General features: G+C 36.4%; 4 protein-coding genes across 4 annotated transcripts; 3 read left to right on the top strand and 1 right to left on the bottom strand.

The window, feature by feature from the left end:
• The first annotated feature begins 20,169 nt into the window (after positions 1–20,169).
• Positions 20,170–20,994, top strand: LOC141673591 (uncharacterized). The gene is made up of 2 exons (XM_074480345.1): positions 20,170–20,328; positions 20,410–20,994. Exons 1-2 carry the CDS (start codon positions 20,170–20,172, stop codon positions 20,992–20,994), a joined length of 744 nt encoding a protein of 247 aa, XP_074336446.1.
• A 6,487-nt stretch (positions 20,995–27,481) lies between these two features.
• On the bottom strand, positions 27,482–28,213 carry LOC141673590 (uncharacterized). Its single transcript, XM_074480344.1, has one exon. The coding sequence runs from the start codon at positions 28,211–28,213 to the stop codon at positions 27,482–27,484; it is 732 nt and encodes a 243-aa protein (XP_074336445.1).
• A 2,623-nt stretch (positions 28,214–30,836) lies between these two features.
• On the top strand, positions 30,837–32,624 carry LOC141673589 (uncharacterized). Its single transcript, XM_074480343.1, has 2 exons — positions 30,837–30,989; positions 31,401–32,624. Exons 1-2 carry the CDS (start codon positions 30,837–30,839, stop codon positions 32,622–32,624), a joined length of 1,377 nt encoding a protein of 458 aa, XP_074336444.1.
• Positions 32,625–62,894: 30,270 nt separating this feature from the next.
• LOC141672569 (uncharacterized) lies at positions 62,895–67,375 on the top strand. Its single transcript, XM_074479187.1, has 2 exons — positions 62,895–65,208; positions 67,128–67,375. Exon 1 carries the CDS (start codon positions 63,108–63,110, stop codon positions 65,202–65,204), a length of 2,097 nt encoding a protein of 698 aa, XP_074335288.1. The 5' UTR covers positions 62,895–63,107; the 3' UTR covers positions 65,205–65,208; positions 67,128–67,375.
• The last annotated feature ends 4,714 nt before the right edge of the window (positions 67,376–72,089 follow it).

The following is a 72,089-nucleotide window of genomic DNA, read 5'->3' as shown; positions in this document are numbered from 1 at the left end:
ATCAGCTTGAGTCGGTATTTGATCGGTAAATGCTAATATTGACCTAATTGTCATTCTGAACGCACTGAGGTGTATCTTTTAATGATCTGACTTATGTGTTACATGAAATATGTGATTACGTGTTATACGAATGCCATGATTATGTGTTACGTGATATGCATGCTATCTGTTATAATTTTAAAATGGCATACTATTTATAAACGATCGGGTAGATGTTAAGACATATAGTTACGTCGATTGAGTTTGGTTCTGTCAATTAAGATAGTTCTTTTGTTTATAGAATCGAGTAGCAAAGAGTGTGGTCAGGTGCTAGACGAAGTTGATAGCCAGCAGTTATAAGCCAGGGTTTTAGTGAAAAGTTATTGAGCATACCAGGTAAGTATTCTCCCCTATTCTAGATTCAGAATAGCTTATTGTTTTACATACTCAAATATAAGAACTGTTTATAAATACTCTGATAGTATATTGAATATCAATACTCCCATATTTATTGACATTCTAATATTTCTAGCAATCATTCTGCTAGAACCAATCCTTTGATTCGACAGATAGTGAGTAACTATACTATCCAGTTATACTCTATATAGTGGAACATTAAATTGAGATTAGCGAATAACTAATTGTTCTAGTTATTTCGCCATCAGTTGTTGAGATAACTCCGAACCATGTGACATGGGGAGTTGAATAGATAAGGATGTCATTGATCCGACTCCTTTAATCAAAATTGTTTTGTGAATTGATTCTTGGTTAGCATAAGGGGCCGAGGCACCGGTCCAGCGTGAGTTATTATACGAAAGTGTAATATCTTGCTAGGCGGATATATGCCTTCTTCATGGATTTCCAATAGGTACGGTATGGTTGCGGGATATCGCTACCTATATTTACGGTATGGCTGCGGGATACCAGTGTTGTTTCATGACTGATCATCAGGAACAACATAGTGCATAATTGTGTTTTACTAAACAGTCGCTTAAACTTTAAAGTTTTTATAAGCTTCTAATTTTACTCAGATATTGTTATTGTTCACTTACAAATTTTATACCACTTGCTGAGCATCTTTTCGCTCATACTTGTTTATTAATCTAATCTTTTAGCTAAACCGGAGCAGGCTTGAGTTCCAGGTTTGATTAGAGGTCAAGCGCTTGTAAATAATTTGGTGTGTTTTCCAGGTAGATAGTTTGGGACGCTTGAATAGTATAAAGGTTTGTAATAAAATTTGAATAAGTTGTAAAACTAATTAGACTTATGGTTTGTAATAACATTTGATTTGTACTAGTGCCTGTTTCATACTATAACCTGTGATCGATCCAATGCAGGTAAAGAGGTCATATTTATTATATTATTCCGCTGTGATTATTTTATTATACTTTAGTGGCAAGTGACCCCCAAATCTAGACCCCGGGTTTGGAGGACGTCACAATAAGTACTGATTTCCAGTTAAGTCCTGATTTGTCCTGTTAGTCAAGATCTGAAAACTAAACACAAATCATTATTAGACATGACATCACAAATATATCTAACAATCTCCCCCAACTTGTAAATTAACATAATATACAAGTTCAATATATATTTGATGATGTCAAAAACATTAAGTACAAATGCATATGAGAATTTGACTAGATAACTACAACTCACAGTCCTTGTAGCTTTTACCATCCTTAAAGTCTGATATCAGCTTTAGCCTGTATATCCTTCAAAATTTAACAGTTGTAGTCCTTGACTTGGCTTCAGTTTGTGATCTCTTGAATGTCAGGAGTTGTTCTGAGATAGTTCTTCAAAAGAGTTCTCTCAGCATATTCAAGTTCATTTATCATCCTCCTTTTAGCATCTTCAAGTTCAAATGTATCTTCTCATGTCTGAAAGATAGCAGCCCTGAGATCATTAATCTTTGCTTTCCTTATTTCCTGATCCAGTCTGATCAGATAAGCTTTGTCAGACTCCAGATTAAATTCAACACCCTTAATACCCAGAAAAGTAGTTATCTTGGTAGTATTGGGTTTCATCTCAACTAATTCACCATTGTGAGCTCTGTACTTTGGATAGTATGGTATGTCAGACTTTATAGAGTAAATTTTCTTATGCCTTTGAATATCAGATTTTAAGTAACTGACAGCACCATCTGTTGACCTGTTCTTCACTTGAAGTAGAAATAAAACATGTTGCAGTTCTTCATAATACTTCAACCGAATTACATTCTTTCTTATCTGGAATACTCTCTCATCTATCATAAAATAAAGCATTATATCTTCTTTCAGCTTGGAGTTGTAAACCATTTGTATAGACTCTTATTGATTTAGTCTTTCTGGAGTTGTCCCTACTCCTGGTTCAGAAAGAGATGTAGGATCTAAGGTAGAGTTGTTTACTCTTTTCTCATCAGCATTACCCAGTCCTGTTTTATCTCTAGCTTCCTTTCCTTGGAGCAATCTACCCTTAAAACATTTGTTGAAGTCTTCATAGGTTGAGAAGATTGTTGAGCTTTAGTAAACCCAGGTAGTACAATTTTTGAAGGTTTAACATGAGCAATGTCAGAGGTTTCCTTTTCTTCTGATATCAAGACAACTTGAGCTCTGTCAGAGATTGCTTGAATATTGCTTTTCTTCTTCAAAATCAGAATTGCATCTTCATCATATTTTGCTTCCAGATCCATAGTTGGCATATATATCTTTACAGGTTCATCAACTTTTGCCTTACCCTTGAATCTAGGATCAACTTCCACCTGTGATTTGGACTTGGCCTTAGATTCCTCAGTATCTGTCCTCTCTTTGATCACAATGCCCTTAGGCTTACATAGTTTCTTTACAATGACTTGAGCTTTAGACTTTGACTTAGATTTGTCATTTTCAGCTTTAAGTCTAATCTCTTCTTCCTTCAGACTTTCAATACCCATGCCTGGATTGTCCTTTAGGAACAGCCTTTTGGAGATCTCTTCATCAAGTTTCAGAGTTTGTTCATCAGATTTTATCCTTTTACCAGTATCAGAACTTGTTCTTTGACCTGTAGTTCTGGCTTCCCTTGATAAAAGCCCCTGCCTTCACTTAGACCTCTACTCCTTTCAGAGTTTTCCTGGTCTTCATTATCATCATCCTTACCCTTCAGTGGTTGATCAGTTTTGCATTTGGACTTAATCACTTTCTCCCCCTTTTTGGCATCATCTGGTAGAAGCAGGGAGACAAGAAATTCCACAGAGTTTTGGATTTCATTGAGTTGGTCTTGTTGAGCAGCTTGATTCTTTAAAATATCAGATAGTTGAGCTTGTTGCTTTTCTTGAGTCTTTTCTATATACCCAATGCGGTCAAAGGCTGGCTTAAAAAACCTTTTTTTGTCCAATTTGACATTCATGTCTTGCTGAATCAGTATTTCTTGAATTTTGTTCATCTTGGCTTGAGTTATTGAGTGTTGACCTTGAAGGTTCTTGGTACTCAATGTAGTAACTCTGAGCTGTGCTTTGAAGTCATCATTCATCAGCATCTCATCAGCTTTAGCCAGGTGCTCAGCAAGAATATTTGCAGTAGGAACAAAATCAACTTTGTTCCATTCCTTGATCCATTCTCTTCCTCTGGAGGTTTCACTCCAAGGTACTGGTGCATCCTCTCTCACAAACTTTTTAATCAAATCAGATTTATTAATTGTTTGTAGAGGTGCATGTCCTGAAGGACCAGCTGCATCAGCATTTACATTTGTAGCAGCTTCACCAGTATTATCAGCATTTACTTCAACATAACTTGCAGAATCTTCAGTATCAGCATCTTGTGATAGAATAACTGTATGTGAAGCAATAGAAGATTCATCTACATGAACATCAACATCTAGCAGTGGAGTTGCTGGTGGAGTTTGCTGAGGAATGGTTGGAGCTTCCAAGTACAGGACCTCAGGCATATTCAAGTTGTGAATATCTATTTCAGCACTTGTACCTGGATTATTAGCATGTACTTGATCAATGATAGAAGACACAGGAGGTGTAGACATGTGTTCTTGAGTATTCTCTGGCTCTTGAATAGGAGATTTGTGAGCTTCAGTAAAGTCAGGTTCAGTAGTGGGAAGAGATTCAATCACAATTGGGTCTTTTGAGATCAGAGATTCCTGACCTCCTTCCTCAGTTGCTGCTTCCATTCCTTCTTCAGAGATTAATGATTCTACAGCCCTCCTTGCTATTTGCTTTTCAAGTCTCTTAGCTGCTGGAGAGACTCTGGGAGCTTGATCATCAGAGTTTAGCTTTCTAAGCCTTTTTAGGGGCCTAGAACTCCCAGTTTCTTGAGCTGTCTGATAAATGACCTTCTCAGTTACTTCAGCAACAGATTCTGATGGTTGAACCTATACCTCATCAGACTCATCTTTTAAAATTATCTTCCTTCTTTTCTGCTGTGACTGAGGTACTGTCTTAGTCCTCTTTGCTCTAGAAGGAGAATGCTTTACTTGATTATGTGCTGATGGATGTGGTTGCTGTGTTTGGTTAATGGTGGGTTCTGATGGGTATTGTGTGTTGGTGGGTTGGACATCAGGATATAGCAATGAATAGGTATCAGAATCAACATTTACTAGAGCTTACTTTACTGATAAAGGAATTCTAAGGGGTCTCAAAACTTCCTTTTTGTTGTCAGCATTTAAGAGATCAGTAAAAGCCCTCTTAGCTAATCTAAACGGTTCTATGAGTTCACTTGCTAGTTGTGGTTCATCTGATGTACAGTAATTTTAAATTAACTGACAGAACCTAGCAAAGTAAACTACATTCATGTCCTCTTTCATTATATCTCCTATAAAACATAACACAGTCTTTGCATAATCAAAATGAGACTGGTTTAAGAGTGCATACCCAATTTTTTTTGTTAGAATAGGAATGGCATCAAAATTTGAGCACTTGTTGGCAAACGTCTTCGTGATGCAATCGAAGAAGAAGCTCCATTCCCTTCGAATATATGGGCGTTTGAGTTGACCCATCTTAGCCAAACTCTTTTCATACCCTAGATTAGCCATTATTTGTTGTAGCAAGGGCTCCTCCACAGCAGAACAGAATTGACAGTTTTCAGGTAGGTGTAGAGTTTTTTGAACTATTGCCGGAGTAACAATATACTCAACCTCCTTTGCTTTAAACATGATGCTTGGAGTCCCATGCTTACCACCATCATCATAAAGTCCTGTACACCAGAACGTCAGAACTTGAGTTCCAGATAAACTGGATGGTTGTGTCAAAGCGAACCCAATTTCACTATGAGATAAGAAATCCTTAATAAAATGAAGTTCCGAAGGAGCTTCACTCTTAGTGAGAATGGCAGCGTAGTTGTTTGGGACGAACTTTGCTCCATTAAAGATTATATCCTTGGGTGCCATTGAAAATGAGTGAAAATTTAGAGTGCCTGAAAGGTGTTTGATAATATGTCTGGATAGAAAACCGTCAGAGAATATGAGAAAATAAGAAAAAGAGAGAGTATAGAAAGAAATGTAAGTAAAAGATTTTTAAAATATTTTATCTCTTTTACTTATACGCTCCACTTGACAGCAGTTATTGAGAAGTGGAGCAGACTATACACATGTCAGCCATGCAGTAATTAAGACAAAAGTTAATGGGCACGGGAAATAAGTAGTGATTACTATGCACATGTAACTTTTTAAAAAAAATTGTTCCCACTAAACAAATGATTATTACTGTCTTTATCTCACTTAAACCAATATTCTGATAAAATATAAACGTTCAAGTATTGACAAAAAAAATAAATCAAGGAAATAAATACTGCCACGTAAGCATCAGAACTTGACTATTATCATAATTTAAAGGTCATCAGAATATGGCTTCTGTACTCAAAAAGTGAATGTTTATTTCTGTAATTCTTCACACAAATACTGATATGGTTTCTGCAGAACTTAATCATCAGAACTTCCATCAGAACTTGTCCTCAGAATTTATGCAACTGACACTTAAACTGTTCATCTAAAATAACATTGATCACCACAGTAATTTTCATCATTTATATGGAGTGTAAGTGTGTGCTGTAAGATAAATATTAGACAAAGAGAAAAGTCTGATTCACTTCAGTACATCTTAGAAATAAGGCATAACTAAGAACTTTGCTCAAAATCTGTCATTAGTCTGAAGTGTACTATAGAATGAGTTCATGCATGAGTCCGCCTCAACTGTTTTATGCTCATTTTATGCATCTTTTGATAATCTTTTTCACAGGAGCTCCTCAGTGTAAGTGAGTCACAACTGCTTATCAGAATTTATGCTATTATCAGAGTATTTCTCCAGTAATCAGAGAATGTGAAAAGTCACCAAGAAAATTTTATTTTGCTTTTCTAATGCATATTACTTAATACCAGCAATGCACTTGGGTCTTCCCTTCCACATACATTTTTCTCTAGATCTCAAAGGAGTACCTGATATATATTTCTTTTCTTTACTTTTTCTTTTGATAAGTGAGGCTTATCAGCACTTAGTACGTCCATAAAATTTACCAACATCAGAACTTAACAGATAAGAAGCACTATTCTAGTTTTTGACTTAGTAATAAGATACACAAAGTAAACCTAACCAAACTCAATATCAGAATTTGCTTGTGTTAAAGGATTTCTATATAAACAATTACTTCAAACATGGGATCTTTAGTATATTAGAGACTACTAGGTCAGCATCTAGCATAGTTATCCTCATTGGATTGAATAGTCACAGAAAATATTCATATCACTATCAGAGTTTAGAAATTCATATCAGACAACAATCAGCACTTAGGTAAATTTCAATTTAAGCACATATTACATAAAGAGAGTAATATATGTAAATACTGATCATAAGGTCTGATGTAACAGAACATAAACTAAATAAACTTAGAGAAAGAACCTGAAACCATTCCAAGTTCATTTACCAATCTTGTAAAAGTAGCTTCACATAGTGGTTTTATGAAGATATCTACTAGTTGTTGATATGTTGGAACAAAATGCAATTCCACTGTACCTTCCATCACATGTTCCCTTATGAAGTGGTACCTAATGCTGATGTGCTTTGTCATTGAGTGCTGAACTGGATTACCTGTCATAGCAATAGCACTTTGATTATCACAATAAATAGGGATTTTAGAAAATTCTAACCCATAATCCAGTAACTGATTCTTCATCCAAAGAATTTGTGCACAACAGCTTTCTGCAGCAATGTACTCTGCCTCTGTAGTTGATGTGGAAATTGACTTTTGTTTCTTGCTAAACCAAGAAACTAATCTGCCTCCAAGAAACTGGCAGCTTCCACATGTGCTTTTCCTGTCTATTTTGCACCCTGCAAAATCTGCATCTGAGTAATCTATTATCTTCAAGTTTGATTCCCTAGGATACCACAATCCTAGATCAGCTGTACCCTTAAGGTACTTGAAAATTCTTTTCACAGCTGTTAAGTGAGGTTCTCTTGGATCTGCTTGAAATCTTGCACAAAGACAGGTAGCATACATAATATCAGGTCTACTTGCAGTAATATAGAGTAGAGAGCCAATCATACCTCTATAATCAGTAATATCTACTGATGTACCGGTATCCTTATCCAATTTTGTTGCAGTGGCCATAGGAGTGGATGCACTTAAACAGTCTTGCATTCCAAATTTCCTCAACAAATTTCTGGTGTACTTAGATCGACAAATAAAAGTTCCTTCTTCATTCTGCTTGACTTGAAGGCCCAGAAAATAGTTAAGTTCTACCATCATACTCATTTGATATCTTGACTGCATTAGCTTGGCAAGCCTTTTACAAAGTCTGTCATTTGTAGAACCAAAAATGATATCATTAACATATATCTGTACCAAAAGTAAGTCTTTTCCATGATTGAGATAAAATAAAGTTTTGTCCATTGCCCCTCTGTTAAATCCACTTTCCAGAAGAAACTGAGCTAATCTCTCGTGCCATGCTCTTGGAGCTTGCTTAAGGCCATAAAGTGCTTTATCAAGTCTGTAGACATGATTATGAAATTTTGAATCTACAAAACCTGGAGGTTGTTCAACATATACTTCTTCTTCCAATTCTCCATTTAGAAAAGCACTTTTTACATCCATTTGAAAGACTTTAAACTTTTTGTGAGCAACATAAGCCACAAATATCCTTATGGCTTCCAATCTAGCAACTGGTGCAAATGTTTCATCATAATCAATTTCCTCCTGTTGAGAATATCTTTTTACAACCAGCCTTGCTTTATTTCTTGTAATTATGCCATCATTGTCAGTTTTATTTCTGAACAACCACTTTGTACCAACAATAAATCTAGGGTCCAGACTTTATTTCTTTCAAATTCATTTAACTCTTCCTGCATTGCTTGCACCCAATCAGCATCTTTAAGAGCTTCTTCCACTTTCTTTGGTTCAGTTTGAGAAAGAAAAGAATGATAGAGACATTCATTTGATGTTGCTGTTCTAGTTCTAACACCTGCTTCAGGATTTCCAATAATCAAGTCAGGTGTATGTGATTTAGTCCACTTTCTTGAAGATGGAAGGTGATCTCTAGAACTGGATGCTCCCCCATGATCCATGCTGTCTCCATCAATATTTTCTGATACTCCCCCTGAAATTATGCTCTCTGAGTTGGATCCTTCAGAATTTGAGTTTCCAAAATTTTCAGAATTTGGCCCATCAGAATTTGAGTTTTCAGAATTATTAGAACTTGGCCCATCAGGACTTGATGAATCAGAACTTGAAGAGCCTGTTCTAGGTTCTGATGCTTCTTGAGATGTGGTTAAATCTTCAATATGCTCCCCCTGTACAGGTGCATTTTCCTTTGGCGTAGTCACCACCGTTTTAATAACATCAGAGTTTAACCTATCAGAGTTTGTAGTATCAGGATTTAGACTATAAGAATTTACAGTATCAGAATTTTAAACTTCATTCTCAAATCTCAACTGATCATGATCATTGAAATCTTCAAGTCCAATAATCTTCTTATCATCAAAAGAGATATTGATAGATTCCATGACAACCCTTGTTCTTAAATTTTAGACTCTGAAGGCTTTTGTAGAAAGTGGATATTCAACAAAAATTCCTTCATCATCTTTTAGATCAAATTTGGATAGCTGTTTAGGATGAGTCTTAAGAACAAAACACTTGCATCCAAATATATGAAAGTACTTCAGATTTGGCTTCTTTTTCTTCACCATCTCATATGGTGTCTTTCCATGCTTGTTGATAAGTGTTGCATTCTGAGTAAAACAAGCAGTCTGCACATCTTCAGCCCAAAAGTAGGTTGGCAACTTTGCTTCATCAAGCATAGTTCTTGCAGCTTCAATAAGATTTCTATTCTTTCTTTCAACAACTCCATTTTGCTGTGGAGTTCAGGAGCAGAGAATTCCTGCTTTATTCCATGGTCTTTGCAAAACTCTTCCATAATCATATTCTTGAACTCAGTGTCATTATCACTTCTTATGATTTTAACAGAGTCTTTGACCAATTTATCCAGTTGTTTGACATGATCAATCAAGATAGATGCAGTTTCACTTTTTGTGTGCAAGAAATACACCCATGTGTATCTGGTAAACTCATCTACTATGACCATAACATATTTCTTCTTTACAATAGACATGACATTCACTGGACCAAATAGATCAACATGTAGTAGGTGATAAGGCTCAAGAATTGAAGATTCAGTCTTGCTCTTGAATGAAGATTTTCTTTGTTTTTCCTTTTGACATGAATCACAAAGGCCATCAGGAGCAAATACTGATTTTGGCAATCCTCTCACAAGATCTTTTTTGACTAGTTCATTTATATTGTTAAAATTTAAATGAGAGAGTTTCTTTTGTCAATCCCAGCTTTCTTCAATTGATGCTCTGCTTAACAGACAGATTGCAGAACCATCAGAACTTGTTGAAAGCTTGGCTTCATAAATGTTACCATGCCTGTATCCCTTCAGAACAATTTTGCATGTAGATTTGCTTACAACTTCACAGTGTTCTTCAGAGAAATTCACATGATAACCTGTGTCACAGATTTGACTAATACTCAGCAGATTGTGTTTAAGTCCTGAGACTAGAGCTACTTTTTCAATGATGACATTCCCAAGATTGATATTGCCATATCCCAGAGTTTTTCCCATGTTGCCATCTCCATAAGAAACTCCTGGGCCAGCTTTCTCCACAAAGTCTGATAGCAGGGCTTTATTTCCAGTCATATGTCCTGAACATCCACTATCAAGAACTAGGATATTTTTCCTATTGCCCTACAATCACAAAAACCACTAATGATTAGTTTTAAGGATCCAAACTTGCTTGGATCCTTTGGCCTTATTAAGTTTGTTAGCATTTGCAGCGGATTTAACTTCAGAGTTTATGCTAATATTTTTCATATCAGATTCTACAGTATTAGACTTTGCATCAGAACTTATACTAGAAGGAATAATTCTAACTTTCTTTAAAGAAGGTTTTATTTGATAATAATCATAGTACAAACTATGATATTCCTTATAAGTATAAATGAAATGTCATAAAATACCACAATAAAAACAAGGATTTTATGGTTTAAACCTAACAGACTGACTCTTAACTCCTGATTTAGGAGGTAAAGAGTTTATATTCTTATTCTTCCTGCAAAAAGAAGCAAGATGGTTAGAGTTTCCACAGTTATAGCATTTCTTTCTAGGAGCATTAGGAACAAGCTTATAATTATTGCTTTTATTAACACCTTCCTTTCCATTCCTATTTTTCCTAGGTGGCTTAACCTTGTTTACATTCTTAATCTCTTTCAGCTTATACTTAAGCTGCTTCTTTGTCATTAAGCCTATGTTAACTTCAGCTGGTTTATCCTGTTTTAATTTTTCAGAAGTTGACTATGCCTTAACTTCTGTATCAATTTCTTTCATCTTTTCAGAATCAGACTTTACAGTTTTAGCTACAAACTTAACAGGATTTACCTTTGGCTTAGTAATCTGTTTAACAATAATTGGCTTAATTTGTTCAGTTCCTATTTCACTTTTATCATCTCCATAACCTAAGTCATCTTTCCAGTTTCCACTACTTAGCAAATTCTGAGTTGTTCTGCCAGAGTTAGTCCAAGTTCTGATAATCTCTCTTTCCTTTTCTAACTCAGTTTTTAGAGATTGATTTAATTTTAATACTTCATCTCTAACATAAAAAGCATCATCTCTTTCTTTCTGAGTTTGATGGAACATAACTAACTCCTTTTCTAAATAGTCATTCCTTTTCTTAAAAGTCAGATTTTCGGAAGTTAACCTATCACATATTAAAGTCTGATCTCTATAACTAATGAATATGGTTTTAAGATAAGATCTCAACTCAGTAATATCATCAGTATGAAAAGCATAAGTTGTTTGAGGTACCTTTAACTCAGCAGTTTCAGAACTGCTATCAGCATTTGCCATCAAGGCATAGTTAACCTCATTTTCAGAATCTGAAGTGTCTGTCCAGTTTTTCTTCTTTGTGACAAGTGCCTTGCCTTTGTCACCTTTTCCTTTCTTGCAATCAGGAGATATATGGCCTTTCTCACCACAATTATAGCATTTAACATTTGAGTAATCTCCTCTGTCAGACTTTCCTGCTTTGCCTTCAGATTTTCTGAATCCTTTCTTATCAGAACTTCCACTTTTCCTGGAAAACTTCTTTCCCCTTCTGAATTTCATGTAGGCTATCTTTGTGATACCCTTCACCATAAGAGCACACAACTTCATCATCTCTTCATCAGCATCCATCTCAGATAGACTTTTAGTTTCTGAATACTCATCATCATCATCAGAACTTGATGAATCCGAATCAGACTTTATGATGAGAGCCTTTCCTTTGCCTTTCTTTGAGGCAGCCACTTTGGGGGATTCCTCCTCAGCCTTAAGACTTAAGAGCAACTGTTCTTGACTTTCTCCCATGCCTCTTGCTTCTTTGTTCCATCTCAAGTTCATGAGTTTTAAGCATACCATAAATTTCATCAAGAGTAGTTTCATCAAGAGCATAGTTGTCTCTTATAGAAGTTGCCTTCAAATCCTAACTTTCAGGAAGAGTTAAAAGGAATGTAAGATTAGAATCTTCAAGATCATATTCCTTATCCACCAGTGACAGATCATTCAAGAGTTTGACAAATCTGTCATATAAACCAGTTAATGACTCATCAGGTTTTGAGTCAAAGTGTTCATACTCTTGAGTGAGTATAGTCCTCCTGTTCTTCTTAATTACATCAGTTCCCTGGCATCTTGTCTCCAAGGCATCCCATATCTCCTTTGCAGTCTTGCAGTTAATTACCCTGTTTGACATGACATTATCAATGGCACTATGCAGCAAATGCCTTACCTTTGCATCCTTGATAATAGATGAGATATCTTCAGCTGTATATTCACTTTTCTCCTTTGGTACAGTCTTTGCTGGTTGATCTGCAACTACAACAGAGAGCTTGGTTGGCTTATATGGTCCTTCATTAATTCTGTCAAGGTATTCTGGATCTGTAACTTCCAGAAACATAGTCATCCTCACTTTCCATATGGGATACTCAGAAGGTCTCAATATGGGAACCCTAATAGTCTCATATCGACTATGGATTTGAGTCTTTGGAGTTTCTTCAGTTTTGGTGGGCTTGGTTGGAGTTTGTTCTTCTTCAAACATGATTATTTTGGATCTTTACTGTATATGTGTTAACAGATTGGCTCTGATACCACTTGTTAGGTCACACACACTGTAGAAGGGGGTTGAATACAATGTAAACTACAATCAAATCGAATTAATAACACAAGTATGAAACACAAAATAATCTTATTAATAAAACAGTATTGCAATGGAACCGTTCTCTCTCAGTAATGAACAAATATCACGAGAGCTGTTAGGGTTACAATGAATAATATTCTCGATAATGATAACACATCTAGTGTAAACTCTATGCTGTGTTTATATACCACACAGTTACAAGATAATCTTCTAATTGATATCGAATATAATTCTGTATCCTAAAATATATCAATTAGTTATCTTTTCCTCCAAGTCTTCTATTCTTCATAGAATCCTTCTCCATGCATATCTCTTCTTGTTTTAGTCTTGATCTTCTTTGCTTTCAATCAGTCGCCTTCCTTATCTGAAAGTATTCTTAAGTCGTGATATTATCTCTTGATGAATATCTTCTGATAACTTAAGTTCTGATAACTTAAGTTCTGATATCTTAAGTTCTGACTTCAGTATAAGTACTGATTTCCAGTTAAGTCCTGATTTGTCTTGTTAGTCAAGATTTGAAAACTAAACACAAATCATTATTAGACATGACATCACAAATTTATCTAACATACATGTACATAAATCAGATATTTAGCATATAAATAATTGAAACCATCCTAATTTACTAAAAAATATAACATACAATAATTTACACGGTGACAGACACATACAACTTAATCTTACTTTGTAAACAATAGTGTAAATAAAAACTAACATTTTTCCATACATACGTTCAATTTCAAAAACTAACATTTTTCATTAAAATCAACTTTTATATTAACAGTAGTGTAAATTTTACATAATTGTATATTATAATTGCAAGTCATTCTGACTTAAGTTATGCATTTTTTATCTTTTTAAATTGAGTAAGTTAATTGTAAGTTAGTAGTGAACTTAGTAATAATATATAACAATACATAAAGTTTATTTAAATAAAATTTAAAATTTTTGGTCAACTCTTTATTCAACATATATGTTAATTTTTAACTTTTTATTTATAAACATACTAACAACATTTTACAAATTAAATTTAATCGTTTCATTTTAAATGTACACTAACTATCCTGTTTATATTGTTTGATTAAATACAAATTATATAAGACAAACAAAAATATATATATATATATTTTGTTTAATGAGATATATAATAAACCTTCTGTAATATAGTAATGTATTGTATGAAAATAATACAGATTAATGTACAACATTTACAAATAAAAAAATAACTAAGAATATTATAATTGCATGATATATAAAAAATTGGTGTTTCAAAATTGAAAAGGAAACTCTACCTCATTCTTCATTCATATTTTGAGGCAAAGTTAAGAATATCTTCAAAATCAGAGGTTTATTTCTACTTCGGTTTTAAATTTCAGTAAAATAGTGTGGTATTTGATGCCACTTTAACAGGCACAGCTCCCCTGTTCTTCAACCCTTAAAACACATATAAGCTTCCATCTTCTCCTTGAACATCTGAGAAATAATGGCGCCCAAACTATCGAGTCCACTTCAAAGTCCATCAGGCAGAGTAGAATATGCAGTCACTTATGGATTTCTTCAAGATCTCTCCAGTCAGTTATGCACTCACTGCAACCCCAACTATTTATGCAGAAGTTGTCCAAGAAGTGTGGAGCACTGCATGCATTTCTGAAGGTGAAATCAAGCTCAAAATCAAGGGTAAATCCTACACCATAACTCCTTCTGTGATAAATGAAGCACTTCATTTGCCTGTTTCTAACTTCCAAAACTTACCTACTGACAAGGACTTAGTTTCCATGTTAAAATCTATCAAGTATGCTTCAAAACTCAGGAACTTGAACTTAAGTGACATAAGTAGGAAGAATCTGCGAAAGAAATGGTCGTATTTCATTGACACTTTGTCAGAGGTTTTCACAGGTAGATGTGGCAGTCATATTGAAGTAACTAAGTTTGTTCTGATAATTGGATACAGCCTAATGTACAATAGGACTATTGATATTGGATCTTTACTACTTTATGAATTCTCTTACAAATTAGGCGAAATGGAAAAGAGAAGTAAAGTCATCTACTATTCTAGATTCCTTATAGTTATTGCTAATCATTTATGCAAGGAACTTAGTATAAAAGATAAAGATGATACATTGCATGTGTTTGTGCAGACTGTATCATCTTTCGGTCATTTAATCGAGAACAAGTTTAATGACAAGGTTAAATTTGTTCTTCCTGACCACATTCAGACACGACTCTCTTCTGTATCTCCTTTTCCGGTTCATAATACAATGGGTACAAATCCCATTTCTTCTACAAAAGTAACACTACCCTAACACTCTTTGTTGTCAGATGTAGATCCTCAAGCAAGGTTATCAGATGTAGATCCTCAATTGCCACCTGGTTTCTCGAGAGATGGGGAAGGGTTACCTGTTAAAGGGGAACCAGATTCCCCAGAAGAAGATATATCGCAGGATGGACAACTACTTGTGAATCAACAACTCCTGAATAACGCATCTTTGATAAAATCTCAGTTGGTGGCCTGCCTCACAAGTTCTGCGGACAAGTTGAGAGCCAATGACATGAATAATCTTGCAGATAGGAGTTACCGTGCACTATCTGTTTTTGGAGATGATTATACATCTTTTGCCGAAGAAGTTAACAAACTGATTGCACACCGCCGAGTGCTAGAAAATGCTAAGGAAAAAAGTCTTTATCTGATATGGCAAATAAATTCGATGGTGCTAAGGAAAAACTGTTAAGAGCTGAGAGGAATGTAGAATCTTTGAAGCTTAAAAAAGAAGAGCTAACAGGTGCTTTAGTTAAGGTAAAACATGAGTTATCTGAGGAAGAAAAAAGAGTTAAGACTTTACCAGCACAGAGGGATCAATGCAAAGAGTCTTATTCTGGTGCCGACGCTGAGCTCAGAAAGTTGGATGCAGAAACAGAGGAGCCTCGTGTGGCATTTGAGGCAATCAATGACCAATATAATGCTGCTAAAGATGAATTTGAGAGAAGGAATAGTCAGCTGCTTCAGTTTGCAAGGAAGTAATGAGAGGTAACTTAACTTTTGAAATATTGTCATCAAGAGTTTTGGTCTACAATATCAACAATGTGCTGAATTTTCCTCTAATACTGTGAAGAAGGTTTTATGTAATTGATAGTACAGATAACTATGTCGTTATGGTGTTATATATTATTGCAATGTTCAGCATAAACGAAAGCCTTTATGGTATGTTAGAATTTCTTTTAACTTTCCAGATTGTTCTTAATTTTTGTTAAAAGTTCTTAGTACTGCTATTAAAGAAAATGCTTTGGATTTGTTATTACTATAAAGTAGTTAACCCAGGTTTCATTTGCATCTAACATTTAGTTGTAGTTACTTAAAAATTCAGGTGGGAATCTCAGTACAACCTTTATCTTGCATTGTTTTTTCCAAAGTTGGTTCTGGTTAGTGGCCATTTAAGTGGATTCTTATTTTTTTAAAAATTGATCTATGATATAAGCCTAATTGGAACATAATATCCAGGAACTTAATTTTGTTATTGTTTTTTTAAATCTATTTATCTAATGTGCGGTGTAAATTTATTTGTTTGGTGGAATCTATCTGATCCGGGAATATAATATCTACGAGCTCCAGATGTGCCACTTGGAAACTATTCAACAAAGAAGTAGAGAAACCCTACCTGAATTTTTCAAAAGGTTTCAAGAAGCGGTCAACCAGCTCTCCAACTTTGAGGAGAAGGAAGCCATGAATATTTTCCGGCGAAATCTCCATCCGGTTTCATGTGAAGGCTACGTAAAAGACCTGATTCATAGAGAGCCCCAAAGTCTTGCTTCTGCTTATGCAATGACTTCGAAGTTTATCAAGAAAAATGACTTCCTCACGTCCATGAAGATGAACAGGCGAATCCGGGACGATGATGAGTCCCCGAAACGTCGCTCCTCCTACAGAAAAGAAAAGTGACACAAGGAAAATAGGCAGACCAACTATGTTCAACAGTCTCAGGGAACCCCACCCCGGGACAACTACTCCAGACCTCAGAGGATTGAAAGGAAGCCCAAGCCTAAGAAAGAGCCCAAGCCAGAGCCCGAATGGACACCTCTCAACCGACCCTGGCCTGATATCTTAAGAGAGGTCAAAGGGAAACCCTTCTATTACCCCCCAAAGCTGCTACTGGCACCTCCGGAGAACGGGGTGCATGATAAACATTGTGGGTATCATGAGGATCATGGCCATACCATGGAAAACTGCTTCTCCTTCAAGATGTTTATTGAAGACCAGATCAAGAAGGGAAACATGAACCAGTACTGCAAAGGATACTAAGTGACAAAGACAAGGCCTCTAATAGTGGCAAGCAAGTGGTCAACATGATCTTTGGAGGAGCCTTCTCTCCGCCCCGGAGCCCAAACATGGACAACGATGTCATGATGATCCAGCCCTTCGGAGATGAACCCATATATTTCTCTAATGTTGATTATGAAGGCCTGGACCCAGAACACAATCAAGCCCTAGTCGTGACTCTCGACGTCGCCGACAATGAGGTAAAAAGAATTTTGGTTGATAACGGCTCCTCAGCTAACATTGTTTTTGAGCACACACTTAGCAGGATGAAATTGGAACACCTTCATATGTATTCTTGCCTTGAAGACCCCCTCTACGGATTCGGGAATAACATGATCCCAATCCGCGGGGTAATATATCTCCCCATAGTCTTTGGCATTGCACCCCAGCAAATCTTTCATGTAATGAAATTCTATGTGATAAGCGTTGCATCCTCTTACAACATGATTCTGGGGAGGCCCACCATCACCAAGCTTCGGGCCATCCCTTCAACAATTCACCTGAAGCTAAAATTTTTCACCCCGGGAGGCATCAGAGAACTTAAAGGGAACCGGGACGTATCTGGAAGATGCTACGGGCAGGCTCTAGTATTGGCAGAAACCGAAACTGAAAACAGGAAGAAGGCAATGGCCTTACCCAAAGGCCAAAGCCGCAAGAAACATCATGAACATCTCAGCAAAAGGCTAAGGTTGGACGTTAACGTAATAGAGGATTCGGGGTACGGCGTAACCAACGCTGATGCCCGGATACAGAAATTTGTGGAGATAAAGGAAAAAACCAAAGTGGAGCCTATTGCACAAACTATAGAGATAGAGTTGGAGCCCGGGGACCCCACCCGAAAGTTGAAATTTGGAAAAGGCTTAGAAACGTCCTTCCAAGAAGAGCTCATCATGTTGCTAAAAGAATATATGGACGTGTTCGCATGGACGCCAGAAGATATGCCCGGGATAGACCAATTTGTGGAGATGCACAGTCTGGATGTGGACCCGCGGAAGAGGCCGATCAAACAGAAGAAGAGAAACTTCGCCCCGAAGCGACAACTGGCTATAGACGAAGAGGTAGAAAAGTTGCTCAAGGCCGACATCATCAATGAAATCAAGTACCCCGATTGGCTTGCCAATATAGTGATAGTCAAGAAGCCGAATGGGAAGCGGAGAATGTGTGTCGATTGCACAAGCCTCAACGCTGCATGTCCAAAAGATTCTTATCCCCTCCCCAACATTGATCAGCTAATCGACGCAAATTCGGGGCACACCATGCTCAGCTTTATGGACGCCTTCTCAGGGTATAACCAAGTCTGGATGAATCCTGAAGACATCGCCAAAACATCCTTCATCACTTATCGGGCAGTCTACGCCTTCATCATGATGCCCTTCGGGCTCACCAATGCCGGAACGACCAACCAAAAAATGATGAACACAATCTTCAAGAGCCAATTAGGGAGGAATATGGAATCCAATGTAGACGACATGATCTCCAAGTCACTCATGGTCCCGGATCACATCAAGGACCTCAAAGAGTGTTTTGACAACTTGAGGAGGTACACCATGAAGCTGAACCCGGAGAAATGCGCTTTCGGGGTACTTTCAGGCAAATTCCTGGGCTTCCTGGTCAGCGAAAGAGGAACAGAAGCAAACCCAGAGAAAATCAATGCCATAATGGAGATAAAGATACCCCGCACTCAGAAGGACATCCAGAAGTTGGTAGGATGCCTAGCGGCCCTACGCAGGTTCATCCCAAAGCTTGTGGAAAGATGCCTCCCATTCTTCGAACTACTAAAATGCGCCCGGAATAAGAAATTGGTAGATTGGACTCCGGAATTCCACACAGCTTTTGAAGAAGTCAAACAACACTTGATGAACCCCCCGGTACTATCGAAAGTGAAGCCCGGAGAGCCTTTGTCTCTCTACATCGCCGCTGGCCCCAGAGCCGTCTCTTCGGCTCTAATCCGGGAGGAAGGGGGAATCGAGAGCCCCATCTACTATGTCAGCCAAGTCCTCAAGGATGTCGAGACTCGGTACCCAAACTTGGAAAAATTCTCCTTGGCCTTCGTGCACTCTAGCAGGAAGTTAAGATAATATTTCCAAGGCCGAGAAATTAGAGTGGTCACAGATCAGCAGCTCAGAAAGATCATCCACAAGCCAGACGCGTCCGGAAGGCTGGTCAATTGGGTCATTGAATTAAGCCAGTTCAACATCAAGTTTGTGCCACGAACAACGATAAAAGCCCAGGCGTTGGCCGAATTTGTCATAAAATGCACCTTCCCCGAAGTCCCAGAGGTGCCAGCAGTACAATCCGGGGAAGAGAAGGAGACTAGCAGCGATAATTCATGGACATTATACGTCGATATCTCGGCGACAGCCGAGAGGTCCGGAGCTGGCTTGATCCTCTCCAGCCCAGATGGATTCACAATTCAGCAAGCCATAACCTTCGCTTTCAAAACAACGAACAACCAAGTTGAATATGAAGCACTACTCTCCGGACTCAGATTAGCCAAATCCCTCGGGGTAAAATGCTTAATCATCTATAGTGATTCCCAAATTGTGATAAGGCAAACCAACGGAGAATATATTGCGAAAGATCCAAAGCTGGCGCAATATCAGGAAATGGTGAGAGTTATCCTAGAAACCATCCCGGACTCAACCATTCGGCAGATAAACAGAGAAGAAAACTCCAAAGCAGATGGGCTATCTAAGCTCGTCCAGAATACTTCAGATCTAAGCAGTTCAGTCCACTAAGAGGAGCTCGGAGCACCCAGCACCGAACGGCCCGAAGTCTTGTGCATCAGTAGCCCGGATAACTGGATGACTCCTTACATAGCTTATTTGAAAGACGGGACCCTACCAGAGGATCAGAACAAAGCACGCTACCTCAAGTATAAGGCTGCCCAATTCTTTCTGGAAGATAATCAGCTATATAGGAGAACCTTCTCTGCACCCACTCTCAAATGTGTTGACTCAGATTAGGCAGATTATTGTCTGCGGGAGGTACACGAAAGAATCTACGGAGATCACCTAGCTGCCAAAGCAATAGCCTACAAAGTCATCAGACAAGGTTACTATTGGCCCAATATCCACGCAGACGTAGTCGCATATGTGAAGAAGTGCAGCAAATGCCAAAAGTTTAGCAATGTTCTGAAACAAAGTCCATCCTTCCAGGGTCAGTGCTATCCCCGGTCCCATTCGCTGTCTGGGGAATCGACATCATGGGTCCTTTTCCCCGGGCAAAAGGAGATCTGCATTACGTGTTGGTGTCAATTGATTATATGACTAAGTGGGCAGAAGCCAAGGCCATGAGAACCATCAATCATCAAGACTGCATCAAATTCATGGATTCAATTGTGATGAGATTTGGGATTTCAATGGTTCTGCTCTCAGATAACGGGCCGCAGTTTGTTGGTTCAGATTTTGAAGCATATTTGAAAGAGCTCAGGATAAAGCATTAGAAAGCGTTTATAGCCCATCCACAAGGAAATGGACAAGTAGAGGTCACCAACAGGACCATACTCCGAGACTTGGAAAAGAGGTTGGAAGAGTCTAAGAAGAACTGGCCAGACGAGCTCCCGAAGGTCTTATGGTCTTACAGAACCACCTCCCGGACTGGAACCGGTGAAACTCCATTTAAGCTCGCCTACGGCAGTAAGGCCCGACTACCGGTGGAAATCAGATCCCCCTCCCACAGAGTGGTCAATTTTGACGAAGTCTTAAACATTGAAGGCCTCAAGACCAACCTGGAGCTCATGGACGAAGTAAGAGATCGGGCTGTAAAAATGATGGAAAGCTATAAAGAAAAGACAAAGCTCTACTTCGCCAAAAAAGAAAAAATCAGAGAGTATGAAATGGGAGATTTGGTACTTCGGCACACCGAGGCTTCGGACCCAACCAACCAAGGGAAGCTACAACCCAATTGGGAAGGGTCCTATATGGTTAAGGAAGTGCTCCGCCCAGGGACCTACAAGCTAAGCTATCTCAGCGGGTCCGAAGTCCCAAATACTTGGCACGGAGCCCGCCTGAGGAAGTTTTACCAGTAAGGGCAAGGTGCACATTCCTGGGTCACTTCTACTTTTATGTTATGATAACTTGATGTAAACACTCTCCTCATACACCCCAGAATTTAATTTTTGCTCAATTTTGATTTAAATGAAAAACTTTTCTTGCTCAAGGTAATTTTATGATGTCGTTTGATTATTGTCGCCATACAACTCAGAAAAATTTCAGTAAGGTAGAAAAATTTCAAAACCCCATCCCGGGGACCAATACACAAACCATGTATACTTAGAAAAATTTTACTCAGTTAAAATTTTAAACCCCATCCCGGGGACCAATACACAAACCATGTGTACTTAGAAAAATTTTACTCAAAATTTTAAGCCCCGTCCGGGAACCAATACACAAACCATGTGTACTTAGAAAAATTTTACTCAGTTAAAATTTTAAGCCCCATCTCAAGGACCAATACACAAACCATGTGTACTTAGAAAAATTTTACTAAGTTAAAATTTTAAACCCCATCCCGGGGACCAATACACAAACCATGTGTACAGAAAATTCTTTATATTGTTAAAAGTTCTAAGCCCATCCCGGGGATGATACACAACCAAGTGTACTTAGAAAAAATTTAACAAAGAATAGCAAAAACCAAATACAGAAAGGGAAATATATTTACATGCTTACCCAGGGAAAAACAAGCCCCGAACCAAATCCAAACCAGAGTCATACGAAATTTAAATAACAAGTTTAAAAGCCACAAGGGCTAAGTCTGGAATAATAACAAACTGAGAAAACAAATTACAAGGCACGAAGCCTGGATCTTCACTCTTCAGTTCTCGGGAGGGGGAGGAGTCTTCTCGCAGACATCTTTGGGTGGAGGAGATGGCTGCGCCCCGGAGGTGCCCTCTACAGCAGTTTTGGCTTCCTCACGACGGAGCTCTTCTGCGAGGTACAGCTCTATGAACCCGTCCATATCACCGCCCGAATTCTTAGCCAGGTAAGAAGAAGCAATGTCCCAGCAGATGTTGACCTTCTCAAATATCTTGTTGTTGAGCTCCTCGTAGTAGGCTGGAGTACCCAGGAAGGATTCAAGGACCTCCTCCGCCCGGGGCCTGGAAGTAAGCTCTTTCTTCAAGTTCTCCACCATCCAACTCCTTCACCGTAACCTTATTCTTATCCTCCCTTATACGGTAATTATGAAGGATGGTAGAGCAACCACTGATCCGAGCGTTAGCCTGAAAAGAAATAAAAAAGACTCAGTACTGGTGCAAAGGGAAAAAGAGAAAAGACGATAAGGGAATACTCTTACCTCTGAAACATCCCGAACAAGGTGATCAAGGAAAGTATCCAGATCCTCCTTGGCATAGCACTCAAAATCAGAAGGGGAGGCATAGTTGTCAAACATCTCATTCCAGTGATTGTCAAGAGTCATCCGGTCCAAGAGGTTCTTCAGGGCATCCTCCTCCACCAGTTTTTGGCTCTCCTCTTCAGAAGGGCCTGAGCCCTGAAGCAGCCACTCTCCTATGCTGGGGAGTTCCGGAGCCACCAACACCATCTTTCGCGGCCTTCCTCTTGCGAGGGTTTAACGCACCAACCCCCTCTTCCTCCAACTCCAACACCTCCACCTCCTCGGGCTCCGGAATAATAGGCGTAGTAACCACCGGAATAGTCTGCCTTACACTGTTCCCCGAAGAACCAGCATCCCGGGCCTGCGAACCACTACCAGCACCAACCTTCTTCTTCCCCGAGTCCAGCTGAACAGCACCACCGATCTTCTTGAACCTACCAGCCAAATCCTTGAACTGCTGCGAAAGGGTCGAGCAATGGGAGCCCTACACAAGGAAACAACAGTTCAGGAAGAAGAGATCGGAACACGAATATATGTCAAGAAAAAATACAAGAAAAACAATACAGAATATAGCACTTACAGCCAACACTATACAACGTTTAGTTATCTAAAAAAGTATCCCGAGTCCACTGGGAACCCAAAGCCATCACAAAGTCGTACATCTTCGTCAGGGCAGCTCCACCGAGCCGCTCGGTTGGGAACCTGTTATTTTTTAAAGCAGTTTTATACACAGGCATAAACTCCAGGTCCCCACCCCGAACGAAGTTGAACTCCTGGTGCCAATCCCGCAGCGAATTCAACATAAAGACAGGTGCACTCTTGGCATCAGCAGGAAACCCGCAACCATCTATGTTGAATGTGAACTCAAACATGGGAGGTAGGGTGGATTTCTTAATCTTAAAGAGGTAGTGGAAGAGCTTGAAGGTAGGCAGATACTTCTTCACATGACAACATGCAAGAAACCAAGAAACCCACTTAACAGAGTTTGGGGCCAACTGAGTAAAGGGTATTCCGTAGCATCACGATATAAAGACTTGATGAACTAGTGAAGGTTTGGCCTCATGGATGCTCTAAAGGAATAGCTACCCAATGGTAAACCCTCTCGTGAGGCTCGGGCCACCTCCACTCCATATTATCCCCGAAGTGAAACACAACTTTCACCAGGTCATCTATTTTTTGAAGATATATTCAGAAAGGTTGGGGTGACGGGGAGCTGGAACATAATTAGTCCCGGGAGCGTTATACAAAAGCTCATCCATACGTGCTCCATCGTAAGGCTCCTTCGCCCCGGGCCTATAAGCATCAGAAAGGTCCCTGAAATAGTAATCATGCGGGGGACTGTTCTCTCGGGTCTGAACAAAGTAGTGGTCTATGTCTACCCAAGACCCATCTCTTCTACCCATAGTCTGCCCCAGATTCAAAAGGAAGGTGGGAAACTCCTCAACTACGGGTTGGCGACAGGGAGGCATACTATCGGGTTCCGGAGAAGAATCACTAGAGGAATGGTCAGGAAGTCCGAAGTGAGGACGGTCGGGCCTACGCTTAAGGTTAGCTAGTTGTTTCACTTTTCCTCTCCTAACCATATAACCCCGGAGTCTATGCCATTTCGAAAAGGAAAGAAAAAGGAGAAAAAGAAAAACAGAAAGCTACTTGGAAACAGTTAACCTAAGAATCGAAACACCAAGATATATCCTACAGTATATACATACATATATATGCTTACAAATAAAAACCATGAACAGTCACGAACAACAAAAACAAACCCAGTTTCTTGCATAAATCAAACCTCTTATTTGTACATGTGCATAAACCAAAACAAACCCAGTTCTCTATAAATATCGATCGTTTTTTTATGAAAACAAAGCCTAGAACTCTCAACGACGAACGACATCAAATCCACATTCAATTCACCAAAACTCAACACAACAAAAGTAAACTAATTCGGATGTTGGACACACATGCATTCGAAAAACTCAGACTACGAATATTCATTAACAATCACGAGAAAGCAAAAATGCAAAGAAAAGTTTGAAAGCTTACAAGAAGGCAGGAGAAATAAGGTGGCTTCAAAGAGAAAAGCTCCCAAATTTGCCTTGAAGAAAAGTTGCAGAGAGTGTTTGATTTTTGTAATTACGTAAAGAAAAAAGAAATGGCAAAGGAGGGGTATTCATAGGCACAAATGAGGTAATAACCCACTCAACTGCCATACGATCGTGCTCGTTGGATGTAGACACGTGGCACAATCCTGAGCGTCCAGAAAATAACCACTGCAGTTAATGATTACATCGCTGTAATTATTCAACAGGCGCGGATTTTGAGGAGAAAAAAGGAAAAAAAAACTGAAACGTTTCGTATATATACACATACATATACATATATTCCTACAGGAAACTCAACCGTCGTCTGACACTCCGGGGAAAACGCCAAAATACTGTGCACCTGTCACATCTGTACCCAGCAGCCCAATCGTATGGCCTACCCAAACACAACCCCGGAGACTTGTATCCAACAACACCCCGGGGTTAGGGGCCACAAGTCAAAGAAAAAATGCAAAAAAAAATTCAAGTGACAAAAACCAAAAGGCCTACCCAAACACAACCTCGGGGACTTGTATCCAACAACACCCCCGGGTTAGGGGCCACAAATCAAAGGAAAAATGCAAAAAAAAATTTAAGTGACAAAAACCAAAAGGCCTACCCAAACACAACCCCGGGGATTTATATCTAACAAACACCCCGGGGTTAGGGGCCACATATCAAAGAAAAAATGCAAACAAATTTCTGAATCACGCAGCTCATAACACACGCTCTGAGAAAGAAGACTACTCCCCCATCCGGGAAAACCCACATAAGGGAGTGGGAGGCAAATGATAGGTCATAAATAATCAAGCCCAAATAAGAAAGCAAAAGCCCAGATAGAGAACACCCCAGGCCCAAACTGGGGTGGTCCCCAGGCCACGGGACACAGGACAAAAATGTCAACTGTCTCATGTTACCCAAAATGGAACAATTGCATCCCAACCGTCCACATATAAGGATCCCAAGACAACACTGGTGGAAGAAGGACACCCGACCCCACAGTCAATCCAAATCATCTAATCACTCACCAACCAAGAATGATCAAGGGATAGGATGAAGAGGTACAAACCCCCAAAATCCTAAATCTTGGGGCCTATAAAAGGCCCAAAAAGAGGGTTTTAGGGGTTGAAAAATATTTTGACTGCTACACACCTATACACACACCACTATACATATTTTGAATAACTCCTTCTTCCCTCTTTTTCTTCTTCAAGAAAACCCCATTCTTATTCTCACGCCGGAGTTGCCACGGGGACATGACCCTCCTCCGGTTCTATTTTGCAGAGTCCTCTACCTAACAGGTTAACCACACATCGTCTGCCGCATGGACGGGGCCCTATCTTGCGTGAGAGAGGAGAAGACCCGGGAAGAAATAGAGTTATCATGCGGTGTAAATTTATTTGTTTGGTGGACTCTATCTGATCCAGGAACATGATTGATCCATCAAATGGAAAAAGTTCTCCGTCCTTGCATTTTTTTATTGTAAATTTATGTATCAGGCTTCTACTTGAGTTACCATGCTTAGTTTCATTTAGTTTCAAAGTGTTCACTCAATATTGTTATAAAGATTTGCCTTGTAACCTGGTATTGCATTATTCAGCTATCTGTGAATCCTTTTGTACATTAACATATTTGCATAGCATGCCTTGAACCTTTATATGCTATCTGCATGACAAGAATACATATTTTTTAAAATTTATCTTAATAGATGAGAACCAGCAACACAATGTTTATTACTGTAGTGAGTGCTTCTACACATGTTGAACATATCTAACAAGTTCCTTTTACACCGGGTTAGGTGCTTATAAAACATTGCTTAATGGTAAACTAAGAACATGGAATAAATGGTAAGATGACATTTTTTTAAAATAAAATCTTAAAGTTACATTTTTTTATTTTTAAATTTGTATATTTGGCCTCTGAGTTCAGATAGAATGTAAAACTTTACAGTTTTGAATCTTATGCTAATTTTTTTTATGGTAATTGTCATTTCCGGTTTCTTCTTGCTTGTACTTTCGATATTGCAATATTCTGCTACCTGTAATCCCTTCATGTGTATTAACATATTTGCATAACATTTCTTGAACCCGCTATGAATATGGCGTTTTCTTCTTAGTGGATGTGTAAATGGCTTTGTGGTGTTGGTAAAGCTTTTCTCAGTGATAGTAGCAGATAATTATGTCATTGTGTTATATATTGGAAATTACTTTGCTAAATTTTCTATTTTGGAGTACATTCTGTGCAACTGATAGTATAGATAACTATGTTGTTGTGTTATATTATTGTAGTACCCAGAGTAGATGAACCATTTACTTCCTTTCAACTTTCCAGCTTGTTCTCATTTTTTTAAGAATTCTGGTTTGACTTTGGATTTGTCACTAAGTACCCCCATTTCAATTTCACCTGAACAAGTGTCACCTGGAATTTTCATCTGCAAGTGAGTTTCTCATATTGTAGGCCAATTATTAGTATGCTCTATCCATATAATGATAGAAGATGTTTAGGTTTTGTTATTAGTGTTAAGTTTTCAGCCAGTTTACATTTTCATCTAAGATTTAGATAATGTTTCTTAGAAACTTACATCATAAGTTACCATATATTCATATAACATAAAAGCCTCTTATTTCGACTGATGAGATTTTGTGGAGTAACCAGCTCATCTAAAACCTTAAGGTGTTAGAGTAAGGTCCCAATAGGATCATATATTTAACACTCTCCCTCACTCGAAAGCCCATTTATGGGTCGAAGAGTGGAACACCGGCGCCCATCTTTGGGGAATAATTGCCTTTAGTGTCCACAATAAATTGTGAGAAAGTTGGGGGGTGGCTGGGAATCGAACCTTAGTTCTCCCGCCAGCCTAAGCTCTGATACCATGAGAACAATGATAATATGATGATAAATATTCAATCACAGATTGACATTGATTGGAGAGAAAAGAAAGTCCGGATTAGTTCTCATTATAGAATTGCCCTTAAATTTTGGATGCCATGACATGTATCCAATCATTGTCCAACATCTTTCAGAAGAATGGCCTTTCATGCCACAATAAGTGCACTATGGAGGTCCTTTGACATTTTGTGATTTGCTATACATAGCCATGACCTATGTGTCTCCACTTGGTTTGAGCAATAACTCTCTTTGAGCTTCTTCCTGTATTAAGGCAGCTGCTGCAGTTTCGACAGAAGGCAGAGGGTTTGACAGCAATAATTGACTCCTCTGAGCAGCATAAGTTTCATCAATTCCATTTAAAAATTGAAACAACCTTGATTCCTCTTTTTGATTTTCAATAGCTTCAAGTAATTTTACCACTTCAACAGTAGGACCAGTTACAGTTGGTAACACATTTAGGGTATATAATTCAACCCACAATGACTTCATTGATGTGTAATAATCATTCACAGAAGACATATTTTGTCTAACATCATACAGATCTTTATTTAACCTGTACTTTCTAGATCCGTTTGTGAGTGCAAAACGAGTTTCTAAATTTTTCCAGATAGCATGAGCAGAGGTCATATACATAACAGACTTTTTAATAAGAGGTGAAACATTATGAGTTATCCAAGCTATTACCATATGGTTGCAGGTGTCCCACATGTCTGCTTTGACTTCATCATCAGTAGGTCTGCTCACTGTTCCAGTCACAAAACCAAGTTTTCGTTTCGAGGCGAGATTGATCTCCATCGATCTGCACCAAGATCTATAATCTGCAGATCCTTGAATTTTGTCAACAACTATAGAGTTGGGGTTATTAGATGGGTGTAGAAAAAGTGGGTTTAACATTTCTTGAAAGGTCATCTGACCTGATGTAGTATTGGTGCTTGAAGATGCCATTTTTGTAAGAAAAGAGTTTATTTTTAAAAGTAGATCTGAAAGAGAAATAACTGAGATAAAGACACAGTCTCAGAGCTTGGGGATCAAGTTAAAGTTTTTCTCAGGAGCTCTCTGGCTCTGATACCATGTTGAGTAACCAGCTCATCTAAAACCTTAAGGTGTTAGAGGAAGGTCCCAATAGGATCATATATTTAACATATTTAAAGGATATTAGTGGGGATCTTATGGCATGTTGGTATTACTATTACCACATTTAGGCATTTATGTGTTGTTACTCGTGTACAATGTTGAACTTCACAATGTGAAACGTTTTAAGAAGATGTAGTTGAGATTGTCTAGGCGGGTTCTTTTTGGTTTATTGCTATGTTTTAAGTTGATTTCTATGTTTTTAGAAAAATGGCTCTGATATAAGCCTAACTAGAACTTACTTAGTATTTAGGAGGTCAATTTGTTGATTTCTATGTTTTCAACTTTGTAGTTTCTTGTTATCTTACTTCTGATTTAACAATAACTTGTTAAATTCTGGTCTGACTTGGAATTTTTCTAATACCCCATTTCTGTGTCACAGGGACCTGTCTTTATTGGAGTTCTTTTCCAGGAGATCAGACTTCTGGAGCTGCAATTGTTTTCTCTTCTGAAATAGATGAAATAGACTTCTAGTAGTTAATACCTTAAACAGTAGGTTCAGTTTTATATGTATTCAGTTGAAATCAATGGGGGTAATTCACTGCATTTCTTAACATGTAGGATAAATTGGTACTTGTTTGCTAAAATGACCTGAAAATTAAAGAATTTTTCAAGTTAATGAACCATCTTTATGTTTACAATTTTACGCGAAAGTCGATTGATGAGATTTGCAAGTGATGTGATCTTGATAACATGGTTTAAAAGAATGTTAGATATTTGTGGTGACATTTTTATTGGGTCTTGTCACTGCTATCAAAATTGTTAAGTTCGATTTGTTGTGACTTGTTCATGTTGTTAAAAAGAAGGGTAATGTTGTTCAAGGACGAAGAGATGATGGGATTGTATAGGCTCTTTTTTAGTTATTTGATGTATAATCTTTATGATCATGTTTTCACTATATTTTTAGTCGATTTTGCATGTAATTGGATTATTATTTAATTAGTTTTCATGTTTTAATATAGAAAAAAAGGAATTCTTATTATAGATGGAATGTTGCTGAAATTACAAAATTTGAAGTAAATTCTAGCAAATTTCGGATTTTCGGGACAGTTTGCGCGGTGTTTATTGTTTTGGCTATAACCGGAGCTCCCGATATCGAAATGAGGCGATTCAGGTGCCGTTGGAAAGCTTAAGAGAATATCTTTAATTCAAGTATGGTCTCAGATTTTATTGACCTTCCAAACTGCCCATAAAAAGGCCAGAAAAAGCCAGTCCAGATTTCTATTAATTTAAGAATTCTACTTTATGTAGGATACTTATTTGTATTGTTACTAAATAATTAAAATAATATAATATTTAGATGTTGGGCAGTTAGTTCAGTGTGGGAATAGATTCAAAAATATTAGACACGTACGTGACTGGGGGAGAACAGTTACACACAAAAACAGAGAGAAGCACAGGAGAAAGAAGGCAGGAAAGAATTCAAGAGGAGAGTTGGTGAAGCAAGATCAAAATCTAGAGTTTTATCTTCTCTTCTCTTTACTTTTCTTAATTGTAACCTTGTTACCATGTATTCATTGTGTATATCTCTCTTTATTGTGATGTTGAACTAATTCTGCTTCTAGGCCTGTAATGGATTCTTATGATTTCCTATAAATTACTCTTTCATTCTCTATTATGGTGTTCATTACAATTGTTTATAGTGATTTGTATGTAATGCTTTTCAAGGAATGATTAACCTTGAACTTGAATTGGTAATTTAGGTTGACTTGGAAGGAAAAATCTAAATTAAGACATAATCACTATAAACAAGGATTGGCATATGTGTTAATTTGTGTTTAAGATAGGAATATACTTGACACCCTTGGTAGTCAATAAGGTTGTAATTAATGCTGTTCAGAAACTTAAATTCTTCGTAGGAATACGGAAATTAGTCAATGAATTAGGATCACTTAAGATACGGAAGGTCCTTGTGATTAGTTAGATGCCTTAGACTAATAATTGGAATACTAAAATAGAGATATTTGAGTAGTTTATTGAAGAACTCAAGATGAAGTTATGTTCCTAGATAATTTAATATTGAAATTTATTTGTGTTCGTTTATTAACTAGTGGTAAATAATTTATATTTTGTTTTCACTTGAATTAGAAAAAGAATGGTGTTTGGTAATTAACAGCTTAAAATTAGTCTATGTGAAAATAAATTATTTATACTACTTGTTACGACATGTACACTTGCATTTGAGTTGTAAAATCGATAACAAGATTTTGGTGCCGCTGCCGGGGACTACTTTTAAGTATTTATTTGTTAATATCAATACATTATTTAGAATTTTAAGATCAAGTTAGTTTATGTTCTTTTGCTTTGTTTTATAGGAGTTTAACGTTGTACGCGTAAACTTGGTTCATCTTTAATTCTTCCACTTGATTTGAAGATTAAGAAAACTGCAAGAAGAAATAGAAAGAAAGCTAAAAAATCTAGGAATCAGTCATCCACAATGGCTGGAAATGCAAATAATCCTCTGGATCCTAATGCTGGAAGGCGGCAGGTTAAGGAGTACATCATGCCTTCATTCGAAGACATTCACTCTAGTATTGCAAGGACAACTATTGCATCAAATAACTTTCATGTTGATTCAGCAACAATGCAGGCTATTAGGGACAACAGGTTCAATTAGCTTTCAGCTGAAGATCCGAATGCTCACTTGAGGAATTTTCTTGAGATTGTTGATAATTTTAAGGTGAATGGTGCCTCTGAAGAAGCCATCAGATTGAGGCTATTTAGTCGTTCTTTGGATGGGAGAGCACGGGAGTGGCTTGATTCTTTTCCAAATAATTCTATCACTACATGGAATCAACTTTTTGAGAAATTTCTAAACAAGTACTTTTCTCCAGCAAAGACTGAAAGATTGATCAAGGAAATTCAGAATTTTTAACAGTTTGACATGGAGTCTCTTTATGAAGCTTCTGAGAGGTTTAAAGACCTTTTGTGAAAGTGTCCACATTATGGACTATCTGATCAACAAAAGATTCGTACATTCTATAATGGTTTGACTATTCAGTGTGCTACCCAAGTTGATGGAGCAGCTAGAGGTTCATTGATCAACCAATATCCTGAGGATGCTTTTGAGATTTTGGAGTATATCACTTCAAATAATTGCAGGGCTTATGATAGAACAAGTTCAAGAAAAGTAGCAGGTGTGTATGAAGTTGATCCTTTGACATCTTTCTCAGCTCAGATGGTTTCTCAATTTGAGGCTTTAAATAAAAAGCTTGAATATTTATCAGTGGATAGGCACCAACAAGTTCATCCTCCTCATCAAGTTCAAAATTTATCTATTTCTTGTGATATGTGTGGGGAAGGACATCCAACTCAACAATGTCCATTGATTTATCATGATGCAGCACAGTCTAGTTCAGTGATTTTTGTGGGAAATTCTAGCAATCAGCAAAACAATCTATATTCCAATACCTACAATCCCGGTTGGAGAAATCATCCAAATTTTTCATGGAATAACAATGCTAGACCAAACATGCCATACAAGCCTAATGCACCACCGGGGTTCCAACATAATCAAAGGTCACATGAAATGGAGAAGACAACTGAAGATCTTTTTCTTCAATACATGCAAAAATCCGATGCTTTGATTCAGAGTCAAAGTGCATCCATGAGAGCTTTGGAAATGCAAGTGGGTCAATTGGCTAGTGCAATCAACAATCGTCCGCAAGGTTCACTACCTAGTGACACGGAGCCAAATCCTAAAAATGATAAAAGGGAGCATTGCAAGGCAATCACTTTGAGGTGTGGAAAAAAAATTAAGGGAAATACGAAAAAAGTTGATGATAGGGTAACTAAAGAAACTTGGTCTAATGAAGATCCTAAGGAGGTGAATGAAAAACCTAATACAATCTCAAATTCTCAAATTGTTGCATCATCACCAAAAAAGTCATTGTATCATCCTCCTCCATTCCCTCAACGTTTACAAAAACAAAAGCAAGACAAGCAATTTCAGAAATTTCTGGATGTTTTTAAGAAATTGTCAATTAACATCCCTTTTGCCGAAGTATTCGAGCAAATACCAAGTTATGTCAAGTTCATGAAGGAAATTCTGTCAAGAAAGAGAAGATCGGAAGAATTTGAAACTGTGGCTTTAACCGAGGAGTGTAGTGCATTTTTACAGAAAAAACTCCCTCCAAAACTTAAATATCCGGGAAGTTTCACTATCCCGTGTACTATTGGAACGCAATACTTGGAAAAGCTTTATGTGATTTGGGGGCTAGTGTGACTTTGATGCCACTTTCAATTTTTACAAAGTTGGGAGTTGGTGAATTGAAGCCTACATCGGTGAGATTGCAATTGGCAGATAGGTCTTTGACATATCCAAGAGGTATTGTTGAAGATGTTCTTGTAAAAGTGGATAAATTTATCTTTCCCGCTGATTTCATTGTGCTTGATATGGAAGAGGATTCAGAAAGTCCTTTATTTCTTGGTAGACCATTTTTAGCAACGGGAAGGACTATCATTAATGTTCAGAAAGGAGAATTGACTATGCGTGTGCAGAATGAACATGTGACATTTAATATTTTTTCGGCCATGAAGGTTTCTAATGATGAGGAGAGTTATTTTTCTTTGAGTGCTATTACAGGTGATGATGATATGCACATGATGAAGCATCATACAATGGATGCTTTAGAGTTGTCTTTACAAGAAGCAGGTGATGAAATTAGTGAAGAGATTGTTGAATGTATTAATGAACTTGATGTATTGCCTACATACAAAAGACCTTTTCAAAAGTTTGAGTCTTTTGAGATGCCCGAGAAGCTTAAGGCATCTAAGACTTCTATTGAAGACCCTCCTGAATTAGATCATAAACAACTACCAGCATATCTGAAGTATGCATTTCTTGGAAAAAACTCTACTTTTCCAGTGATTATATATCTTCCACTCTTTCAAATGAACAAGAAGAGAAGTTGCTTCGAGTCTTGAAGGAATATAAAATAGCTATTGCATAGAAGATTGGTTATATTCGAGGCATAAGTCCTTAATTTTGTATGCACAAGATCTCAATGGAGGATGATCATAAGCCGATTATTGAGCATTAAAGGAGGCTGAATCCTATTATAAAAGAAGTGGTGAAGAAGGAGATCATCAAGTGGCTAGATGCAGGAATTATATACCCTATCTCAGACCGTTCATGGGTTAGTCTGGTTTAGTGTGTGCCTAAGAAGGGAGGAATCAAAGTTGTGGCTAATGAAAAGAATGAGTTTATTTCTACCAGAACAGTCACGGGATGGAGGGTGTGCATGGATTACAGAAAATTAAACAAAGCCACAAGGAAAGATCATTTTCCTTTATCATTCATTGATCAGATGCTTGATAGATTGGTAGGAAAGGAGTCCTATTGTTTCTTGGATGGGTATTCTGGATACCATCAAATTGCTATAGCACCAGAAGATTAAGAGAAGACTACTTTTACATGCCTCTTTGGCATTTTTGCTTTCAGAAGGGTATTATTTGGCTTGTGTAATGCACCATCTACTTTTCAAAGATTTATGATGGCTATATTTTCAGACATGGTAGAGCAAGGAGTAGAGGTTTTCATGGATGATTTTTCTGTACTTAGTGATTCTTTTGATTCATGCTTGATGAATTTGGCCCGAGTGTTGCAAAGATGTGAAGAAACTAATTTAGTACTCAATTGGGAGAAATGTCATTTTATGGTTCAAGAATGAATTGTTCTTGGGTATAAAGTGTCAAGTAAAGACCTAGAGGTGGATAGAGCTAAGTTGGAGACTTTCGAAAAGCTTCCTCCACCAAGTTATGTTAAAGGAGTCAGAAGTTTTCTTGGCCATGCCGGCTTTTATAGGCGTTTCATTAAGGACTTCTCAAAAATTTCGAAGCCTTTGTGCAGTTTACTTGAAAAAGATACAAAATTTGTCTTTGATGATTTTTATTGCCCCTTATTGGAGTCTTCCTTTTGAGTTGATGTGTGATGCTAGTGATTTTACAGTTGGAGCGGTATTGGGACAACGAAACAACAAAATCTTTCATTCTATATACTATGCAAGTAAGACTCTTTCTGAAGCTCAACTTAATTACACAACTACTGAAAAAGAATTGCTTACGGTTTTGTATGCTTTTGAGAAATTCAGGTTTTATCTTGTGGGTACCAAGGTGATTGTCTATACTGACCATTCTGTTATCAAGTATTCGATTGAGAAAAAGGATACAAAGCCTCGCTTGGTTCGATGGGTTCTACTTTTGCAATAATTTGACTTGGAGATCAAAGATAGGAAGGGTTCAGAAAATCAAGTTGCTGATCACTTATCTAGGTTGGAGAACCATGAGGATTTTGATGGTATTGATACTTTTATGGAGAGGTGTAATATTATGCCCTTGCTCACACACTTGTACTAGAAAGTTAAAGCAAATAGACTCATTGAATGCTTAAGTAATTAAAAGTACATAAAGTATGTGCAAGATGTATTGGTTACATGCTTTGAGTACAAATAGGTGCACTAGAAAGAAATATTTCTTGTGACTTGGAATTTCTTTTTATCATTGACACCAAGTGAGATTTTGAGCCTATATACATATATTTTGCATCTTATTCGTTGCTTGTGTGTCCTCATTGCATTTGTATTGCTAGAATTTGTCTTAGACGCTTTTTGATATACATGGCATTGAATGATTGATAACATGATAAAGGCACTTAGGTCGAACCCAATTGTCCCACTTTAACAAACCTTGCATATATATTCCATTAGTATCCCTCTGAACTTAATCAGTTTATTCGGTGACACACCACATTACAAGCCTAGACATATTTCTTCTCTTGGCCTAATATAAATTTTGATCCCTATTTGTTAAAGGCTAGTGAAGTAAGGAGGGAGTAATAAGGTGTGATAGAGATGTTACTTGTGGTCATACTTTTAATGTGTGGGAAAGTTTGAGGTTGATTTATACTTAGTACATGTTGTTTTTGAGTTTTAGACCGGATCATTGTGATTGTATATATGTTAATGCTTTATTTTAGCTCTCAAAAAAAATCAAGGCAAAAAAAAATCAGAAAATATTCATGGCCATGAAAAGAAAAAAATATAAAATGCCTAAAAAATAATATTGTGAAAGCTTTTGCTTTATTTCTTGTTATTTGGGTTTTGATCCGTTGTCTCAAGTGAAGTAAGTGCTTGCACAGGTTAGACTAATTATGAGGTACAAATATGGGGAGATTGTGTGAGTAGTTACAGAGAATCACTAGTTTTTGACACTTCACCCTGTCTAGCTTTTCCTGACATACCGTGTCCCTAACCCCATTACAACCCGAATCAAAGTCCTTTTGTTTATCATTTTTCATGCATGTTGTGTTTTAATTGGATCGATGCCAAGTGTAAAGCGTGTTTATGTATATGATGGAATTTAGTGATACACTTTACCTATTCTTGAGCGTAATTCTTTTCTAAGTGAAAGGTGAGGTATTACTTGACATAGATATGAAATATCTCAAGTTTTCTTGATATTGTACTCTTTTATACTTAGCATGACTACTAATTTTATTTTGCACTTGACGTGGACTTCTGAGTACTTCTGCGCATTCTTTGGGTAAATTATATGAATACTTGTGCATTTGACACCAAAACATTGCATTTACACCTTGATACTTGAGTTGAGATAACATTTGTGATCTTGTTTGTGTAGAGTTACATTGGCGTGCATCAATTACTTGGTAGAACAAACTTAGTTATTTTTATTACCATCTTTATTAGTTTACAAGGCTAGATGGATTTTGTGGGTACATTCGCTATAGGCCCTCACGAGACAAAACTCGTCCTACTAGGGCTGCCTAGGGGTTTAAAGGCTTATTGCATAGGCTCAATGCAATCGTGTCTCCTACGAAAGTGGGAATAATAAATTAGGAATGTAGTTTTTATTTTCTTTCTTTTCCCGAGGACGTGCAAAAATTTAAGTGTGGAGATATTTGATGTATAATCTTTATGCTCATGTTTTCTCTATATTTTTAGTTGATTTTACATGTAACTGGATTGTTATTTAATTAGTTTTCATATTTTATTATAGAAAAAAGGAATTCTTATTATAGATGGATTGTTGCTGAAATTACAAAATTTGAAGTAAATTCTAGCAAATTTCGGATTTTCGAGACAGCTTGCGCGGTGTTCATTATTTTGGCTATAACCGGAGCTCCGGATGTCGAAATAAAGCGATTCAGGTGCCGTTCGAAAGTTTACGAGAAGACTTTTAGTTCAAGTATGGTCTTAGATTTTATTGACATTCCAAACTGCCCATAAAAAGGCCAGAAGCAGCCAGCCCAGATTTCTAATTTAAGAATTCTACTTTATGTAGGATACTTATTTGTATTGTTACTAAATAATTAAAATAATATAAAATTTAGATGTTGGGTAGTTAGTTCAGTGTAGTAATAGATTCAAAAATATTAGACACATATGTGATTGGGGGGAGAATAGTTACACATAAAAACAGAGAGAAGCACAGGAGAAAGAAGGCAGGGAAGAATTCAAGAAGAGAATTGGTGTAAGCAAGATCAAAATCTAGAGTTTCATCTTCTATTCTCTTTACTTTTCTTAATTGTAACCTTGTTACCATGTATTCATTGTGTATATCTCTCTTTGTTTTGATGTTGAACTAATTCTGCTTCTAGGCCTGTAATGGATTCTTGTGATTTGCTATAAATTACTCCTTCATTCTCTATTATGGTGCTCATTACAATTGTTTATAGTGATTTGTATGTAATGCTTTTCAAGGAATGATCAACCTTGAACTTGAAGTGGTAATTTAGGTTGACTTGGAAGAGAAAATCTATATTAAGACCTAATCACTATAACTAAGGATTGGCATATGTGTTAATTTGTGTTTAAGATAGGAATATACTTGAACACCCTTGGTAGTCAATATAAGGTTGTAGTCACTATACCATATATGGACTATTACAACACCAAAAAAGTGTAGTATAAGATCCCAAATATGTTACAATAGAAGTTTTGCAACATTTTTGCTAAAATTCGGCGTTACATTTGCAGCTGTTGCAATAGATCCCTGTAGCAACATTTTTTGGAGTAATTGCAACATTTTCAAATTATTACAATAATCATTTTGTTGCAACACTTTTTTCTATTTTAGTAACACATTTATGGTGTTGCAATAAACCTCTACAATATTTTTTTGTAACATTTATTGAATTAAAGTGTTGCATGGTAAATTTATTGCAACATTTAGCTGCAATTTTTTTTGTCTATTGTAATGCATTTTAACTTTTAGCAATATTTATCTGCAATATAACTGCAAAATTTTATATTAGTCCATATTTTACTATCATGATTCATTTTTCATATATTATCACAAAATTATGCCAAAAAAGCATTCACATCCATATTTTTCTCTATATCAAATCTAACAAAATAAATATTAATACATCACAAACAAAATCATCTTATACCATTACATCACCTTACATCTAGTACTTGAGTCTAAATTCCATACAAAATTATGAAGAATAACACATAACCAATAATACAAGGGATTGCAGCTCTTGTTATAGCCAATCCCCTGGCCTTTGTTCCAAAAGGCTCTTGTTCAACTGCGTCTTATTAACTGGCTGTCGAGTGTTAAACTTCTTGTCTTATGGTGATCTGAATGCTTCCCCTGCATAACCAACATTTCCAAGGACCTCGTCAATGTGCAGTAGCTGCAATACGTGATATTTAAATAATAGGTTACAAAACATGTTTGGCGTAACACCCACCAAACAGGTTTTATAATAACAATAAACTTCTAATAAAAACTTTATGTTCGTACATAATACATACCATATTTTCTTCCGAATCATCACTAAAGTAAATACACATCTCATTCATTACATAAATTTGCACATCAGTAGCATCTTTTCATGGATTACAATTCAAATTCCCAGTTCAGGGTTTAAGAATATAACCTATTTATTAACTTTATTGTACGAACCTGCACTTGAATTTGCCACATCATCCTGGTTGAGAATTTGGAGGGATAGCATTCCCTAAACTTCAAATTTGCCAACTTCACCTTCAGCTTTAAGGGACTCCAGGAACTGGTTGGTCTTTTGTGAGCACAGTTTTGAAGCATACTCCCTTTCCTCCTGAAAAAACATACACAATGTCAACACACACATTAGCTCATATATGATGTCAATTAGTTGGTTTCTTGACATTTTGGACAGGTTCATTGTCAAAGGATCATTACCAAATCCTGGTTGATTTTCCGAACTGATTTGAGTCACTTTAGTTGCAATCTGAGGGCTACCTAGGGATCCTGCCATGACGTTTTGAGCAGCAGTAGTTACTGGAAGACTAATTGGTTGGTGGAGACTAGTGCTTGGGCCCCAACTTGTGTTTGAGTATCTGTGGTGAAGTAATATATATGTATAAATAACTATTTGGGTGTATTAAGTATTCTGCACAAATGAGCTAATAGAAGTTCCTAGAGGAGAGTAAAGATAAACAAAATATCTAAAAGAATATCAAGAATAAACTGACCGCTATATCTATATTCATTCCAGGTCCACCATGGCCCTGTAAAACAACAATGAAAGGGAAATTATTGCAGTTAAACATAAAGGATTTTGGTGAAACTCTAAATTTTAAATCTGATTTCTAGATCCTTGAATGTATGTTCCATAACTTTATTGATCATATTTCTTTAAAAACTAGAAGTACATACAAAGTAATTATACTCTCTAATGATTTTGATTATTATATTAGTGATAGTAAGATGTTCCACAGACTGCTTCAACTAATGAGATGATCTAATGATTATTTCTTTAAATCTAATGATTTTGATTCTTAATGAGATGATTTATTAATGTGGTTTACATACTCCGAAGCAAGACGATGACTATAAAATTAGATTTGAATTATAAGATTCTAGAGACTAGATATGCATGCAGTCTCTGAAGTCTGAAGTTGCGTGGGACAGTGGGTTCTAGGGCAGGGTTGGTTCCACATTAAACATATGTCGTCAAAAATATCTTACAAGCCCTTTTGAATTCTGCTTGTCAAATTGAAAAGTTTCAAGAAAATTATGGAACCAAAAAACCTATCACCATTATATTCTCAAACAACCAGCATAATGACCAGTAACAATGACTTAACATATCACAAAATAAAGGCAAATCACTTCAAAATGACTGGCAAAGAAAAAGGTGATATGCATTATATGCTAGACTCTTCATTAATTAATAGATTCTTTATAGCTGCTGCTTACTTTATGGAGTAAATAACTCTTTAGTTAATGTACTTGACAATATTGTTTAGATTAACTAATTCCGTCAATCAGTTAATTTGTTAATCAGTTAATTTACTTGATATGAGACATTCTTGGTATGCATCTAATTCAGTCAATCAGTTAATTTGTTGACTTGATAACATTGTTTAGATTAACTGATGGACAAGTTAATTACTTCATTAGAGCCTTTTCTTCTTTCCTTATGCCATACTAGTAATATACAAGAGATTATATAACTGATTCTTACTAACAATCTTCCAATCTACACTTGTTTAAGAAATAAATTGAATATAACTGATTCTTACTCACAATCTTCCAATCTACAATTGTTTAAGAAATAAATTGAATGGGGTCTAGAATATGGACTAAAATAACAGTTTTAATTTGTAAAAGCCAGAAACTACTGCAATGCGCGGCGATTATGACACTATAGCATGAATATAATAATAGATAAGGTAATATATCAGGCATGGTAAAGAAGAGAAAGGGAAGACCAAAAGTAGATTAAACCTTGTCTCTGCAACTTTTGATTCAACATCAAGTGCAAGATCTTCAGGATACTCTTCAGGATCAGCCAAAGATTCCAAATTAAAAAATGTCTTTAAAGAGCCTTAGGCAACCATATTTCTCATTATAATACTAGCACATGCTTAAGAGTCAATAAGAGTAAGATATAATAATTAAAAAATGTAATCAAAATAAAATTAACCTTGACAAAATCTTTCCTCCAAAGAGCGACTATTTCTGAAACTTTGCTAGGTAGATAAAGTTTTGCCATTACAGCAACTTCAGGTATGTGATTGTTGCCAGAAGATTGCATTTTGAATTATTATCACAAGCAGGAGCAAAAACTGACTAACAAAATCTACTTCCTAAATTAGTAACCTATCAGTTAAAAGCTGTAGGCACTCTTCCACCTTCCCAAGCCAGTGTTTTTTACTAAAAACACTACAATATTTCAAATCAGTAACACAAAAATCATAATAAAATAAATTATTTAACACCGAAATCAAATACATAAACAATTACCTAAGGTTCAAGAAGTTCCATTGTCCCAATTCAGCTAGTCATTCATCCAAAATTATTAAAAATATCTAATTAAGGTTTTAAAACTTACCCAAGTTAACTTTTAAATTATAGCATATTAATTAAATAAAATAATAATTAATAGGAGAGGATGAAAAGATAGGCCGAGGAGATTATATGTTAGATATATTTGATAATGTCATGGCTAATATGTTTTATGTTTAGCTTTCAGATCTTACGTGAACAGGATAAATCAGTACTTAACTGTTGATCAGTACTTATACTGGAAGTCAGGACTTAAGGATATCAGTACTTATATTATCAGGAGATAATCATCAGAAGATAGATATCGGAACTTAAGTGCTGAAGGACAATCAGATAAGGACAGTAGCTGATTAAAGGAAAGAAGATCGAGATAAACATAAGAAGAGATATGCATGAAGAAGGAATTCCGTGAAGAATGGAATACTTGGAAGAAAAGATATCTGATTGATATATTTTAGGAAGCAGAATTATATTCCATATCAATTAGTGATTATCTTGTAACTGTGTAGTATATAAACACAGGCATAGGGTTTACACTATAAGTGTTATCATTATCGAAGTTATTATTCTTTATAACCCTAGCAGCTCTCGTGATATTTGTTCATCACTGAGAGGTAACAGTTCCATACTGTAACAGAGTTTATTGTTTCAATAAAGTTTGTTTTCTGTTACTTAAGTTCTTAAAGTTCGATTTGAGTGTACTATACACTGTATTCACCCCCTCTACAGTGTGTGTGTGACCTAACAATTGGTATCAGAGCCTATCTGTTAACTTACATACAGTTAAAGATCCAAACACAATCATGTCGGACACAGAAACTCCAACTAAGCCTACCACAACTGAGGAACCACCAAAGACACTAATTCAGAGTCGGTATGAGACCATCAAAGTCCCCATACTGAGACCATCTGAATATCCCATATGGAAGGTAAGGATGACCATGTTCCTGGAAGCAACAGATCCAGAATACCTGGATAGAATCAAGGAAGGTCCTCACAAACCAACCAAACTCGCTGTTGCAGTTGCAGGTGAAGCAGCAATGACCGTACCAAAGGAGAAGAGTGATTATACTGCTGAAGACATAGCATCAATTGCTAAGGATGCTAAGGTATGACACTTACTGCATAGTGCCATTGATAATGTAATGTCAAACAGGGTAATCAACTGCAAGACTGCTAAGGAGATATGGGATGCTCTGGAAACAAGGTGTCAGGGAACTGACACAATTAAGAAGAACAGGAAGACAATACTCACTCAAGAGTATGAACACTTTGACTCAAAGACTAATGAGTCATTGAATGATTTATATGATAGATTTGTCAAACTTTTGAATGATTTGTCATTGGTTGATAAAGAGTATGATCTTGAAGATTCAAACCTTAAGTTCCTGTTAGCTCTTCCTGAATGCTGGGATTTGAAGGCAACGACAATAAGAGACAACTACAATCTTGATGAAACAACTCTTGACGAAATCTATGGAATGCTCAAGACTCATGAGCTGGAGATGGAACAAAGAAGCAAGAGGAAAGGAGGAAAGTCAAGGACAGTCGCTCTTAAAGCTGAAGAAAAATTCCCCAAGGCAGCTTCCTCAAAGAAAGACAAGGGTAAAGCTCTTTTCATAAAGTCTGATACTGAGTCATCAAGCTCTGAGAGTGATGATGACTCAGATTCTGAAAGCTTGCCTGAGACCGATGCTGATGAGGAGATGATGAAGCTGTGTGCTCTTATGGTGAAAGGAATCACCAAGATTGTATACAGGAAGTTCAGGAAGGGAAAGAAGTTTTCCAGAAAAAGCATAAAATCTGATAAGAAGAATTTCAGAAGATCTGAAGGCAGAGGAGGAAAGTCTGACAGAGGAGGTTACACCAATGTTAAATGCTATAACTGTGGTGAGAAAGGCCACATATCTCCTGACTGCAAGAAGGTAAAGGGTGACAGAGGCAAGGCTCTTGTCACAAAGCAGAAAAGTTGGACAGACACTTCAGACTCTGAAAGTGAGGAGAACTATGCATTGATGGCAAATGCTGATAAAGAAAGTGCTGAGAGCAGTTCTGAAGCTGCTGAAACAAAGGTACCTCAGACTACTTATGCTTTTCATACTGATGATATTAATGAGTTGAGAAGATATCTTAAAACCATGTTTGTTAGTTATAGAGATCAAACCTTAACATGTGAAAGATTAACTTCTGAAAATCTTGCTTTTAAGAAAAGAAATGATTTCTTAGAAAAAGAGTTAGTTATATTCCATCAAACTCAGAAGGATAGAGATGATGCTTTTTATGTTAGGGATGAAGTGCTAAAAATGAATGAATCTCTAAAAACTGAGTTAGAAAAGGAAACAGAGATAATCAGGACTTGGACTAACTCTGGCAGAACAACTCAAAATTTGCTAAATAGTGAAAATTGGAAAGAGGGCTTAGGTTATAGAGAGAATAAGAATGATAAAGGAATTGAAGAAATTAAGCCTGTTGTTAAGCAAAAGCCAAAGTTAAAACCTGTTAAGTTTGTAACTGTAAAGTCTGATAATGAGAAATCAGAAGTTAAAGAGGAATTAACTTCTGACAAACTAAAACAGGAAAAGACAGCTGAAGTAAACATAGGCTTAATGACAAAGAAGCAGCTTAAGCATAAGCTGAAAGATGTCAAGAATGCAAACAAGGTAAAATCACCTAGGAAAAATAGGAATGGAAAGGAAGGTGTGAATAAAAGCAATGATTATAAATCTGTTCCTGATGCTCCTAGGAAAACATGTCATAACTGTGGAAGTTCTAACCATCTGGCTTCTTTTTACAGGAAAAATAAGAATATTAACTCCTTACCTTCAAAATCAGGAGTTAAGAGTCAGTCAGTTAGATACAAACCACAAAATCCTTGTTTTCATTGTGGTAGTTTATGGCATTCCATTTATACTTGTAAGGAATATCATAGTTTGTACTATGATTATTATCAAATAAAACCTTCTTTGAAGAAAGTTTCCATTGTTCCTTCTAGTGTAAATTCTGATTCAAAGTCTGATAATGTAAATTCTGATAAGAAAAATGTTAACATAAACTCTGATGCTAAATCCGCTGCAAATGTTAACAAACTTAATAAGGCCAAAGGATCCAAGAAAGTCTGGGTCCTTAAAACTAATAATTAGTGGTCTTTGTGATTGCAGGACAACAGGAAAAATATTCTAGTTTTGGACAGTGGATGTTCAGGACATATGACTGGAAATAAGGCCCTGCTATCAGACTTTGTGGAGAAAGCTGGCCCAAGTGTTTCTTATGGAGATGGCAATATTGGAAAAATATTGGGATATGGCAATATCAATCTTGGGAATGTCATCATTAAAGAAGTAGCTCTGGTCTCAGGACTTAAACACAACCTACTGAGTATAAGTCAAATCTGTGACAGAGGTTATCATGTTGATTTCTTTGAAGAACACTGTGAAGTTTTGAGTAAATCTAAAGACAAAGTTGTTCTGAAAGGATACAGACGTGGTAACATTTATGAAGCTAAGCTTTCAACAAGTACTGATGGCTCTGCAATCTGTCTGTTAAGTAGAGCATCAATTGAAGAAAGCTGGAATTGGCATAAGAAACTCTCTCATTTAAATTTCAACAATATAAATGAACTGGTAAAGAAAGATCTTGTGAGAGGATTGCCAAACACAGTATTTGCTCCTGCTGGTCTTTGTGATTCATGTCAGAAAGCCAAACAAAGAAAATCTTTATTCAAGAGCAAGACTGAATCATCAATTCTTGAGCCTTATCATCTTATACATGTTGATCTATTTGGTCCAGTAAATGTCATGTCTATTGCAAAGAAGAAGTATGCGTTGGTCATAGTGGATGAGTTTACCAGATACACATGGGTGTATTTCTTGCACACAAAAAGTGAAACTGCATCTATCTTGATTGATCATGTCAAACAGCTGGATAAAATGGTCAAAGATTCTGTGAAAATTTTAAGGAGTGATAATGGCACTGAGTTCAAGAATTTGATAATGGAAGAGTTCTGCAAAAGCCATGGAATAAAGCAGGAATTTTCTGCTCCTGGAACTCCATAGCAAAATGGAGTTGTTGAAAGGAAGAATAGAACTCTCGTTGAAGCTGCACGTACAATGCTTGAAGAAGCAAAGCTTCCAACCTATTTCTGGGCTGAAGCTGTACAGACTGCTTGTTTTACTCAAAATGCAACACTCATTAACAAGCATGGAAAAACACCATATGAGATGGTGAAGAAAAAGAAGCCAAATCTAAAATATTTTCATGTATTTGGATGCAAGTGTTTTGTTCTCAAGACTCATCCTGAACAGCTATCAAAGTTTGATCTAAAAGCTGATGAAGGAATCTTTGTTGGATATCCACTTTCCATAAAAGCCTTCAGAGTCTATAATTTGAGAACAAAAGTGGTCATGGAATCTATCAATGTCTCTTTTGATGACAAGAAGATCACTAGTCTTAAAGATTTCGTTGACCATGATCAGCTGAGATTTGAAAATGAAGACTCATATTCTGATACTGAAAATCCTGACAGTCTAAGTCCTGATACTGCAAACTCTGATGGATTAAACTCTGATGTTATTGAAACTGTGGTGACTACGTTAAATGAAGATGCTCCTATGCAGGGGGAGCATACTCAAAATCCTACCACATCTCAAGAAACATTCGAACATGCATCTGGCTCTTCAAGTTCTGATTCGTCAAGTTCTGATAAGCCAAGTTCTGATAGTACTGAAAATCTAAATACTGAAGAATCCAACTCAGAAAGCATAGTTTCAGGGGGAGCATCAGAAAATGAAAATGAAGATAGCATGGATCATGGGGGAGCATCCAGTTCTAGAGAAAACCTTCCATCTGCAAGGAAGTGGACAAAATCACATACACCTGATTTGATAATTGGAAATCCTGATGCAGGTGTCAGAACTAGAACAGGTACTTCAAATGAGTGTCTTTACAATTCTTTTCTCTCTCAGACTGAGCCAAAGAAAGTGGAAGAAGCTCTTCAAGATGCTGATTGGGTGCAAGCAATACAGGAAGAGTTGAATGAATTTGAAAGAAACAAAGTCTGGACCCTAGTACCAAGACCAAAGAATAGATCTGTTATTGGTACAAAGTGGGTATTCAGAAACAAAACTGACAGTGATGGCATAATTACAAGGAATAAGGCAAGGCTGGTTGCAAAAGGATATTCTCAACAGGAGGGAATTGATTATGATGAAACATTTGCACCAGTTGCTAGGTTAGAAGCCATAAGGATATTTTTGGCTTATGCTGCTCACAAAAAGTTTACTATCTTTCAAATGGATGTGAAAAGTGCTTTTCTTAATGGAGAATTGGAGGAAGAGGTATATGTTGAACAACCTCCAGGTTTTGTAGATACCAAACATCCAGATTATGTCTACAGACTTGACAAAGCACTTTATGGACTTAAGCAAGCTCCTAGAGCATGGTATGAGACTTTAGCTCAGTTTCTTCTGGAAAGTGGATTCAACAGAGGGACAATAGACAAAACACTGTTCTTCCTCAACCATGGAAAGGACTTACTTCTGGTCCAGATTTATGTTGATGATATCATTTTTGGATCTACAAATGACAAACTTTGCAAGAAGTTTGCCAAACTTATGCAGTCAAGATATCAGATGAGTATGATGGGGGAACTTAGCTATTTTCTGGGCCTTCAAGTCAAGCAGAATGAGGAAGGCACTTTTATTTGTCAAACCAAGTACACCAGAAACTTGCTAAAGAAATTTGGAATGCAAGATTGTTCAAGTGCATCCACTCCAATGGCCACTGCAACAAAACTGGATAAGGATACCGATAAATCAGTAGATATTACTGACTATAGAGGTATGATTGGCTCTCTACTCTATCTAACTGCTAGTAGACCTGATATCATGTATGCTACCTGTCTTTGTGCAAGATTTCAAGCAGATCCAAGAGAACCTCACTTAACAGCTGTAAAAAGAATCTTTAAGTATCTTAAAGGAACAGCTGCTCTGGGATTATGGTATCCTAGAGAATCAGATTTTAAACTAATAGGTTACTCAGATGCAGATTTTGCAGGTTGCAAAATTGACAGGAAAAGCACAAGTGGAAGCTGCCAATTTCTTGGAGGCAGATTGGTTTCTTGGTACAGCAAGAAACAAAAGTCAATTTCCACATCAACTGCAGAAGCAGAGTATATTGCTGCAGGAAGCTGTTGTGCACAGATTCTTTGGATGAAGAATCAGTTACTGGATTATGGGTTAACATATTTTAAAATCCCTATTTACTATGATAATCAAAGTGCTATTGCTATGACAGGTAATCCAGTTCAACACTCAATGACAAAGCACATCAGCATCAGGTACCACTTCATCAGGGAACATGTGGATGAAGGTACAGTGGAATTGCATTTTGTTCCCACAGATCAACAGTTGGCAGATATCTTCACAAAACCATTATGTGAAGCTACTTTTACAAGATTGGTAAATGAACTTGGAATGGTTTCAGGTTCCTTCTCTAAATCTGCTTAGACTTGTTCTGTGTTATCAGACTTTATGCTCAGTATTTACAGAATTCATCTCATTGTGTATTCTGTGCTTAATTGATAAATGTCTTTAAGTACTGACTGTTGTCTGATATATGTTTCTAAACTCTGATAAGTGATATGTCTGTTCTAGTACCTATTCAATCCTATGAGGATAACTGTGCTAGATACTGACCTAGTAGTCTTCAATAAACAAATGATTCCATGGAAGAAGTAATTATTTCAGTGGAAATCTTATGACACTAGCAAATTCTGATAACTGAGCTTAGTTAAGTTCACTTGGTATATCTTATTACTAAGTCACAAATTAGAATAATGCTACTCATCTGTTAAGTTCTGATACTAGTAAAACTGCTGAATGTACTAAGTGCTGATAGACCTCTCTTATCAAAAGCAAAAGCAAAAAAATCAAAGATTAAAATCAGGTACTCCTTTGAGATCTAGAGTAAAAATGTGGAAGGGACGACCCAAGTGCATTGCTGGTATTAAGTAAATATGCATCAGAAAAGCAAAATATTTTCTTGGTGACTTTTCACACTCTATGATTACTGGAGAAATACTCTGAAAATAGCATAAATTCTGATAAACAGTCGTGACTCACTTACACTGAGAAGCCACTGTAAAATAGAATTTCAAAAGATGCATAAAATTAACACAAAATAGTTGAGGTGGACTCAAGCATAAACTCATTCTTCAGTCGGTTTCAGGACAATGACAGATCTTTAGCAAAATTTTAGTTATGCCTTATTTCTAAGATGTACTGCAGTGAATCAGACTTTACTCTTTGTCTGTTTTTAGCTTAATGCACACACTAATCACTCCATCTGACTGATGAAAATTTCTGTGGTGGTCTATGTTATTTTAGATAAAATAGTCAATGTGTCATTATTGCACAAATTCTGAGGACAAGTTCTAAGTTACACGTTCTGATGATTAAGTACTGACATCCATAACTCAGAACTTGTATGAGTATTTACTAAGATAGGCATTCCTTTTTCGAGTTAAGAAATTATGTTCTGATGACTGTTAAGTTCTGGTATAGGTCTAAGTTCTGATTTCTCAGTCTAATCCTTTACTTGGCTTATCTTTGAATAAAATTTGATAACAGTCTCAGTTTGTACTCGAATATGTTAAAGTGGAAGATTAATAGTCACTGTGATTAGGATTAATGGTATTTGTACTTGAACAGACCACTGTTTCTTGTGTTTTGTGCGGTCTAGACCATGCTTCCTCCTTCCGATGACTGTTATTCTTTTTCAAAGTCTACGGAGACGAGGTAGAATTAATTCTACCTGTCAGCATTAAATATCTTTGCGTCTCTTGGCATTCTCTTACCTATATAAACAGCCACTTCACATTAGTCTTCTCACCACACTTTTATCATAAATTCAGTCTTGTTTTTCATTTACTATCCCAAATGGCTGAATTTGGCTGGTTCTACAATTACGGTGATGAGACTGTGCATGTCTTTTTGAATGGAATTCCAACTCCCTACCCTATCACCAACATCCCTCACAATCTCTGGATTCAATTTCCAGAGATTATCAAACGTGATCTGGTGGCCGTTCGAAGAGACCTTCACATTCGTCGTATCCGTCAGCAAGAGCGAATCATACGACTCGCCATCTTGTTCGTCGAAGATAGAAAGAGGAAGATGACTTAATCTTGTCTTCTTCCTGTTCTTCTTCATCCTCAGCCTTGTCAGGCTTCTTAGCTAGGACTAAAGCTGTTGATGTTAGGATTAGAAGCTTAGGGAAAATCTTGTATAAGTATTGATGTCATTTCCATTTCATAAATGTATTGACTTGATATATTAATGAAAATTGTTTTTACTTCAAGATTTTGTCTCTGAGTTATTTTATCTTGTGTTGATAAATCCTGATTGATATTCTGATGACCATTTAAATTGAGCTTTTATTTAAGTTCTGATTGTCTGTCAGCACCTATTCATCGAAATTATCTCGGTCATTTTTAACATGATTTATTTTCAGAATATTAATGTTGCAGTGAAAAATAATTCAATCAGTGCTAACGGTTTAAATTTTGAATTAAAATTGTTTCTCTTGATTAAAGGAACGGTTTTTCCTTGAAACAAGGCAACTGGGTAAGTAATCATTACTATTTTCTCGAGCCCAGTAACTATCCGTTATTACTGCATGTCTGACAGGTATCCAACGGTAATATTTTTTTTTGTATAAGTACAACAGAGAGAAGATTTCTTTAATCTTTTTAATTTCTTCATCTTTTATCTCTCTTCTTACTTTTACTCTCCTTCACTTTACTATTTCCGTTATTTTCATACAGATATTATATCAAACACCTATCAGGCATACTTATTTCTCAATTTTTTCACATGGCACCAAAGGATTTAATCATTGATGGAGCTAAGTTTGTTCCAAACAACTATGCTGCAATTCTTGATCATGCTGAAGCTCCATCTGAATTGCACTTTGTGCAAGATCTTCTTGCACATAGTGAGGTTGGGTACGCCTTAACTCAGCCTGAATTATTTTCAAGTCAACAAGTTCTGAGGTTCTGGAGGACTGGCATTTTTGATGATGGTGGTAACCGTGGAACTCCCAGTATTATCTTCCAAGTGGGTGATTCATCTTTTGTAGTCACTCCTGGTACAGTACGCAGGGCTTTACATCTTCCCGAGGATTGTACTTTCTCAGTTCCAGAGGACTCAGCCCTTCGGGAGTTAATGGCTGAATTGGGATATGAAAAGAGTCTGACGAAACTTGGACAGTTGAAACGGGCTAATATCAGAAGAGAATGGAGTTTCTTCTTTGATTGCATCACCAAAGCTTTTGGGAACAAATGTTCAACTTTTGATGCTATCCCAATTTTGAGTCAGCACATAGGGTATGCTATTATCCATCAAACTCATTTTGATTTTGCAACTGGAATAATTGGTTTTATTGGGGATAGGATGACAGAGGATCGAGATGTTGTTTATTTTGCTAGATTCTGTCAACTTATTTACACTTACTGTACTGATGAACCTCATTTAGTCAGCACTCAAACCCCACCTTTTAAGGTTGCAAAAAGGTACTTTAATGACCTGGTAAATGCTGATACTAAGAAGAAAATGGTTAGACCATTACAGATTCCTAAGTCTGTAAAACAGATCCTGGTCAATGCTGATCCTGATACCTATAGATATGTTTACTCTGATGTCCAACCACCTCCAACCATCCAAAATCCATCAACCTCAGTACCTACCTCTCATTCTACTCAACCTACCCTCAGAACTTATCTCAAATCCTATCTCTCCACTTCACAGACTGCTCAACCTTCTTCTTCAGCACCTACTGTGAAGTCTCCATCCTCTAAGCCAAAGAGAACAAAAACTGTTCCTCAAACACCTCAAAAGAGGAGGAGATTTACTTTGAGAGATGAATCAGATTCTGAGGAACAGATTCCTTCTTCAGAACCTGTGGTGATTGAAGCTGAGAACGCAACTTCTCAGAAGGATTCTGCAATTGGGGGTTCTAGGCTTCTCAAGAGGCTTAGACGCATGATAGTTCCTGAAACTCCCAAGGAATCCAAATCAACAAGGAAGTACAAGAAACAGAGGGCACAAAGGCCAGTTTTAGATGATGAGGAGGAAGCAGCTAAGGAAGGGGATCAGGAATCTCTGATCTCACAAGGCAAGGAATTTGCTCCAGTCACTTCTTCTCCATCAACTCCATCTCAGGAAGCTGTATCTGACAAGGCTAACTCACCATCTGTGTCTCTTGTTGATCCAGGCACAAGTGCTGAAATTGATATTCAGAACTTGGTTGTGCCTGCAATTCTTTTCTTAGAAGCTCCAACAGCAAATAATACTTCTACAACACCTGTTATTGATGCTGTTCAAACTCCAGAGTTATCAACAACACCTTCTCTGCATCAAGATGCTGATGATCAGATTTTAGGTGAGCATCAGGATATGGATGTTGATCAGAACTTAGTATCAGATCAGCAATTAGAGGATGCTGAAGCCTCCATTGCTACTCACACTGTTGTCTTATCAGAAGATATTGATTCTTTAAGTTCTGATGCTGCAAATGTTGGAGATACTGGTGAAGCTGCTACAACTGTAGATGCTGATGAAGCAGGTCCTTCAGGACATACTCCTCCACCGACTCTTCCTAAGTCTGAACTGGTAAAGGAGTTTGTTATCAGGGATGCACCAGTACCTTGGAGTGAAACTCCTGCAGGTCAGGAGTGGACTAAGGAATGGAACTCAGTTTCATGTGTTCCAAATGCCTTACATCTTGCTGAGCACTTGACTAAAGCTGATGAAATGTTAAATTCTGATGATTTTAAAACCCAGCTTAGAGTCACTGCATTGAGTATTAAACATCTACAAGGTCTTCATTCCAATACTCATGCAGAGCTACACAAGATTCAGGAGAACTTTATCAAACAGGAACAAGTTTGGAAAATTGATAAGAAAAAGTTCTTCCAACCTACCATTGACAGGGTTGCTTATATTGAGAAAACTCAAGAGAAACAACAAGCTCAGATTGATCAAATTCTGACAAATCAAGCTTCTCAGCAATCGCAACTTACTGAAATCCAGACCTCAGTGGAACTACTTATCTCTCTTTTATTACCTGCTGATGCCAAAAAGGGGGAGAAGGTAATTAAGTCCAAATGCAAAACCAACAAGACACTGCAAGGAAAGGATGATGGAAAAGATGACCAAGGAACCTCTGGAATGGGTAGTGGTCATAGTCAAGGTAGAAGGTTTACATCAAGACAAGCTAGTCACAGAACAAGTTCTGATACTGGGAAAAGAATAAGTTCTGCTGCTGGTAAAAGGATAAGTTCTGATGAACTTCTAGATCTTGATGAGGAAATGTCAAGACAGTTATTTCTTCAAGAAAATCCAGGGATGGACTTGGAAAGTTTAAAGGAAGAAGAAGCCAGACTTAAATCAGAGAAAGTCACATCTAAATCTGAAGCTTCTGGTAAAAAGTTACTTCCAAAACCTAAAGGCGATGTGATCAAAGAAAGGATACATACTGAAGCAACTTTGGCTAGATCACAACCACAGATAGATCCAAGATCCAAGGGTAAAGAAAAGGTTGGTGAATCTATCAAGCCTTATGTACCTCCTGAGGAAGAAGAAATTACTGATGGAAAAGATGATCTTGCTCTGACTACAAGAAAAGTTCTTAAAACAACCTCTGACATGGCTCAAGTTGTTCAGAGTCAAGAAATTGTAAGTTCTGATATTCAGAAGAAGCAAGTAACCTCTGACAGTGCTCAAGTTAACTTGATATCAGAAAATAGATCTAAAACACTCCTACCAGGATTCACTAAAGCAAAACAGACTCAATCTTTGAAGACTACTGCAAGTGGTTTTGAAGCAAGAGTAGTTACTGGAAAGGAAGCTAGAGATAAAACTGGATTGGGAAGTGCTGATGAAAGAAGAGTACACAACACTACCAATGATCCAACTTCCTTGAGTGAACCAGGTATTGGAGCAACTCCTGAGAGATTGAATCAACTGGAATCTGTACAGATGGTTTACCATACCTACTTGAAAGAATACATCATGTTGTATTTCATGACAGATGGTAGGGTTTATCATATAAGACAAAATGCCATTCCTTTGAAGTATTTTGAAGAATTGGAGCATGTACTTTTCTTACTTCAAGTGGATGACAGAATAACAGAGACTGCTGCAAACTACTTAAAAGAACAGATTCAGAGACAGAAAAGGCTTTATTCTGTTAAGTCTGACAGCATATATGTTCCAAAGTACAGAGATCATAATGGTGATATTGTTGATATGAAGCCTAATACTGCACAGATCAGAACGTATCTTGGTATTAAGGGACTTGAATTCAATCTTGAATCTGACAAAGCTTATGTCATAAGACTAGATCAGGAGTTAAGAAAAGCAAAGATTAATGATCTCAGAGCTGCAATCTTTCAAACTGGTGAAGATACTGCAGAGCTTAAAGGTGTTAAAAGGAGAATGATTGATGAACTAAGATATGCTGAGAAATGTTTGTTAAAGAACTATCTCAGAACAACTCCTGACATCAGAGAGATCAGAAAATGAAGAAGCCAAGTCGAAGATCTACAACTGCTTAAATTATGATATTTATACAGATTGAAGTTGTTATCAGAAGTTGAAATTGGTAAAAACTTTAAGGACTGTAAGTTGTAGTTATCTAGTCTATTTCTCATGCATTTGTACTTAATGTTTTTGACATCATCAAATATCTGTTAAACTTGTATATTTTGTTAATTTACAAGTTGGGGGAGATTGTTAGATATATTTGATAATGTCATGGCTAATATGTTTTATGTTTAGCTTTCAGATCTTACATGAACAGGATAAATCAGTACTTAACTGTTGATCAGTACTTATACTGGAAGTCAGGACTTAAGGATATCAGTACTTATATTATCAGGAGATAATCATCAGAAGATAGATATCAGAACTTAAGTGCTGAAGGACAATCAGATAAGGACAGTAGCTGATTAAAGGAAAGAAGATCGAGATAAACATAAGAAGAGATATGCATGAAGAAGGAATTCCGTGAAGAATGGAATACTTGGAAGAAAAGATATCTGATTGATATATTTTAGGAAGCAGAATTATATTCCATATCAATTAGCGATTATCTTGTAACTGTGTAGTATATAAACACAGGCATAGGGTTTACACTATAAGTGTTATCATTATCGAAGTTATTATTCTTTATAACCCTAGCAGCTCTCGTGATATTTGTTCATCACTGAGAGGTAACAGTTCCATACTGTAACAGAGTTTATTGTTTCAATAAAGTTTGTTTTCAGTTACTTAAGTTCTTAAAGTTCGATTTGAGTGTACTATACACTGTATTCACCACCTCTACAGTGTGTGTGTGACCTAACATTATAGTTTATCTGCCGATGAATTTGTCGACGAACATACTGAAAGAGACCGAATTTATAATTCAGTATAATCATAAAAGGATGAGTACTTTACCTTTAATTGAATCTTTACTTTGATTATTGATCAAATATTTGCTCAATTAGAGTTGGGTTTTCGGGATTTCTTCTCAATCAGAGTTGGGTTTTCGGGACTTCTTCTCAATCAGAGATAAGAGACGTGTATTTAGAGAAGGAGTGAGGGGGATGAAGGGGGGAGAGAGAGATGTGGAGAGAGACGTGGTCGGGAGAGAGATGAGAGATAGTAAGGTAAAGAAAATGGATTTTGTGATATAAGAAAATATTAAATAAATGAAATATTTTGGTAACAAATTATCCCGCCCATTGAAAATGTAGGATCCCGCTTAAATTTTTTGATAAAAGGAATGAAAAGCATTTTGGCTATTGTAACACTTTGCTAAAGTATTGCAATTGTTCCTAAAATTTTAAAACTATCATTTTCCTTGCAACACTTTTAGATTTTATGTAATATTTTTCAAAAAATATTGCAGCAGACTACCAAATTTTATATTTATAGCAACACTTTATGTAACACTAATATATATTGGGCTTGCAATAACCCATATATGGTGTAGTGAGTTAATGTTGTTCGGAAACTTAAATTCTTCGTAGGAATACAGAAATTAGTCAATGAATTAGGATCACTTGAGATACGGAAGATCCTTGTGATTAGTTAGATGTCTTAGACTAATAATTGGAACACTAAAATAGAGATATTTGAGTAGTTTATTGAAGAACTCAAGATGAAGTTATGTGCCTAGATTATTTAATATTGAAATTTATTTGTGTTAGTTTATTAACTAGTGGTAAAAAATTTATATTTTGTTTTGACTTGAATTAGAAAAAGAATGGTGTTTGGTAATTAACAGCTTAAAATTAGTCTCTGTGGAAACGAATTATTTATACTACATGTTACGACATGTACACTTGCATTTGAGTTGTAAAATCGACAACACTATTTATGTTTTGTTAGTTGCTATATATCAGTAATGATGCTTAACTTTTCAGTTTTGAATGTATAAACTCAATTTTGGTAGTAATTGCCATTTCCAGCTTCTGATTGCTTGCTTGCAATATCTTCATGTGCATTAACAGATTTTGCTGAAAACCAGCTTCAGAATGCTTCTACTGCAATACTTTCGCTACTTAAATATCGACCATGTCTAAAGCTCCCTTTCTTAGGTGCCTATAAAACATAGCTCTTATATAACCAAGGTCTTGTTTGGATTGGGGGTTGAGGAGGGAGGAGTTGGGTTGGGTTAGGCTGGTTTAGGTTGGGTTGGGTTAGGTTATGTTGAACCATTATATCATTGGATGTAGGGGTTGAGTGAGTAGGGGTTGAACTCTTATCATGTTTGGTTTGGGGTTAGAGTAAAGTAGGTTTTTAACATGTATAGAATATATATTGAAAATTTAGTGAATGATATTTATCTAAATTTTTTAACTAAACTTTAATATTTTTTTTTAAACTTAGAAAATTTTCAAAATGAAAAAAATGAAAAAACTTTAATATTTATACTAATGGTTATAAATAGAGAGAGAGATTGGGAGAGAGAGAAAAAGGGAGTTCAAAGAAAGTGATAATAAAGAAAGTGATAATGGATTAAAAAAAATAAGCCGGGGTGTTGGAAAAATTTAGTTTGTGTAAGTTTTGACAAATTTTTCTAAACATAATTCTTTAAGCCTGTCCCAGCCCAGCCCAACCCACTTCCTCATTAAGTGTCGAGAATAATGGAAGAAAACGGTACATATTTAAATGCATCTTTAAATCGAAAATTTCTCTGAGCATGTACAAAAATGAGACGGGCCCTCGTTATATGCCAAGTACAGTTTCCATTTTCCAGCTTTAAAATTTGGATAAAGTGGATGTGAAGAGTTTGATTCTTAATTTTTGCGTGTTAAATTAATTAGTAAAAAAAAAACGGCACATTCGAGAATAAATTAAAAAGTTCAGGGAGGATAGGATTTTTACCTTTGTCTGAGTAATTATATTTACAATTAAACTAAGCTTATAGCTGTCACACAGGAGGCACCAGTCAGATATCGATTAATATTAAATTGAATATTTCAAATATTGAATTCGATTTGTACATTTGCGTTAAGAGATTCAGCTTATGATTAATTATGTTTTAAAGTGATTGAATACATAACATATTTGTATTTTACACTTCGCATATTTAGAAAATTAAAATATCTTAAAACAATCTCATTTTTTATATTTCTAATCATTTTATCTGGATCCAAACAGAATATTAAAAAATAAAAAAAATAATTCAATTTAATGAATTGATTAATCAAGTCAAATTAATATGAGCTAGAAAATTATAACGCTTTTTTTGAGCCGACCCGATAAAAGTCCGAAGTCCAAAAGTGCGAACCCTAATTATATTCAATCTAGAGAGCATAAACCATTTGCCCTGCTCCTTCTTTCAGATCAAGTCTACAAATTATCAAGCCTTCTGATTAAATCATCATTCTTAGTCATGGCAATGCAACCCAATATACCATATACAAAGTTCAGTCCATCAGGCAAAGTGGCATATGCAATCACAAACTATGTAGCCTTTTTGGACAAAGATTCAGTGCATGCAGACTTCCATTCCCTCATGGATTTCTTGAAGAACTCTCCAATCAGTTATGCACTCACTGCAACCCCTCCAATCTATGCTGAAATTGTTCAGGAAATGTGGAGCTCAGCTGATTGCAGCAGCACAACAGGTGGAATCAAATGCACAATCCAGGGTAATTCCTATATCGTAACTCCTTCTGTGATTAACCAAGCACTTCATTTGCCTCACTCCAACTTCGATAACTTACCAACTGATAAAGAGATTATTTCGATGTTAAAGGCTATCAACTATGCAGGGAACCCCTGGTCCTTAAGCCAAATAATTAAGAAAAATTTTAGGAAGGAGTGGTCGTACTTCTTTGACACTTTAAGTAAGAGTTTTGCGGGGAGATGTTCTTATGCTACCATAAATAATTTTGTTCTGAAACTTGCCCATAGCCTTTTGTATGGTAGGAGAATTAACATTGGAGAACTACTGCTAGATGAATTCTCTTATAAATTAGGTGCTGTGCGAGAAAGAGATCTTATTATCTATTATCCGAGATTCCTTATGATTATAGCTAATCATTTGTGTAAGGAACTTAGTATAGCAGATGCAAATGATACATTGCAAGTTCCTATGCAAACAAAGAGACTGTTCGCTAGCTTAGTAACGAAGAATCTTAATGCTGAGGTTGAGTTTGTGCTTCCGGAGCACGTTCGAGAACAGCTCTCTACTTTATATTCCTCACCCTCACACACAAGCTCTTTGCTACTTCCTCCCACAATGGAGGATGCCAGAGAAGGATACACTTCTCCTTCCCTCTTAGCACTACCTTGGCCATATCAGTCTGTGACAGTAGGCACCTCCTCAGTCTCTCAATCAGCTGGTAAAAGAAAGAGTTCTGCTTTGCCTTGTATAATAGAGGATGGGAATGAGGCAAATGAAACAACACCTGAGTTAAATCGGCCACTGAAAAAGAGGGACGCAGGCAAAGTAAGTAGTCTGTCTGATATAGATCTAGAAAGGCCACCTGCACAAACTAGGGATGGTGTACGAGCAGATGAGCTTCCTTCATCTCCGGTGGAGGAAAAGCCAGTACTTGACCTGCTTGAACCTGCACAGGAACCATACGATCGTCAACACCTCGTGAATGCAGCATCAGTATTAAAATCTCAGTTGGTGGACCGTCTCACAAGTTATGGTGACATTCTAAGTGCTGACGACATGAATCTTCTTGCTAATAAGTGTTACGAAACACTTGAAGGATTAGGAGACAATTATACATCCTTCAGCGCTGAAGTTAACAAACTGATTGCACAACACCAAGAGCGAGCTCTTGTTGCAAAAGAGAAAGAAGATTGGAATGAATGGGACATGAAGGCTGGTCATATTCACAAATTGCACTCTCTGTACGAAGCACGACAGAAGTTATCCAGTACTCAAGACAAACTGTCTATAGCCAAGACACAAGCAGATTCTTTAAACCTTAAAAGAGAAGAGATGGCAGGTGCATTGCGTAAGCTTACCGAGGAATGTCATGAGGCAGAAGAGAGAGTTAAGATTTTCACTGCAGAAAGAGATCAATGGAAAAAGGCTCATTCTCTTGCTGAAGCTGAAGTTGGAAATTTGGACGCCGAGAAAGAGGAAGCTCGTGCGGCAGTTAAGGCGATCAATGAACAATATAATGCTGCAAATAAAGAATATGAGAAAATAAGAAATCACTTGCTGCAGTTAGTAAGGAAGTAACATAATAGTTAACTGCATGTTTAAGTTGAAAGAAATCGTCCTGGTTTACTAGTCTAGCCTCTTTCTTTAGCTCTTTCTGTTTGGACCCTGGCATCAGGACTATTTTACAAGTGGACCCTATATGTACTGGAACATCAAATGTAGGAGGAGCTCAAAATGTTTGTTCTTATGTTGTGTTGATTTTTCCTTAAAATCTATGATGTATTTATTTCTGTAGCGGTTGTAGTGATGGCTCTAGCTATTCCTTTAGTGATGTATTTGTTTAGTTGTAATTGGTTTCTGACTATCTAGTGTATTTCTTTGTTTGCTGAGTTGGGTCTGTCCACTCTTTATTTCCTTCCTAGGGTATGCCTCAGTATGATGTTTGTTTCTGTTGAGTTAATATGAATCTCTGCATAGCAAAAAATCGACATTGTTTTTACTTACTTGGTGGAGTCTTTGTGATTAGAAAACATAGTTGATCAATTTTAGATATCTGTTTCTGATTTATGCTTTAGTTATGATGCTTTATTTTTCAAACTTGAACTACGTACTAAATTTTGATAGAATTCTTTTCCAGCTTCTGCTTGTATTTCTGGTGTAGCAATATTCTGCTATGGTAATGCCTTCTCGTTGTGCCTTGAACCTTCATTTTCTACTTCCCATTACTGTAGTCAAAGCTTTAATACAGATTGTATATAGCAGCATCCCAAATCTTTGTCCCTAAAACTCAGGAGCATGTGAGAAACTTGTTCTAAAATTCGGATTAATAAGTGGCCTAATTTATGTTGCAACATAGGGTTTCCCCTGCCACGTACTCTGCATGTCCATGCCATGTTAGTTCTGCTTAAAATAACATTGCCTCTGCATTCTGCAATTATGTCTGCATAAAATTATTTGTATTTTATGCTGTAACTCTTCCGCTGCGTCTAACTCCTCGCGTCTTCGCCCCACCCCGTCTTTGTTATATACATGTGAGACAGCCCTTTGTGATTTTATTATTGTATACTAATCTACATGTTGCATGAAAAATGGAGTTCAATTACTGAATCAGACTTACAGTTGCTATACTTTATTATTTTGCTAAGTTACAGTGGCAATACTTGCTTCATAGAGTTTGTAAATAAATAGGGTCTTCATTACAATGATGTCCTCAAGCCCTGCAAATGATATACGACCCTGAGTCGAGAATACCTTTTATTTTCCTGCAACTTACAGCCTTTTCTGTTGAGCAGGTATAGTAAGTGTCCCTTTAGGTTGAAAGCACAACCAATTACCTAGTAATATACCATGTGTTCCATGCATGTTCGAAAGTTATGCTTGTATATTACTTCCTCAGTTCTAATTTTTTGTATTTTTTAAAATTCGGCCTTTTTATATTTATGTAAAATCAAAAAATACGATCAGGCTTTCAGTGTCACCTGAACCAAGTCTAGAATGGAGTTTTCCCCCAAAGAGCAGGCTTCTGGATCTGTGATTGGTCTCTGTTAGTATGTTCTCTCTTTTTTTTTTTTTGCTGCTGCTTTTTAGCTACTTGTGGCTTGATAATTTCTTATTATTCTAATAATGTAAAATCATGCTATAGATTTTTCGCAAGTGGGAATTTTACTACATTTACTACATTTCCATTCTGTTTAATTAGTGGCTATATTTTTTTCAGCTAAATCTGTTTTTGTTTTTCGTATCTTCCATGATTTGTATAGAGTAAAGTTTCTTGCTTGGTGGACACTTAGTGATTCCAGAACGTGGTTGATTTATCATGGGAAACATTTTCAATGTCCTAGGCATTCTAAATCATAATTTTTCAACTTCTGCTTCTGCTTAAGTCATTATGCGTGTTTTATAAGCTTGAAACATGTAATCGTGTTGGTTAGAGTAGAGATCATCATTTTTAGCTTATGCCTGTCTTTCTAAGATTGCAAATTCATGGTATTCTGTAATCTCTTCACGTGCATTTCTATAATTGCATACAATGCCCTTGACAGACGTAGAGTACTGTAAGTGCTGACGTAAGTAGATAAGACATTGAACTGTGCTGTTTTTGTTCTGTTTTGTAGATGAAGTCGCGAATTCCTAAAGAGAAATACGAGCTGTTATATGTAAACTAGAAGAAGAGGAGGAAAATCTTAGGAAACAATCTCTAAACACAGGTTTTTTGGCTAAGCTAAATACAGTTGGCCATGTGAAACTACAATATTCCATCCTTAGATTGTGATTGGTAGACTTAAAGTGGGAGTAGCATCTACTACAATATTCCATCCTTTGTGAAACTCATGCGAGCATATTGTGACAGCTGAGACGTTGCTTCATTGCATATTATTGTATTAGTTGATTACATAGTTTATTCTTGCACTGGTTGCACTGTTTATGGCTCAAGCGGCAAGCTGTATCAGAAGAATGCCTAATTAATTCCTCTGCGTGATGTTTACATAATGAAGTGGTTTCTGTAAAAGCTTAGTGATCTTTTACAAACAAAAAGGCTTGGAGCAAAGTCCTTGATAACTTCAGGGCCAAATATTCATTGATATTGAAGATGGTACATAAGGAGACAAGCCTTTTAGCTGACAGAGAGAGATTGAAAAGAGGCCAACTACAACAACATTAAACCAAAGCAAAGACCAGGGACTAGGAAACTGACTACTAACTACGGACACTATTAATCTGAAGAACTAACTAGATACTACTAACTCCGGTACGAGATGATGGGACTGGAATTCATAATTTGACACCAGGAGACGTATTAAGTGGCCGTTTGCAGTTTATCCTCTCTTATACTAACATTCATAATTCTGACACCAACAGACATATTAAATCAGAGGAGAAGCTGATCCCGTGTAGTTGTAACCAGTACCAACCAGAAAAATCTTCCGTTTCAACTTCATGAACCGGGAGCACCACAGGGCCTTCGAAATTACCATTATCCACTGCAAAAACCAGAAGCCAATGCTTCAGGAGCTAAGTGAGCAGGTCCAAAGTCTATTGGGTCTTCCTCATCACTCAACACCCTCCTAATTATCCCACTTTTGACCATCTTCGCCCTCATTTCTGATTTCTCCCTCTTGTAAACTTACCTTGGTTATTTTTATATATTAATTTTTTTAATACTCAATACATGTTTAATCATGATTATAAATTTCAGAAATCGAAAATATTCGGTTGAGATATCGATTTACGGGTTTTAGAAAAATAGATAATTTATCGGCCATTTATCAGAAATCGGTTAATATTTTTAACCGATTTTTAAACTTCACTGACGATTTTTGAAAAATAGGCCGATTCCTATAACCATTAAAATCAAAACTACCATTACATTAAGATAAGACAGAGGAGTGTCTAATCTGGTTATCAAAAATAAAAGAAACCGATAAAGGAGTTTCTATATTGCTTCACCGCAAAACATATACGTGTATATACTACTTTTAGTATTTTTTATTTTGAATAAAAATTGGTCTTCTTATATTTTTGTAAAAAGAAAAAAATATGAAAAAGTTTCTAAAACTATATTTCTATGTACCTTAAATAAATGCATGGAATAGTTTTTTTTTTCAAAAAGACTTGGAACGTTTATAAAGGAGGAAGGACTTTTTCATCAGTTAATGATAACTTACGGTAAATCCTTGATAAATTAATATATTTGGAACCATGAAAAATTATTAATTAATTGAAATATTAATTTATTAATAAATTAATAATTTATTACTTTATCAATATATTAATAATTTATTAATTTATCGAGATATATTATTTAAAATTTTATAACATATACAATTCTCAGAATAATAATTTATTATCATCTATTGAATATTTAAAATAACATTAAGAAATATTTATGAATTTAAGTAAATTTAAAAGATTCACTTATTTAATTAGATTACGTAATATTTTAAAGTTAACAAAATAGTTTAAGTGAGACCCTATCTTTTGTAAACCAGCCGTGGTCCTATTTACCACAACAATAAAATGAACCTTATTTAACTAATTAGTATGAAAAGATGTCTTAAAACAACAATTACATTACCTAATTTCCTGTAAGAGCTCCTTCATAATGTATTAATAAAGATTTAAGATGAAATATAAGGCAACATCAATTTTAAAAAAAAAGCAGGTTATAATTGAAGTTTATTATAAAAGTGCATCCTATAAATTTTGATGTAATATGTATTATTAATTTATATATTATATGAGACTTATATGTATTAATAAAAAAATATTATCTTATAAATTTAGCGAATTATTAAATTAGCATAAAGGGCCCGACTCAGGGTTACAAGAAATTATTAATTTATCGAGATTATTAATTTATCGAATATTAATTTATCGAGTTTTAACTGTATATATATTTTTAACCATAATTTTTTATTTTATTCAATTATAAAATATCAATAAAATTCGGTTAAATTTTTTATAATTTTGATGCACAAAACTGAATAAATTGTGAAAAAAGGAGGGAGGGATTAAATTTGGATTATAAAACTACTTGCAAGAATAGTAAAACACTTGTAAGGTGGAAATTGGAATCTTAAACGTCATAATACAGACTTATTGAAACGAGGATCATACTAAATGTTCATCCTCTTTTCTCATCTAACAAAATGTACTAGCTTGAATACCAATACCATCTGTCAGATTTAACCATTAAGCTTCTTTATCAAGCTTTGAAAACTTTACAATGGCGCCCAAACAATCAACCACATGTTTTAGTTCATCAGGCAGAGTAGAATATGCCATAACAAATCATGTAGCTTTTTTGGACAAAGAATCAGTTCATCAAGAGTTTCATCCTCTTATGGATTTCTTAAACAACTCTCCGGTCAGTTATGCACTCACCGCAAGCTCCACCATCTATGCAGAAGTAGTTGAAGAGATGTGGACCTCTGCATGCTGCTCTGTTGGCCAAATCAAACTCAAGATTCAGGGTAAATCTTACATTTTAACTCCCTCTGTGATCAATGAAGCACTACACTTGCCTAATTCTAACTTTGAAAACTTACCTTCTGATGATGAGATCTCTATAATGTTGTATTCTATTAAGTATGCATCTAAAACCACTCAGTTGGGTCAGATCAATAGAAAGTATCTTAGAAAGGAGTGGTCTTACTTTTTTGACACTCTAACAAAAGTCTTTACGGGTAAATGTGGTGGATATGATGCAATTATTAGGTTTGTTCAGAAAATTGCTTACAGCCTTATGTACAATAGGACCATTGATATTGGATCTTTACTACTTTATGAATTCTCTTACAAGTTAGGCGATACTGAAAAGAGAAGTAAAGTCATCTATTATGCCAGGTTTCTTATGATCATTGCTAATCATTTATGCAAGAATCTTAGTATAAAAGATAAAGATGATACATTGCAAGTGTTTGTGCAATCTAAGGTGCTGTTCTCTAACTTGGTTAAGAACAACTTTCATGATAAAGTGAAATTTGTGCTTCCAAAGCACATTCGGGCGCAACTCTCTACTCTATCTTCTTCTCCCCCACACACAACTGCCTCACCTAATTCCACTGCAATAGATGTGAAAAAGGAACCCATTTCTCATAGTCAAGTAAAACTACCCTCACTATCTGAGTCTGAAACAAAAACTTCCTCTTCAGTTTGTGGTAAAAGAAAGAAGACTACTTTACCTACTATAACTGTAGATGGCAATGAGGAAAGTGAAACTGCAATGGAGGTTAATCCACCTCAGAAGAAAATAAATGCTAGCGTTGTCAAACCTGAATTAAGGCTATCTAGTGAACATCCTGAAATGCCACCCGGTTTTTTAAGGACTGGAATACCAGTGGCGGGGCTTCCTTCTTCACTGGGGAAAGAAAAACTACCCTCACAATCTCAGTCTGAATCAAAAACTACCTCTTCAGTCTGTGGTCAAAGAAAGAAGACTACTTTACCTACTATAACTGTGCATGGCAATGAGGAAATTACTGCAATGGAGGTAAATCCACATCAGAAGAATATAAATCCTAGCATTGTCAAACCGGAATTAAGGCTATCTAGTGAAGATCCTGAAATTCCACCCGGTTTTTTAAGAAATGGAGTATCAGTTGCGGGGCTTCCTTCTTCACTGGAGCAAGAAAAGGCAAAATGTGACCTTCGCTACGTGCTTGAACCAACACTGGATCCATTTTCTGACGAAAATATGTTACCAGAGGATCGTCAACACCTTGTAAATGCAGCATCTGTTTTAAAATCTCAGTTGGTGGCCCGTCTCAAAATAAATGCTAATTTATTAAGCAGCGATGATAAAATTACTCTTGCTAATAGGTGTTACTATGCACTCCGTGAATTAGGAGATGATTATGCATCATTTAGGAGTAAAGTAGACAAACTAATTAAGCAACACAAAGAGCTTGAATCTGTTGCTAGAAAGAAGGAAAATTGGAATGACCAGGTCATATGTGATTACTATTTTCAGCAACTGAAGTCTGTGTCTGATTTGACGAAGAAACTAGCCGGTGTTGAAAATGAACTTTCTGAAGCTAAGACTAGTGTCAGTTCTATGAAGTTTAAAGAGGAAGAGCTGACAGTTGCATTACTTAAGCTTAAAGAGGAGCTGTATGAGGAAGAAGAGAGAGTCAAGGTACTGACAGCAGAGTATGATCGATGTAAAGAAGCTCAATCTGATGCTAAAGCTGAACTCAGCAAATTGGACATAAAGAAAGAAGAGGCTCGTGTAGAATTCAAGGCGATCAATGACCAATATAACATTGCCAAGGAAAAATGTGAAAGGTTATATAAAAAGCTGCTGCAGTTAGCAAAGAAGTAATGAGGTAACTTTACCTAATCTTGGCAAACTTAGCAATCATCAAGCTGTTATAGGATTTACCATATTAACTGTGTGTTGGATTTCTTATAAAATGGTAGATTCATAAGGGATTATGCAATATCTGACTTGAGGGATATTTACCTCGGTGGATGATTATACAGCTTTGTGTTATTACAATTTTTACAATGTATATTGCACTAACAAGTCTATATTAGGAGTCACTTGCTTAAGTTTCTATTTTGGAATATATAATTTGTACTTGATAGTAATAAATTAAAGTCGTTCTTAGCAAAGAGAAATATGTTGTTGTCATAACTTATATTATTGCGTTGTTATTATAAAAATTCTGGTATGACCCACCCCATCCCCCCCAAAAAAAAAACATGTGAGCAAGTGCCTATTGTTGTTTTTTTCCCTGAAGATCATGCTTCTGGAGCTGTAATTGGTGTCTTTTAGCACTTTCATGCTTTGCAGTGACTTGCCTGTTTGAGGATTTCACAGTATTTTAAGGGTATAAAATGATGCTATAAATTCATCATCACTGGAAAGTTCACTACATTTATGAGGATGTGTTTTTTTTTCTTAGATTGGTATCATCAGTCTACTCTAATGACTCAAACGCAAAAGGACGTTCAAGTTAACAAACCATCTATATGTATACGAGTGTCATAGAAGTAATCTATTGTAGGAATTTGCATTGGTGTGATTCATGTAAAATGGTAACTTGAAGTTGAAACCGTCTAATTAAGGATGTGTTAACGTTGTTTAGGCTCAATTGTCAAAAACAGTTTGTCCAGGCTCTATTTCTATTCTGTTTAATTAGAGGCTATATTTTTTGGAGCTATATCTGTTTTTTTTTGCATCTTAATTGATTTGTATAGAGTAAAGTTTCATGCTAGTGGACTCCTTATTGATTTGGAACATGGTAAATATATTATGTATTCATGCATGTAAAATAATTTTTTGTCTCCGGCATCCTTCAATCATAATTTTGGATCCCTTGCTTCTGCATGAATTATGATTTCTTATTGGCTTTAAAACAAATACTGAAAGTGGTAAGTAGTTGTCATTTTCAGCTTCTTCTTGTGCTTCTGAGATAGCAATATTCTGGTACTGCATTGCAGAGCCGGTCCTGAGACCAAGCGGCTTATGCTATTGAAAGGGGCACCAAAAAAAATTCATGTTAGGACACACTTTTTAAAAAATAGAATATTTTAGTGGCTCATTTGAAAAGACAAGAGAATATTATAAACTTTGCAAATGATGATAGTTCGAAAGTTTCATGCAATTAATCTTAAAAAAATTTCTGAAGCATGATGATGTCGATGATTAAATCTTTATTTGAATTTCTGGGCTATTAATCTCGAAATCAGTATTTCGGGCTAAGAATCCCAAGAGTGAATTATTTTGGTCATTTTTTTCTTTTTCATGGCCGGCCCTGGGTAATTGTAATCCCTTCATGTGCATTAATATAATTGCATATGATGAAGTGAACCGGCGTATTTATTCATGTGTCAGCAAAGAGCTAGCTTCAGGGCAGAATGCTTAGATACTTATTAATGGAGTCTTGGCTTCTATACATACCCTATGATAGAGTGGTATTTCCTGCTAGCATTCAAAGTCCTCAGTTCTGATAAAAAGTTGCAAGTGACATTAAATTAGTTGTGTAATTGGACTTAAGAAAATGTGGAAGTCTTGTTAAAGTCTAAGTACTGTATATGAAAACATTAATAACTAGTATATTGAACGGTTTTGTTTTGAAACAAAGTTGCTAATTCCTAAACATTAACACAAGCTGTTAATACGGTTAACCTTGTTATGTTATGCCATGTTTTGTTATTGCGGTGTTATAACTTTGAGGGTAAATGACGTGATCTGCAGCCTGCAGCTGACATTAATTTTTGTTTACATTTCCTGCTTCAGGATACTCACACTCACTGGTGGGGCACTTGCCACTTAATTTTCCTTGAGGCTTCAGATATGAAAATGGGTGAGGTCTGGCTGTCTAGATACAGTATGTTTCAAATTTTGTGTTGATCCTTGATTTAGTAAATGTAGACATTACATTATCATTTGTAGACCTAGAGTGGGAGTATCATCTACTACAACATTCCATGCTTTCTGAAACTCAATTATGTAAAAGATGAGAGACGTTGCTTCTTTGCATTTTATAGTAGTCTTAGTTTCTTTTATTATAAGCTCCTTTTACAGTAAACAACGTGCTTAAAGAACATAGTTCGTAACTCCTTGCAATGTGCATAAAACCATAGGTTTTAAAAACATATTTGTATGCTCTAAAGTTTAAACCGCTAATTTGCACTTCTGTCTACAAACATGGTTTGTAAAAAGGTCACAAACACACTCTTTTTGTGTATTATTTTTATATAAATTTTATAAGTGCGATTAAGAATTTAACAAATTGTTCAAAGGCTTTTGAGTGAAAATTAAACAAATTGTTCAAATTGTACAGTGACTCGGTGAGTCAACTATTAGTGGAATCTATAAAACAAAGGTAGGTCTAGTTTACCACATAGTGAAAGTAGCGCCACGCTTTGTGTGATTTGATTCCACTTGCCATTGTTGATGATAAGTTCAGAAGATACAGATGAATTATTAATTGTAGGTAGAAAATATAATCAAAATAAATCCTACTGTTTCTAGAGTAAAATTTGATGATTGGGAATTGATGGATGGGGTCGCACTCTACTGAACAACTGGCATTACAAGAAGTTAAGTGATCAAACATATAATGATACCAATGAGTGATGAGAATAATTCTTCACAGCAAAGAAACTGGATGAGACAGTATCACATTGAGGGGTCTGAGGTTTAATTTCACAAATGCTAATGATTCATGTGCTAGAAGTTTATCTATCTCTTCTGTGAATGGAGATTAGAGGGAGAGAAAAATTCAAAATTCTAATAAACATCTTCACTATGCTATCAATAAATCCTCGAGTAAAATGCTTGTTATAACTTAGGTACCGGTGCCGTAGCTCAGAAAGCTGAGCAATCATAGTTCAATGGTTGGGTAAAAAATGGGTGTGAATGGAACAAACGAATCATTATTAGTGTCAATTTCGGATTAATTTGGGAAGGGAGTTTCATCCTTACTATAACTGCACACACATATCCTAAACTTCTTTACATGTATAGAAGACTATGGAAACAAAAAGGCTACTTACTTTGCAATAGGAGTTTGCGCGTAACAAGCTCCTATAACACTTTCCACATTACACTCCTCTGGGCTCTAAAATGATTAATTGTCAGCTAGGGATTTTGACAAAACGTTGATCACATTAAACTATCCAAACTTTGCCGGATGCAAACCGGAGAAAATGGCAGAAAGTAGAGGCTTTAATCGTCGTGCAAAAGAGACGAGAAAGTATAAAGTGTATTTCGATTTCATCCTACTTCCGCGTTCTGAAATTCATATAGTATTAACAGAATCATTAAGTAAATGTAATTTAAAGAGATATCTGAGTGTGCATGTATAATAAAATTATACTGGTACTAAAAAGTAATAAAATATAATATATATTTATGAACTTGATAATTTTTATTATCCAAAAAATGTAAGTGTTAATTCTTTGCCTTTTTGAGCATGGCTAGGAACATTTTTTGGTGGGCATGCTTCCCTTGATTAATTTGCCTGATGTTTGCTATCCGCATTTGGTACAAGAGTTCTATGGTAATCTGTTTTTGGATACTGAAGGTGATTATGTGAGTAGAGTTAAGGATCAAAACATAAGGTTGAATTCTGGGGTGTTAAATGCCATTTTAAAATTCAAGGGACTTTCTGATGATTTAATTGCTCCGATTACTAAGAAGGTGTATGCCAACTGTTTGATGATTTGTCTGAATTAGATCAACAGGGTCTTGTTAGGAGAGATTTACACTTGTCTTTGCCTACGACTGCGACTCTTGATCCTATGACACACTTGCTGTTTAAAATTTGTCATACGAATATTTGCCCGCGTGTTGGAAATCGTTCGATCTTAACTTGGCAAGATATGATTGTTGTCTCTCTACTGCTTAAAGGCCGAGTGTTTGATGTTTCTGCGTTGATTTTATCAAATATGTTGGACTGTCTTCATAAGAAAAATCGGGCTCTTCCGTATGGGTTGCTTCTGACACGTATTTTTAGGCACTTTGGGCTAAAGTTAGACGCCAAAGACAAAGTGGAAGCATCAGATTTCTTCGATGATATCAGCCTTACCCAGTCTAGCTTACAAGTTACTGCTGAAGGCGCACTTGAGAAGATTTCTCTCCCTCCTCCTGTTCAGACATCAATCTCTAGTCATCCAGCTTCGTCCACTGCAGAACCAGGGGTGTCCCAAATGCTTCTAGACCTCAAGTTGTTGTGTTCTGAGATGAAAACTGTTATGGCTCGAATTGCTACAGAGGTTGCTGAACTTCGCGTTGTCAACAATGAGATTAAAAGGCTTAATCAGGATATGATGTCTCAGATTGATGGTATTCGCACTGCTGTTTCTAAGGCTGCCAACCTCACTGCTTGTTCTACTGTTCCGGCTGATGGGTCTGGCACTGACACGGTCCAAGATGCTCCTGTGGATACGGATGGCCAGCACAATGATGATCATGATACTTTTCTTTTTGGTGATAAAGGGGGAGATTAATTTCAGGACGATGATATGACTACTTGGGAACTTTTGGGAGTTTAAGTTATTATGTGTTTATTCATGTTTAAAGACTAAGTGTTATTATGTGTTTATGTGGTGAACTTTGACTTGACTTGTGGTTTTGCTTGGTCTGTTTGATGATGTGATAACAGCTAGTAGTACTTGGTTTGGGCTGCTTTTGCTTAATATTAAATTGCTATGGATTTGTGAAGTTTAAGTTGGTTATCTAAGTTGATTATTTACTCGAGTATTGCTCTGTTAAAGCTTTTAGTTAAAACTTTTTATATAATTCATGTTAGATGGTCAAGGGGGAGTTCAGTTTTTATCCCTCTGGATATGAGATTCAGGGGGAGTATTTTTCTCACCTGAAATTTGTGTGTAATCATCAAAAAAGGGGAGATTGTAAATCCCAAGTTTTGATGATCACATAATATAGCAAGCCATCTTATTATTATAGCTTGCTTTTAATATGTTTTGTTGATAACAGCATGTCGTATTGTAGTTCTAACTTAGTTTTGCAGGTTGATAGATTTATCAGCATAACAACTGTTATGTGATAACAGCAAGCTGAACAGAGTCTGAACAGAAGCTGTGTTCTACCCGGATTTTGAACTCGAGATTTATACAAGGGTTAGGACTTATATATTGTACATTCTCTGTTTAGTATATAATTTTAGTAAATGTTTAAGCTCATTTAAAATTAATCAAACATTTTCTAAAATATAGGAAGAAGTTGAGAAGGATTCAAAGTCTTATCTCTTAAGAACTTCTACCTTATCCCTAAATTATAGGAGCTGCTTTCTAAACGTTTTTCAACTCTGAAACTCCTATAGTTTTGCATCTGATTTCTCATTAACGTTCAGAACAACATTCACAAGAACATTAATGGAGAAATTCAGAATTATAGTTGTTATATCCTTCAACATATATATGGCTCATATACTTTCATATAAACTATCAACTCACTTTGAAAAGCATTAATCTTTCTCTAAAATTCGAGCTTAAGTGTTCAGTGCTATTATATATTATTTAGAGAATACTTTTGAGTTGTAATCATTATTCTTGTAATAGATTATTGTGATTAGTCACTGAAACTAGCAAGGGTTCTCAGTGGTTAGAACGGGAAGAGCTAGGTAATTAGTTACATTGGTTCTCAAGTGCAAAGGGTTTAGGAACAAAGGAATTCAAGGAGAGGAAGCTTACGAATTTAGAGGTTCAAGGAAAAGATTACTCGGAGAAGTCAGTGAGAAGCTAGTTGCAAGTTGCTCAAGGTTAAGGGGATAACAGCAAGCCGTTTCAGTGACGTTGACGGAGGAATCTGGTAACAACAAAGATTGAGGTTTCTCGCCGGAGTCAAGATCTATGACGGTGGTTCTTCGCCGGAAAATCAAGCGATGGGTGGTGGTTTGTGGTTGTTTTAGGCTGAGATTTATCAGAGTAAGTGGTGGATCTCTTATCAGCTCTCAACTTCTTACCCTCTCAATGTGCCTACGTACCCTTTATATAGGGATCAAGCCTGACGTAGTTCTTGTGGAATAAGAAATCTAATGGGCTTAGATTTCTTATTCCTAGGCCCGATAGAAGCTCATCCAGAATCAGTCTTCCGCTAGCTTTAGAATTGTCCAACTATGAGGCCCAACCGCGAAGGCCCAAGGCTCGTCCGTAATCATAGGACTTTCCGGATAGTGCATCTTCCTGCGCAAGGATAACACTCCGCTACAGCTATCTCCCTTGATTTGCGGACGCATGTATAACCACGGTTCATCCCAAGTGCCGGACGCATCCCTGTCCCCCGAATGAGGATAACACACCAGATAACAGGACAGGTGATCCCAAGCTCTTGGGTGCAAAGTGCAGGATGACTCCAAAGTTCTCCAACGAGGACACCCATTGAATACAAGAACAGGGTTCCCAAAGCACACACCAATGTTAACCCCGCATCCCCAACGAGGACACCCGTTGAATACAAGAGGAGGCCTTCAATCAGCAGGCATATCCCTGGAGGCCTTCAAGCTTTTCACGGACATCCCGCTCCTTGACCGTCTCAAGGAGGGAATTCTTCAAAGAGTACCTGCAACAAATGCGTTAGTAAAAATAATCCTCCATTGCTCCTTTCCATGCATACTTTGTCCTGAACTCACCCCTGAAAATGCATTTTCCACATATAGGAATCATCCTAGGACAATGGGTGCGCCTTAACCTTCATAAAGCCTACATTGGCTTTTCAGTAACTACCTCTCAT

The sequence above is a fragment of the Apium graveolens genome, chromosome 7 (assembly GCF_009905375.1).
Source record: "Apium graveolens cultivar Ventura chromosome 7, ASM990537v1, whole genome shotgun sequence".
Taxonomy (NCBI): Eukaryota; Viridiplantae; Streptophyta; class Magnoliopsida; order Apiales; family Apiaceae; genus Apium; species Apium graveolens.
The sequence above is the reverse complement of the archived record's forward strand: the minus strand, read 5'-3'. Positions and strand labels throughout refer to the sequence as shown.

What these genes read in the sequence shown, in the direction of transcription:
- LOC141673590 (XM_074480344.1), bottom strand. Translation starts at nt 28,213, where the DNA reads ATGGCATCTTCAAGCACCAATACTACATCAGGTCAGATGACCTTTCAA.
- LOC141672569 (XM_074479187.1), top strand. Translation starts at nt 63,108, where the DNA reads ATGGCGCCCAAACAATCAACCACATGTTTTAGTTCATCAGGCAGAGTA.
- LOC141673591 (XM_074480345.1), top strand. Translation starts at nt 20,170, where the DNA reads ATGGGTCCTTTTCCCCGGGCAAAAGGAGATCTGCATTACGTGTTGGTG. An exon ending in TGAGATTTGGGATTTCAATG is followed by an intron (nt 20,329 to 20,409) that starts GTTCTGCTCTCA and finishes ATAAAGCATTAG; the next exon opens with AAAGCGTTTATAGCCCATCC.
- LOC141673589 (XM_074480343.1), top strand. Translation starts at nt 30,837, where the DNA reads ATGGCTGGAAATGCAAATAATCCTCTGGATCCTAATGCTGGAAGGCGG. An exon ending in TTGATTCAGCAACAATGCAG is followed by an intron (nt 30,990 to 31,400) that starts GCTATTAGGGAC and finishes TTGACTATTCAG; the next exon opens with TGTGCTACCCAAGTTGATGG.